Source organism: Aquarana catesbeiana, linkage group LG01 (assembly GCF_042186555.1).
Source record: "Aquarana catesbeiana isolate 2022-GZ linkage group LG01, ASM4218655v1, whole genome shotgun sequence".
Lineage (NCBI taxonomy): Eukaryota > Metazoa > Chordata > Amphibia > Anura > Ranidae > Aquarana > Aquarana catesbeiana.
Genome location: NC_133324.1, coordinates 972299134 through 972371222, shown reverse-complemented (window position 1 = coordinate 972371222; position 72089 = coordinate 972299134). Strand labels below are relative to the sequence as shown.

Below are 72089 nucleotides of genomic sequence, written 5' to 3'. Positions count from 1 at the left end.
TTGAAGTCGCCTCCAACGATAACACTAGAACCTCCAAAAGAGGTTAGTCTGGCGAGAGTGGATGATAGGAAGCGCGCCTGATCCGTGTTTGGGGCGTAGATGTTGGCGACTGTAAAAAGAAAATTATTAAATTTTAATTTGAGAAATATAAAACGACAATGATCATCAACATGTGAATCAATAACCTCAGGGTGAAAGGACCTATGAAACCCCTTTGGATTTTGCAGCGGGGTTGGTACTATGAAACCAAGTGGTATAGTATCGAGTGCGCATCATGGGTATGGAATCAGTCCTGAAATGGGTTTCTTGTAAAAAAAGAATATTAGTTTTCTGTTTGTGGAAGTAATAGAGGATCTGACTGCGTTTCTCCGGGGTATTAAAGCCTCTACAATTGTAGGAAGCTAGACAAAGTGGTGGGGTAGCGGCCATATCAAGGTGGGTATAATGGGAAAGGGGAGAAAAAAGAAACAACGAGATTCCTTTGTGAGACCGCCCCAGCCAGCAGAGGAGGGGAAGGGGAAGGGAAAAATGGGAGGGGAGGGGATATGTGCAAGGAAGGGAGCAGAAAAAGATATAAGAGATATAAAAGTAGTACCAGAAAGGAGCAAGGGAGGAGAGAGGAAGAGGGGAGAGAGCGGGGCAAGGAAGAGAGTCCCAGTATCCATATTTGTCAAATCGATATTCCAGTCTGACCTGAAAAGATCAGAAGAGGGAGACTGGGACCCTGATCCCTGCAAATTAATCAATATACTGATTGTAGTAAGATAAACCACAAGGTGGTACCAGTTAATCAAAAATTGAGAAAAATAAAATAAAATACAATACAAAAAACTGTAAAGTATAGAACATCTGTAAACCATGGTACGGTGCCAAGTAGGGGCACCGAGTATTCCTAAGGGGGGTTAGTGTTTAGCATGGCTAGAGCTCCCGGAGCCCCGGGGACCACAGGGCCAATAATATGTGGATCAAACTGGGCTGTACATGTAAGCGTAATAAACATAGATAATTATAGATAATAAAATATCATAATCGTAATCATAATCACAATGGAGGAAAGCATGGGTTAATACAACATTATAAACAGTTGAGTGTGCCATGAAAGCAATAGCAGGATGCAAACAGGCGCACCAGTCCCTGGGAAAAAGGAAAAGTGGTAGTTCAAAAGTAGCTAGCAGGGACTGGACCTCCGGCGTGAAAAAACTGGATGCACAACAGGATCAGTTTCGCAACAGGTAAGAACCGCGACAGTCCCAAAAGGCCAAGGTGAATCTTCCTTACGCAGCTTGTGAGCCATTGTGCAATTTTTAGCAGAGGAACCTGGTATCTTCTAAAGCATAAGAACCCCAAACGTGGGTAACAATAAAATGGAAAAAAAAAAAAGATTAACATCTTCCAATTGAAGAAAGACCAGTAACAGAAACTGCTGGCTGGAGGAGGCGTGGGAGTGTGAAGGCCATCAACATAGGCTCGAGGAAAGAAAGTCCTCATAGATCCAAGGTAGTGCAGGAGGCATTCCTGCTCATGTAGAGAAAAAGATAGGTGACCAGCCGATCTATAAGACATCAATCATCAGGGTCTATGCGAGGTGAACATCCAGGACGGCGTTTGCGGCTGTGTTTCTGCCACTGCGGGATATACGGCAGGCCTGGTGTAGTTGGAGAAAAGGGCCAATCCGGCAAAGACACCTGTGGCAACTTCAGGGTGCCCAGGAATGCAGGGAGGTCACCCAGCGTGCGGAATGTGGCAGTCTTACCATCATGGAGCACTCGCAGCTGAAAAGGAAAGCGCCACTGGTATTTCATCTGGCGTGAGTGGAGAAGCTGTGTGAGAGGCTTCAGGGCCTTCCGCATGGTCAAGGTTAAATGTGAAAGATCAGGTAACAGCATCACGGGAGTGGTATTGAAAAGAATAGAGCCCTGCGTGCTGGGGGCCCGCATGATGGATTCCTTAATGTTGTAGAAGTGCACTCTGCAGAGCTTGTCACGAACAAATGAGGGGTCAGGATTCCTGGGGCCTGAGGTCCTGTGAACCCGGTCTAGTTCAAGTGGGTTATCTTTGGGCAATTGTAAGAGCTGATTAAAAATGGCCGTCACCGCCGCCCTCAAGTCCTTTGGTTCCACCGATTCAGGAATGCCGCTTATGCGGATATTATTACGCCTGTTTCTGTTTTCAATGTCATCTTGCTGAAACGCAAGGTGCTGCAGCATGGTTGTGTGAGAGTTAAGTATTTCCTCAGGTTTCCGAACAGAGGTATGGAGTGTCTCTGCTGTGGCTTCAATATCCTCAAAACGAACACCAATGTCCCTTTTAAGCTCAGAAATCTCCTGTTTGTAGGTTTTCTCTATGCGGTGTACACACTGCTCAAAATCAACTTTGGTAGGGAGAGACCGCATATAGCTGTGCAGGGATCTCATCTGGGATTCTAGGTCCCAGCCATCCTCAGAGCCTATGGATGCAGTAGAACGGCACCTGAAGAGTCTGGGAGGAGAAGCTTGAGTCACGGGGGTAGTGTGGGATGCCTGGGAGCAGGCCATAGAGTCCAGGGCTGACTCGGAGCGGGCCGGGGACGGAGGCGCCGGCGCCATCTTGGATCTCGGCTGGCGCTGGGCCGCGGCCAAAGATCGGGTGAAAAAGCTCCCCAAATCCCCTCCTGGGCGAGATCCCCCCTTTCCCTGCTGGTCCCGGTACTTAGCTTTCCCCATTGGAGTCTTTTTAACAGCCGGATTTGGTTCAGAAATGCCCTGTAGAGCCGAGGGGTCCGGGAGCTGAGGCGCAGCACATCCTCTCACTCCATGCGTCAGGCCACACCCCCGGTATCATTTATTTAAACCATATAATTGTTAACATGTAAGCATTCCATTTTTATTATAGAAAGTAATCAGTATACTTGTTAAACACACATGCAGTTCACTGTTCTGTTTCTTTCTTTTTCCTCGGTTTTATATGTCCTAACTATGTTTCCAATATGACATTTGCTTTTCACCTCACACCTGTCATATTTTTTATACTTTCATCATTAATAATCATATAACTTCTATACCGTCATTTCTCCCGATATATTTGCGATCCATTTTCCCCAGACTTTATCAAACTTTTTATTACTTCCTCTGGCTTCGTATGTGAGTTTATACATTGGTAGAGCATTATTGACCAACTTTAACCACTTCAATACTGGGCACTTTCGCCCCCCTCCTTCCCAGACCAATTTTCAGCTTTCAGCGCTCTCACACTTTCAATGACAATTGCACGGTCATGCTACGCTGTACCCAAATTAAATTTTTTTCATTTTGTTCACACAAATAGAGCTTTCTTTTGGTGGTATTTATTCACGACTCCGTTTTTTATTGTTTGCTATATAAGCGAAAAAAGAGCAGAAATTTGAAAAAATCCCGCTCCTTCTAAGGGACGTTCCTGAACGTCCACTCAGAAGGAGAGATAGCCCACCCGGCCGTTTATGTGCAGTGGCCAGGTGGGAAGTGGTTAACCAATCTAGAAGGGAGGGGGGATTTGAGTTTTTCCATTTAAGGGCTAGAGCTTTCTTAGCGTAACAAAATACTATTCGCAAAAGGGTCTTCTGTGACGTGGATAATTCTTCCTCCTCCTGGTCTCCATATTCTCCTGGCAGGAGAATATATGTTTGGGAGCTCAAGTTTCTCTTCCATATACGTAAGGATTGTCTTCCAGTATGACATCACCCGAGGGCATTGCCACACCATATGGAAGAAGTCTCCCACCTCTGCATTGCAGCGAGGACACTCCGGGGACTCCCTCCTTCCCATCTTGTGCAGTCGTTTGGGGGTATAATTCATTCTATGTAAGTAATTGAACTGAAGAATTTTATCTCTAGCTGAGATCATTGAGGACACCATTGTATCTAGTACCTCCAGCCAGGTCTCCTCCGCAAGGGATGGTATATCGTTTTCCACTGTGCAGCCACCCCGACCAATCTGGAGGTAGAGGGTGACAGCAGAGCCGAGTAATACCTAGAAGTCAATTTTGAGTGATCTTCTTCAGCAATCAGTTTTTCCATTTTAGAGGGGGAGAGACTTACCTCACCCCCACCATACTGAGCCAGTGCAGCATGATGTAGCTGGAGGTATCTAAAAAAGAAGGTGTTTGGGATAGCGTATTCAATTTTCAAATCTGTGAAGGACCTAAAGATTCCATCCCTGAACAGCTGATGGGCATATTTTACCCCATAAGCTGCCCAACATGCTCCGTCCAGTACTTTGGCTATTTCTTTAAGCTGAGGGTTATGCCACAGTGGAGCATTATGAGACTCCGCCAGACTGGATCCACCTATTTTAGCATTACATATATGAAATATTTTGTATGTCAATTTCAAGATATTAGCACCCTGTTCTGGATAAGGCCCATTCCTAAAAAGGACATTGATCAGTGCTTCGTACGAATGAACCTGAGCAGCCTGGGTAGCCACCGATGCAATGTTCATCTGCGGGAAGCCCCACCAATGCACATGTGTTAATTGGGCAGCAACATAATAACAGCGTAAGTTTGGTAGAGCCAACCCTCCCGACCTTATAGGTAAGTGAAGTGTCTCTAATGATATTCTGGCAGGCTTAGGTCCCCACAGAAAGGAGGAGAGTGTCTTATTTATATCTACAAACCATTGCTTAGGGATATATACTGGGGCATGCAAGAGCAGGTACAAAAACCTGGGCAGGTAAATCATTTTAAATACGTTAATTCGCCCAAGGAGGCCGAGAGGTAACTTAGCCCAGGCTTGTGTACTTTCCTTTAGCCTTTTCCATACCGGTAACAAATTATTAGACACATAGGAGCTCAGTGGTAGCTGTATCTCTACCCCCAAGTGTCTAAACTTGGAGACCAATGTCAATGGAACCTCTGGGGGGAGTCTCGGAACATACGCAGAGTCAAAGGGGAGTATCACGGATTTACTCCAGTTCACCTTGAGCCCAGAATACTTTCCAAAGTCGGATATTCTGTCTAGGGCTATGGGCAATGATTCCTCAGCCTCTTCCAAATATAAGAGCATATCATCTGTGTATAGAGATGTTTTTTCCTCCTTATCATTAATCTTACATCCCTTGATTTGTTTATCCACCCTCAACATTGCCGCCAGCGGCTCTATTGCCAGGGCAAACAGCAGGGGCGACAAAGGGCACCCCTGCTGTGTACCCCTAGCTATGTTGAAGAGCTCCGTAATGGTATTATTGACTCGTAATCTAGCCCGTGGCTCCGCATATAGGAGTTCGACCCATTTTATGAATCTTGGGCCGAAGCCCAGCCGCCCAAGGACCGCTATCAGATAAGGCCATTCTATGGAATCGAACGCTTTATGAGTGTCAAGTGACACCGCCACCCGAGTATCTAGGGTAGGGCCCTTTGATTGGATTATAGTAAAAGGCACCTCAGATTTATGGCAGTCGACCTTTCAGGAATGAATTCTGTCTGATCAGGATGGATAAGAGATGCAATAACCTTATTCAGTCTTTTTGCCAGAAGTTTAGCTAAAATTTTTGCGTCAACATTGATAAGAGATATTGGCCTGTATGACTCATATAAATCATGGTCCTTGTGCGGCTTGGGGATCAGCACTATCAATGCTTCTCTCATGGACTCAGGCAGTAAACCCCTATCATAAGCATCTTCGTACATTTCTATTAGCCTAGGGGCCAAAATTTCTGCGTAAGCTCTGTACCACTCGACCGGGAGACCATCTAATCCAGGGGTCTTGTTAGGTTTTAGGGACCTTATAGCTGACATAACCTCCTCAATCGTAAACGGACTATCCAGTTCCTCCACCTCCTCTTCCGTGAGCTCTAGTAGGGGTATTGGGGCCAGATATTCCCGTACCTCCTCCATCCCATAGTCTACCCTTGAGGTATATAGTTCCGTATAAAATGCCAAAAAGGCATCTGCTATATCTGCATGTGATGTACAGAGTTTCCTATTCGTGTCAAGTATTCGCGGAATAGAAGTCGGAGCCTGTTGTGAGTGCGCCAAGTAGGCCAATAGCCTGCTGTTTTTATCCCCAAATTCAAAAATCCGTTGCGATTGGTAAAGTAATTTTTTCTGCGTTTTTTCTATTAACATCAAGTCTAATCGTCTTATACTCTCCCTCCATATCTTATGTGTGTCAGAGTTAGGATTTTTAATGTATTCTACCTCGGATTCAGTGGCCACTTGCTCCGCCTCCCTAACCTTCCACCCCTTATCTGACTGCAGTGGTTTAATCAATCCTGAAATAGAGCCCCGGAGTGTGGCTTTGAAAGCATCCCAAGTGACCCCAAGCGGGACCTCTTTTTTATTTTCTAACCAAAAATTGTTAATGGACGTTGTGGTGGACCTCTCAAAGCACTCCTCCTTAAGCCACAAGGGGGTCAGCCTCCACACTACATATCCCCGTGGTTTCTCCATGTCAATGGTGAGAAGCAGAGGGGAGTGATCCGAGATGGCCCTCGGCAGGTATTGAGCATCCATCACCCTCGGCAACAATTCCCTGGACACAAAATATAAGTCTATCCTGGAGAGGGTATTAAAAGGTAGAGGAAAAACAAGAATATTCCTTGGCGTCGGGGTGTTTCCACCTCCATGCCTCCACTAAATCATAGGGTTTTACACATGCTTCCAGTGGGGATCCTCCCACTGTAGCCATCCCATATCTATCTTTATCCGGGGATAACACTGCATTCAAATCACCGTCTAAAATAATAGGACCCTCCGCCATCTGCAACACCTCCACCATCATCGCTTCCCACACCTTGATTGTAAATGGGGGTGGTATATATACTGCCACCAAGGTGTAGGCTTTGGTTATTAATGATCAATACGAGGGCCACATATCTACCCATAGGATCCAATTTCACCGTCTTAGTAGTGTACAGAAGTCACTTAGGCACTAACACAGATACACCCCTAGCGTAACTGGAATAGGTAGAGTGAAATGCTCTACCTACAAAAGCTCTGTGAAGGGCCAATGTTTTAGACCCCACTAGGTGCGATTCCTGGAGGAATATGATATGTGGCCTCCGCTTTAGGATATATTTAAATACTAGGGCTCGCTTGATCTTAGAATTAAGCCCTCTCACATTCCATGAGAGGAGATTAAGGGACTGCATCAAGATACATATGGATTATATGGTTAACAGTATTTGGCTTATGGGGAGGCGGCGATGCTAGAGACCCCCCCGTTACCCTCCAGTTCTTTCCCCCGGAGGTAGCATGTTAACATACACAGTCTATTTTTAAGTTCAACTGACTGATACAGTGTTTGTGAACATAAATAAGAACTATGGTCAGGGCACAATCTTATCCAATGCTTGTGCAAAAATAAGCATAGAAAGTACCCAGCAGTAACAAAAAAAAAACACAACCGTCCTTGAGACCATCATTGTTGATCTGAACTTCCCTTCCCCCCACCCTGCCTGCAGCCCCGAACATCCTGCAGACTTTTACCCCAAACATTAAACCAAGAATTCTTCCTAAAGGGGGGGGTATTCTTCCTGTACAGGCCGGACAGGAAGCTTTAGGGGTAGGTATGTGCGAGTTTACAGAGTTCTCCCTGGACCGCACTGCTTGGAGATCTTGCAACAGTTTCCCTGTTTGGTTTAAGTTCAGCAGGATCTTATGAACCGGCATCCATCAAACTTGAAAATTATTAATGTTAACGTTAATGACCAGAATATATGGTGCAAAGATTATGTCTGTCATTTCTGCCTGTGAGGCCTCCTGGGTTCTTCTGGATAACATCCCCTTCTGATAATGGTGGCAAAGCACTAACCTTGTCCCAGGGATTCCAGCCATCTGTTCGCTTCTTTAGGTGACATAAAGAATTGTGTTTGTCCCTTGTGTACCACCCAGAGTTTAGCAGGATAGAGCATGCTGTAGGGTAAGCTACGTTCCCGCAGGCGTTGATTCACACTCTGAAATGCTGCTCTTTGTTTCTGTGTGGCCGCAGAAGGATCAGGAAAAATGGAGATCCTATTATTGTTGTGCATCAACTTGGGTAAGTTGTGGGCTTTTCTCAGGATAGTCTCCTTGTCTCTGAAGTACAGAAAGCGCGTCAACATGGGTCTGGGATATCTCCCAGGAGGGGGGGCTCTCAATGGGACCCTGTGCGCCCGTTCTATAGCGAACAAGTGAGAGAAACTTTCAGCCCCAAATACTTGTTTGAGCCAGGACAGCAGGAACTCCTCAGGGTTCTTCCCTTCCGAGCCTTCCGGGAATCCCAAAAATCTAAGGTTGTTCCTTCGCAGCCTGTCTTCGATGTCTCCCATTTTGGCCTCCTGGGATTTGTTGTCCGCCGTCATGTCTCTCACTTGTATTAGCAAGGGGTTAAGATCATCTTCCACTGCACTTATCCTTTGTTCCATCTGTGTAACCCTTTGCCTTACCTTCTGCACATCATCTTTGAGCAAGGCAAAGTCCACCCGGGTGGTTTCTATTTGCGTGGAGAGGGCCGCATGGCAGCTCTTAATAGTGTCCATAATCTGCAGCAGCGTTGGCTCACCTCCCTGTGTACCGGAGCCGCTCTCCTCAGAGTCTGATCTTGGAGAGGGCAGGGGGTGGGCCAGTGGGTCAGTTGGATCCAGCCAGTCTGTATCCCCCTCGGTCCATTCACGGTCTGGTGGAGCTGTTGTAGCAAACCGTCCCCTTCCCTGCCGGGCACCATCTTGGGAATCCTCATGTGCAAATTTTGCCAGCTTCTCCGTGGGTGTAGAGTCCACACTCGGTCCGTATTTCACCATATCTGGGTGCCCGGGGTGTTCCTCTATCCGTTCTGGTTGTTATGGAGTAAAAAGGTTTAACCTACAGGTCGTCAGGATTAGTCAGGATATTGGCGCGGTCGGAGCTCTGGAGAGAAGCTTCCTCACATACCCGAAGTTGGACACGCCCCCCATTCCAGTATTTATAGATAATTCGCTCGACATCCGTATTCTGTAGATTGTAGTCCAGAACAATACAAGTACCCATATCATTGTTGGTACTAGTTTGTTTGATGCTGTTCTTAAGTAGATCCTCCCTATTAAGATTCTTAACTTTATCTTTCTCCTTTTCCAGGAAATTCCCATGGTATCCTTTGATATGAGAATTTCCTGGAAAAGGAGAAAAATAAAGTTAAGATAAAGTTAAGAATCTTAATATGGAGGATCTACTTAAGGACAGCATCAAACAAACTAGTACCAACAATGATATGGGTACTTGTATTATTCTGGACTACAATCTACAGAATAGGGATGTCGAGCGAATTATCTATAAATACTGGAAAGTCCTGAAACAAGACAACCACTTAAAAGCAAGTTTGTCAGAGAAGCCCAGGATAGCATATAAAAGAGCACCAAATCTACGTGACCTACTGGTGCATAATGTGGTAGAACCTCCCCCTCCTAAACCTAAGCTGTTTTGGGATATGAAAGGTTTCCACAGTTGTGGTCGCTGCTATAGTTGCACCAGAGTTCCTAATAACGTTAGGAAAGTAAAAGATTTTGTCAATCCTCATAACCACCATACATACACCATCAGGGCCTTCATCTCTTGCGAAACAGTTGGTGTAGTGTACGTGGTTCAATGCCCATGTAATTTAATTTATGTTGGCAGAACTGTAAGGGCATTAAAAGAACGTATTGAAGAGCACGTGAGGAACATTAAAAAAGGGTTTGATAAGCATTTTTTATCTGTACATTTTAGAGACGTACACGGTAAGAGCACAGTAGGTATGCAATTTTGGGGGATTAAGGCACCCAAGCGCCATTGGAGGGGTTCAAATTATGTGAGGGAAATCAGTAGAGAGAATCATAGTGGATACACCAGTTGGGTTCCCTAGCCCCTGGAGGGTTAAACAAAGATTTTGATCTTAGATGTTTTTTAAATAATCATTGAGTACACACAGTAGTTTAATTTTAGATATTTCCTAACACAATGTCACATTAATATGATTATACATAAATTAATGATGTGAGTAATGGGTATACACCGCCCCCCCTTGATTAAATCCGTTTGAGTATGAGCATACCCCAATAATATTAAATATGATATTACTATCTCATCGGTTTTGGTGGTTTTTGCCGTATGAGAGTTTAAATATAAAATAAATTTTAAGTAAGGGTTTGCTAGTAATATATTTTTTTATGTTCCTAGATGTAGTTTTAAGTGCATATATATTTAGGTATGACTATGTCATTTTATACACATGCACCAATATTCTTGGTAAGAATGTTATGTATTTATCTTTTATTTATCTATTTTTAATATTTTTAATACATTCACTTCTAATTGTATTAATATATTGTATACTTATATAGTTCTATGTCTCATGTTAGCCGGTTTAAGTATGGGGTGCCGGTCTGATCTTCCCATGTTTGTCCCAAGTAGTTTAACGCAGCACTGTCAGCGTTAAATGTTTTTCATTATATGTAACAGGCAAAATGGGGAATCCATAGCTATTACCCTTCACCATTTGTATCCGTCAGTTTCTGCATATAGACGTTTCTTCCATAGCATTACATGAGTTGTGCACTAGAGTGTCTCCAGGCCACAACATATATTCCATTTGCGGATGGAATATATTAACTGACAGGTTCATTGTCCAATTAAATCACCCCCTGATGAAGATACGAAATACCCCTTGTATCGACACGCGTAGGGGAAGGGGACAGGACGGAACGCTACACACACCACCTGTTGGGAACGATTAGTACTCCACCCCATTACGGGCCGCCGTCACCCAATCGTTACCGCTGTTTTAGAGTGGCGCACTGTAAGCACCTTGACATTGTGAGTACCCATTGTGGGTTTTTATTGTGATTTTAAATAAAGGTAATACATACTGCACCATGAAGTCCTCTTTATATTGATATACCGAGGTATAAACTGGACTGCTGTGAGGAACAGAGACACAAGTGTAACCTATCCAGGATCCAGCATACAATACCAAACCCATAGAGGTTCTAAGGCGCATTTTGACCAAGCTTAATCGCAAGGTCACACGCCCTAAGGTGAGGGGCTATCACCTGGGGGGGAGCACTTATATGAGCACACAGCACTTTTTGCAAAAGCATTTGACACAGTTCCCCATAAATGTTTACTGTACAAAATAAGGTCCTTTGGCATGGACCATAGGGTGAGTACATGGATTGAAAATTGGCTACAAGGGCGAGTTCAGAGGGTGGTGATAAATGGGGAGTACCCGGAATGGTCAGGGGTGGGTAGTGGGGTCCGCCGGGGTTCTGTGCTGGGACCAATCATATTTATTTTATTCATAAACGACCTGGAGGATGGGATAAACAGTTAAATCTCTGTATTTGTGGACGATACTAAGCTAAGCAGGGCAATAACTTATCCGCAGGATGTGGAAACCTCACAAATTATCTGAACAAATTATTGGGGTGGGCAACTACATGGCAAATGGGGTTCAATGTAGAAAAATGTAAAATAATGCATTTGGGTGGCAAAAATATGAATGCAATCTATAGACTGGGGGGAGAACCTCTGGGGGAATCTAGGATGGAAAAGGACCTGGGGGTCCTAGTAGATGATAGGCTCAGCAATGGCATGCAATGCCAAGCTGCTGCTAACAAAGCAAACAGAATATTGGCATTAAAAAGGGGATTAATTACAGAGATAAAATGATAATTCTTCCACTCTACAAGACTCTGGTCCGGCTTCACCTGGAGTATGCGGTCCAGTTCTGGGCACCAGTCCTAGGAAGGATGTACTGGAAATGGAGCGAGTACAAAGAAGGGCAACAAAGCTAATAAAGGGACTGGAGGATCTTAGTTATGAGGAAAGGTTGCGAGCACTGAAATTATTCTCTCTGGAGAAGAAACGCTTGAGAGGGGATATGCTTTCAATCTATAAATACCATACTGGTGACCCCACAGAAGGGATCATTTTTTTTTGCGGAAGCAGGGGCGGATCCAGAGTCTAGTCTCGGGAGGGGCACTGCCAGAAAATACGTTTTTTTGCGGGCAATTTATCGGGGCAATGGCTGGTGTTGGCGCTTTCATCATCACTGCACCATGGTTGTTATGGTGTCAGGATGATTGAAGCGCATTATTTCTATTATTACATTGTAATATAAAATGAAATGGTTCAACTCGCCATAATGCAGAATCAGTGGAAGCCCTGAGCGTGTCACTTTCCACATCGACCTGCCTTCAGATGCAGCTTGTCACTTGCCACGTCCCTGCCACAAGCTGCGGATTGTCACTTGCCTGCCACCAGATGCTGATTGTCACATCACCTGCCACACGTTGCTTATTGTCATTGGCCTGCTAAGGTGTATTTTGTCAGAGAGAAGGCAGGCAGCAGAGAGATGATGTAATCTCTCTGCTGCCCGTGGCTGTACAGTGAGGGCGGAACTGCATTGATGCAGGGAGGGCGGTGAGATGATGTCATCTCTCTGCTCCCCACCCACCGGCTCTCTGACTGGCCAGTCTCTCCACTCACCTGCGGACTGGCCCGCCCCCTCACTCGATGTCTGCCCTGCACGCCCGTTCACTTACCTTGCGACCCCCCCCACTCATCCGCCGACCTGCCCACTCAGGCTCCCTCTCACCTGCCGACCCCCGCTGACTGGCCGGCCCGCTCGTTAACCCACACACTTGCCCTCCCACCCACTCACTCATCTGCTGACTAGCCTGCCAATCACAAATTTCTCAGAGGGGGGCAATTGCCCCGTTGCCCCCCTGGATCTGCCCCTGCGCGGAAGGGAGTTTAGCAAGACTCGCGGCCACTCATTAAAATTAGAAGAAAAGAGGTTTAACCTTAAACTACGTAGAGGGTTCTTTACTGTAAGAGCGGCAAGAATGTGGAATTCCCTTCCACAGGCGGCGGTCTCAGCAGGGGCATCGATAGTTTAAAAAAACTATTAGATAAGCATCTGAATGACCGCAACATACAGGGATATACAATGTAATACTGACATATAATCACACACATAGGTTGGATTTTTCAACCTCACCTACTATTAAACTATGTAAGAGTTGGACCTGTCTTCTTAAACTGACTTAGTGATTCGCCAGGCAGATAAGGGGGGTACTGTAGTGATCTTAGATACTGCTAGTTACAAACAGGAAGCACTTAGACAGTTGGAAGATCACACTACATATCGCCCCCTCAGTTCTGATCCTACAGCAACCATTCAACAAAAATTGTCACACTTATTAGATGAAGGCAAGGAGATGTGTTTTAGATTAAAAAAAAAAAAAAAACTGTAGATTATCTCATGGTCACAAATCCCATTATTCCGTTTTTTCCCAATCTCCCCAAAATACACAAGCAAGACAATCCAGTGAAATGTCGTCCCATAGTTGCCGGCATAGGATCGCTATTGGAGAAATTAGGAGAATGGGTTGATCAATTTCTCCAACCGCTTGTTTTTCGCTTACCTGGGTTTTTAAAGGACACTGGACATTTGTTAGCCCACATGCAGGGAATTTTTTGGTCTACAGAATGTATCTGGATCACTATAGATGGTAGATCTTTGCATTCTTGCATTCCTCACTCCCTAGCACTGACAGCCATCAAACACGATCTTTCATGTTACAGTATCTACAGTCCCAATGTACGTGAGTTCATTTGTAGAGCAGTAGAATTCCTCCGACACACAACTTCTTTATGTTTGATGAACGGTACTACATTCAGAGTCAGGGTACATCTATGGGGGCAAAAGTGTCCCCCTCCTTAGCGAATCCCTACATGGGCTGGTAGGAAGAATCTATTTTATTTGCCCACGGTAATCCATTTAAAACCAATATCGCCTGATATGGTCGCTTCATTGATGACCTGATTGTAGTATGGCATGGATCGGGTGATGCCATTGATGATTTTATGAAATACAGCGGGGATGGAAAGTATTCAGACCCCCTTAAATTTTTCACTCTTTGTTATATTGCAGCCATTTGCTAAAATCATTTAAGTTCATTTTTTCCTCATTAATGTACACACAGCACCCCATATTGACAGAAAAATACAGAATTGTTGACATTTTTGCAGATTTATTAAAAAAGAAAAACTGAAATATCACATGGTCCTAAGTATTCAGACCCTTTGCTCAGTATTTAGTAGAAGCCCCTTTTGATCTAATACAGCCATGAGTCTTTTTGGGAAAGATGCAACAAGTTTTTCACACCTGGATTTGGGGATCCTCTGCCATTCCTCCTTGCAGATCCTCTCCAGTTCTCTCAGGTTGGATGGTAAACGTTGGTGGACGGCCATTTTTAGGTCTCTCCAGAGATGCTCAATCGGGTTTAAGTCAGAAATTGAATACTGTCCGTCCCCACTGTATGTACTGGTAACAGGGCCGCTGATAAGCCAGTACGACTGGCCCTGTTGTACTGGGCCTGGCCACCAGGGGGCCAAGCAATCTGAACAGATTGCAGAAGAAAAAAAAAAGTCTTTCTCCAACTCCTCCCTCCTCCACTCCTACCTCATCTCAGAGGCAGAGAGGTGGAGCCTGACTGGGAGATACTGTAGTTTAAGTGGGCTGGAGGGGGTGTGGCCAACTTCGAGGTTCTTCTGGTGTGCACTGTGCACACATGAGCTGCATTATGGTGGCATTGGATCTGCATTCTCATGGGACTGCAGGTTAGTCCAGTCACATTAACTGCAATGTAAAGTCTAATGTCTGCTTTTTCATGCTTTTTATTACTTCTGTCTAAATTTTTAGATCACTGGATCACACCATGCCTGGAGCTGAATCACACAGGAACGCACTGTGCGTTCCTGTGCAATTCACATGCGGGTCTGTGCAGTGCAATTTCAAGCTCATTCATTTTGAATGGGCCAAAATTGCAATGCACCACAGGAGTGTATGCACTACTTTTTAACATGCACTGCAACCAGATCACATGGTGATCCAGGGCTGGCAGGGGCAGGGCAAAGCAACCTGCGTTTGAGGTGTCATTAACTTTTTATTGACACCTGCTGCAGATCGCAAAAGCAGTGCGTTTTGCATGAAGCTTAAATTGTACAGGAATCCACAGCACATTCCTTCACAATTCAGATGCAGGCATGGTGTGAACCGGCCCTTAGACATAATATTACTTCTCATTAAAAGTTTAGAAAAAACTTTTTTAAAAAAAAAGTGGGCTTAGCTGACATAAATGGCATCTTCTTCTTTTTCATGTAGAACTGTTTGACTGTGACAAGTTGGACAGTGTAGTTTTGAACGCAGCACAGTATCATCTGCATCCTACACACAGTCATCTTATACTAACCACACCCCTTTAAGCCATGCCCAATAATTAAGCGTAATTTAAACCACGTCCATTTTCCAGCTCTGTGTGGCGCATATTTTTAAATTAGCTACGCCCACAATTGTGCTTTTATGTATACCCTAGCCTCTCTGTATAGGGGCGGGGCCAGGGGTGGGGCTGAAGGAGGGACCAGGGGTGGGGCTGAAGGGGGCCCCGTCAGGTAGGCTGTGCGTGGTCCCATGATTTTTATCAGCAGCCCTGACTGGTAAGCCACAATATATGACATTTTTAGTTTTTGGTTTAATACCGCTTTAAACTGTCACTTCTTATAGAGCACTTTTAAACTTTTGAGGGGGGAGCTATTTATAGAAAGAAGAACACTGAAGACAAGAATGCATTTCTGTCTAGGAAGATTTATTGGACATATTCTTGTTATTTGCAACCCACAGCTGGGACATTGTTTATGTTATGTCTTACATTGTATCTTTTATTACATTGTATGAGAGGTGTTTTGTTACATTTGTGTTTTTATATAGAGTATTGCACTATAATGACTCTAATGTTCTACTGAGCTTTGCAGGAGTGATATGGTTTACATACTTCTGCCTTTTGTATACTTCTAAAAACACATTTACCAGCTAAAGTGCTGAAAGCTATAACAGCATGCCAAGAAGCAGTAGCAGCTTGTCAGACCACTGTTACAGCAAAGATTGTAGAAGTGAAAGTAGACATTTCTCTTGTAAGACAGGATTTTCAAAAGCTGAAAGAAAGAGTGACAGAAGCAGAGACCAGACTGAGCAATGTGGAAGACTCCCTCCCCCTGCTGCAGAACTCCACAACAGAACTGTAATTCCAGGTAAATCAGCTACTGCAAAAGCAGGACGAGATGGAAAACAGCTTGAGACGTTTGTAATTTAAGATTCATCGGCCTTCCTGAGGGAGCAGAGGGGAAGGATCCCCCCACGTTCTTGGAAAACCTGCTCTGTGATACCTATGGGAGAGATTCCCTCTCCCCCACATTTGTGGTTGAACGTGCGCACCGTCTATCGGGAAAACCACCACCTGCCTCCTCGCACATTTATAGCAAAGTTCCTTAATTTCAGAGATTGTGACGCCATACTCCATCTCAGCAGGGAAAAAGGCAACATCTCCTTTGGAAACAAGACGGTCGCCGTCTTTCCAGATTTCTCTGCTGAAGTACAGTGCAGAAGGCGAACCTTCATGGAAAAGACATCTCCGAATCAAAAATATAAAGTACGCTATGCTCTTCTCGGCATGTCTACGCGTTGAAGGAGAAGACCGGGCTCACTTTTTTGAGGATCCGGAGGCGGCCATTGCGTGGCTAGAGCAGAGGGACGCACGCAGATAAGTAACCCTGCTAATTCCTTTGTCTTCCACTGAACTCCCACTTGTTCGCAGTGGGAGCAGGACCTGAGTCTGTTACAGCTTAGAAAAGTTATCACCTTTGCTGGCCATGGCATACACTGACCCTGGCTCTGTTCCTCCTTATACCTCCAATAGCGTTATAATTGGTTATGGCCACAGCATATCACACTATTGCTAATACCCCTAAGATGTCATCCAAAGGATCATACTCATGTGCTTCCAATCTTGCTGCATGGATACTTGCTCTTCAGGAATCTGAGTTGAGCTGCTATCCTGTATATGACTGCAGCATGTTGATCACCAAAAAAAGATATTGCAAGTATATACCTGGCATGTATTCACATGGCTCCTGTCTCCCACCGTATATATCAGAGTTGGTACTTTATTTACAAATTTCACTCAGGGTCAGATAGATCACTATACTCTTTTGACAGTGAATAGTCCACACCCATTCCCGGCGGAGGGTGATTCCCCCTTGAAAATCTCACTAATGGAAGTGAGCCAAGTCCTGAGATGTGTAACATTACTCAGCGTAGTTTCGCCCCACATATCATAACTCACAACCTGAGATGGAACAAAATGTCCACTGTCGTGCTGACCTGGTCTTATACTTATAACACTCCTGTCTCCCACCTTTTATATCAGAGTTGGTACTTTATTTACAAATTTCACTCAGGGTCAGATAGATCACTATACTCTTTTGACATACTTCTCCGCAGGATGTGGAAATCTTGCAAAAAGACCTGAACAAATTAATGGGGTGGGCGACTACATGGCAAATGAGGTTCAATGTAGAAAAATGCAAAATAATGCATTTGGGTGGCAAAAATATGAATGCAATCTATACACTGGGGGGAGAACCTCTGGGGGAATCTAGGATGGAAAAGGACCTGGGGGTCCTAGTAGATGATAGGCTCAGCAATGGCATGCGATGCCAAGCTGCTGCTAATAAGGCAAACAGAATATTGGCATGTATTAAAAAGGGGATCAACTCCAGAGATAAAACGATAATTCTCCCGCTCTACAAGACTCTGGTCCGGCCGCACCTGGAGTATGCTGTCCAGTTCTGGGCACCAGTCCTCAGGAAGGATGTACTGGAAATGGAGCGAGTACAAAGAAGGGCAACAAAGATAATAAAGGGTCTGGAGGATCTTAGATATGAGGAAAGGTTGCAATCACTGAACTTATTCTCTCTGGAGAAGAGACGCTTGAGAGGGGATATGATTTCAATTTACAAATACTGTACTGGTGACCCCACAATAGGGAGAAAACTTTTTCGCAGAAGAGAGTTTAATAAGACTCGTGGCCACTCATTACAATTAGAAGAAAAGAGGTTTAACCTTAAACTACGTAGAGGGTTCTTTACTGTAAGAGTGGCAAGGATGTGGAATTCCCTTCCACAGGCGGTGGTCTCAGCGGGGAGCATTGATAGCTTCAAGAAACTATTAGATAATCACCTGAATGACCGCAACATACAGGGATATACAATGTAATACTGACACATAATCACACACATAGGTTGGACTTGATGGACTTGCGTCTTTTTTCAACCTCACCTACTATGTAACTATGTAACTACTCAGAATGTGCTAGCCACAGTGACCGTTTCTATGATTCGGTTTTTGCTAAATCTTTTTTCCTCAGGTTGGACACTGTTTATGCCACGTTGTCAGTTTGGGATAAATGCCCGCACCAGTTTGGGAATGTGCAGGGCGGGGAGGAGGGTGGGGGGTTTTCAAAAGTTGAGAGACATGTTATGTTGCTATGTACTAACTGCATGTTTGCATTACCATGACAGCTACAATTCATTCTCAGAAAATGCCTATTACTCGAGGTGGCATATCACTGTGTTCACTGTATGGGATTCTCTGAATCCTGGAGCTCATCATTCTTGTTACTTACCTCAATGGCCACCCTGAAATTACTGACATGGAATGTCCGCGGAATTAGAGACCCGCTTAAGAGGTCAGCTGTGTTTGCACTGCTTAAAAAACAAAGGGCGGATGTGGTGGTTCTGGTGGAGACTCACGCCGAGGGCATAGCACGCAGAACACTCAAATGGCCTTGGATAGGGTGGGCTTTCCACTCTGTGCATACCACACACTCCAGGGGCGTATCTATCTTGATTGCCAAAACTACACACTTTGAGCTCCAGGGTTCGGAGATTGACCCACTAGGAAGATATGTGTTCCTGAGGGCCAAAATATATGGGGAATTGGTACTCCTATTAGCATTCTATGTCCCACCACCATTTAACTATACGGTGCTCAATGCTGGTTTTGATTATATGGCTATGTACCCTACTATCCCAGCGATATGGATGGGGGATTTTAATAACGTGTTAGAACCTACTTTGGATAGAATGAACAGTTTGTTGCCCTCGTCAGCCCCTCCTCATTTACCAAGATTTGCTAGGCTACTGAACAACAACAAACAGACAGTGCAGCGCTTAATAAATGGAAAATAAAATAGAGGTAGAACACAATACAATCCACCACAGTGTGTAGACAAAACAGTCCATATAATCAAGTCCAAATAGATCTTCAAAGTAGAAGGGACTGCATATTTGCAAATGGTGATTCCAGAAGCCCACCCCACGGAAACAAATGGCCTCTCACCTGGTGTTGTAGACCCTTTAATTATAGAGGGTCAGAAAACGCCTTTGGCATATAGTCAAATAATATGCGGCTAGGTGAATCTTCATCAAGGGCTCAATGCAGGACACTCCGGTAGGGACATATAAGGAATAAAAGTGGCTAAAAATAGTGCTCTCCGTATACAATAATCTTTATTTCAGTATAAAAATCATAAAAACACTCACAAGAGAAGTACTTGGTATAGGCAGACAAGCAGTGATGGCGATCTCCTGTTCCTCCGAACAGCAGAGCAGATGCGCAGTGGCCGCGGGTGACGTCACGACGCTACCTCGTTCTGACGCTCCCGTCCTCGGTCTTCAGAACGAGGTAGCGTTGTGACGTCACCCGCGGCCACTGCGCATCTGCTCTGCTGTTCGGAGGAACAGGAGATCGCCATCACTGCTTGTCTGCCTATACCAAGTACTTCTCTTGTGAGTGTTTTCATGATTTTTATACTGAAATAAAGATTAGTGTATACGGAGAGCACTATTTTTCGCCACTTTTATTCCTTATATGTCCCTACCGGAGTGTCCTGCATTGAGCCCTTGATGAAGATTCACCTAGCCGCATATTATTTGACTATATGCCAAAGGCGTTTTCTGACCCTCTATAATTAAAGGGTCTACAACACCAGGTGAGAGGCCATTTGTTTCCGTGGTGGTGGGCTTCTGGAATCACCATTTGCAAATATGCAGTCCCTTCTACTTTGAAGATCTATTTGGACTTGATTATATGGACTGTTTTGTCTACACACTGTGGTGGATTGTATTGTGTTCTACCTCTATTTTTTTTTCCATTTATTAAGCGCTGCACTGTCTGTTTGTTGATGTTTTTTGAGGGATTTGAATTTTGGCCCTAGTGTTCAGCTGCTGTTCTAGTTGCATACCACTTCACGCTGATTAATTTTTTATTTAGGCTACTGAACAATATCAACCTTGTTGATACATGGAGGGCCAGGAACCCCTCCGCCAAGGCCTATTCTTGCTTCTCCACGTCCCACCATGCTATGTCCCGAATAGATCTCATCCTTCTATCTAAAACTCTCATGCCCCATACACACGGTCGGATTTTCCGATGGAAAATGTCCGATCGGAGCGTGTTGTCGGAAATTCCGACCGTATGTGGGCTCCATCGGACATTTTCCATCGGATTTTCCGACACACAAAGTTGGAGAGCAGGAGATAAAATTTTCCGACAACAAAATCCGATCCGTCAATTCCGACCGTGTGTGGCCTGTTCCGACGCACAAAGTGCCACGCATGCTCAGAAGAAATTCCGACACGGAACAGCTCGTTCTGGTAAACTAATGCCCCGTACACACGGTCGGATTTTCCGATGGACATTGTCCGATCGGAGCGTGTTGTCGGAAATTCCGACCGTGTGTGGGCGCCATCGGACATTTTCCATCGGATTTTCCGACACACAAAGTTGGACAGCAGGAGATAAAATTTTCCGACAACAAAATCCGATCGCGTCAATTCCGACCGTGTGTGGCCTGTTCCGACGCACAAAGTGCCATGCATGCTCAGAAGAAATTCCGACACGGGACAGCTCGTTCTGGTAAACTTAGCGTTCGCAATGGATACAGCACTTTCGTCACGCTGCAATGTAAAAAATGGTTTAATACAGCGCACTCTCTTCTTCTTTATAATGTGACAAGAATTAAGTAGTTTTGCTGCTCATATTCACACACACTTCTCACAAAGTTTTATTTGTGTTTTTTTAGTGGGATTCCCTGAATATATTGTTATTAGTTGTCACATCTGACAGTTTTATATTTTTTATGTTTTTTTTTTTGTTTTTAAGCCTTTTTTTTTCTTTAATGTTTGGATTTTTTCCAAGGCTGATCTTTGTTCAATGTTATTTTTATTTTTACTCCAGAATATTTTTGGGTGTGTTTTGTGTGTCAAGTTACCCCAACACCATTGATATCTTTTATTATTTAATCTCAAGGAGATTGTTTGTTTTTTGGTGACCCTTGTTCATTTCACATTTTATATTAGAAATGTACCTGAATCCTCACAAACCAACTGTCATTTTTGAAGTAAAACACATAGAGTATAATTCAAAACAAAAATCCTTTATTAAGGGATCAGAACCAAACAAAGAGGAAGGCAACACTGGATCAACAAGAGAAATTAGCGAAGCCTGGGACCCCCAGGGCAGACATCAATTCTTCAACATCAAAATTGGTGGCCTGAGGAGTCCATATGTAAGGGAGGGCAGTCTGGTCCGGGATTCACAGACACTCGGATAGCAGCAGATGACATCTGTGTCCCCAGGCTGTGGTACCACAAGAGGCTGCATCTTTTGGCCGACCAGACTGGATCCAGGGCAATCACTCTCTGGTCTTCCTTTCACACTTCCTTCCGGGCTGTGGCTGTGCAGTTGGAGATGTGGCAGGAGGAGGAGTAGGACCTGGAGGAGGAGGAGGAGGACTGGGAGGACCTGGAGGAGGACTGGGAGGACCTGGAGGAGAGGGAGGAGGAGGACCTGCAGGAGGAGGACCATCACAAAGCTGTGTGTGAGGTGTAATTTGGCCCCTCACACCTTTCTCCAGAGCCTCTGATATGAGGGCCTGACACATGGCTTTTTGGCCCTCCTCCATCCTCTGCATTTTATATGCTATGAATGCAGCAATGTTCTCCTGCCTGGTGTGTGGTGCTCCCAGGACCTCTGTAGCCCTCCAAAAGAATCTGATAGCCGCCTCCTCTAGGGCACTCGTCCTACTGCCACTTTCTGTTTTCAGGGGGGGTGGAGGGACCTTGATATCAGCCAGCCGGCTTGGCCCGGCCACCTCCTGGCTGAGACTTCCCTGTGTATGAAAAAGGGACATGGTTTTAGTTTTGGCATCATCAATCACAATCCTAAATTAGTACTCCCAACTAACATCTAGGTAACATCATTGATTGGACAAGCAGAAATATTTAGAGGAATGCTATACCTGGCTCAATCTGGGCTCCTCCACATATGGCCTGGAAGGCCCAGGTTGGGCATCAGAAGCCTCAGCCGGGGGGGAAGGAAGCGTGGAAGGAAGACTGGAGAGGGATGGCCTGGGTTCAGTCTGGCCTGCCAGAAAATGCAGCCTGTCGTAGTACAACATCCTGGGGACATAGATGTCATCTGCTGCTCCGGATCTCTGTGAATCCAGGACTTTATTGCGCTCCCTCAGATATGTGCTCCTCAGACCACCAATGAAAATCTTTAAATAAGTGATGTCTGCCGTGGGGATCACCTGCTTCACAATTTCACACAATTGCTCCAGTGCTGCCTTCCTCTTTGCTTGGTTCTTGAAATGGGGGTGGGTAAACTCCCACAGACAGGGCAGCTCACTTAGCATATCAATGAATAGTGACATGAAGTCAGTATCTCTCATTAAGATATCCATGTTCACTGCAAGACACAACACAAGACAAAGCCTAATGTCAGACCAAACTCTCCTAATCTTGTTACAATATAGGCCTCAATCTAGAAGCAGTATAGGCCCAAGTTTGTCTCTTACCTTCGTTCTTGCGATCGGTGCGTCCAATGCTCCTTCCTCCGCTCACAGATCGTACGTAATACGCACGCGTGTTACGCTTTATACACACTGCGCATGCGTGTAACTCCGCCCGCCCCTGACGTTCTTTCTAGTCTATTCCCCGCCCCTTTTCATTTGGCGCAGTGGGGGAAGAGCATGATGGCGGAGTTACAACAGGTGCGTGATAATTCTAACAACGAGGAGGAGGAGGAGGAAAGCCCGGATCCAGGCACGTCCCGATCCAGAAGGAGACGTTTTAAGGCCACAAATATGTCGTTTGGGGAGATGTTGGAGATGGTAGACATCATGAAGAAGTCCGACTATGACGGAAAATATGGGCCTTACCCCAACCCCAACATCAGAAAGGCCAAAATCATTGGTAAAGTGGTCAGGAGTCTTGAGCGGAATTTCGGGGTACGAAGGTCTAAAGATCAGCTCAGGAAGCGGTGGTCGGACCTGAAGTTGAGAGAGCCAGAGCAGTACCGAAAGATCCGGAGAGTGCTGCAAAAAAGTAAGTAGTTGTGCTGTGTTCCTATTCTTTCTGTCTTTATTCCGTTCGTTCTGCTCCATATGCTTTTAGTAATTGTAACGTTTAAAAAGGTCAACTTTAATGTTCATGGGCCCATTATTCGTTCGTATCAAACATTTTTCTTTCGGCCTCTAGAACACCATTGTTTAGGCCATATGCATTTTCACACATTTTTTTTGGGCCTACTTGGATGCCAAATAGTTGTTTGTGTAGATGGGTTTGTTACTAGAATGAAATGCCAACTAGATTGTGTGTAAGGAGAGGACACTGAGCAGCTGTTTTCACATCTGGACACTGGAGCACTAGTGTGGGACACAAGAACACCATTTTTATTAGGGGGGGCACACTGATGCTCCAGTGTATACTATAGGGGGGGTTACATGTGTGAAGCTTGTACCAAACAGGTAAAGTATTGCAGCTTGACAAAGGGCAATAAAAAATATACATCTTGGAACTCGGCTAAAATAGACAATTGTACCCCACTTCCAAGCAATGTTTCCTATTTCTAGTTCTGTCATCAAATATCTGTGTGCTAATTATACCATTTTTGTTTTACATAGGGGAGAAAAGACTCGGACACCCCTCATCCCAGGAGACCAGAGACCCCCCACCTCTGGAAGAAGGGGAAATACCAATCCAAGAAGAAGAGCAGGAGGAAGAAGAAGATGTGGTGGAGATTGGCACCACAACAGGTGAGTGTCTGCGACCACAGGCTCAGGTAAAAGAGATGGATGTTGGCAGATTTTTGAGACCTTTTTTTTGTTCTTTATCTCTTTTTAGGTGATCGGGATCCAGAACGCTTTACATCTGAAAGTGCCCAGATACTGATCGGGGAGATCATGGGGTGTAATCTCCAATTGCAAAACATCCAGCAACAAATCACTGATGTTAAAAAAAAAATAATAACATCATTGATGTTTTGGGGCGAATTTAAACCCCACAAAATCACCTGTTTTAGCTTACTAAAATTTTTACAATGTTTAGAAAAGCCAAATTTGGAGGATGCACACAGTGTGCCAACATGTGCTATCGGCCATCACGGGAGATCAATGGACGCGTTTTGGGGGTGCAACCCTTTCCTCAATTATAAAGTAGCGTTGAGGAAGGGCTTGCTCCCCCAAAACACGTCCCTTGATCCCCCCTGATGGCAGATAGCACATGTTGACATTCGTAAATTGGTGTGCATCTTCCAAATTTGGCTTTTCCAGGGGTGATTTCCCCCCATCTGAACGCTATATCAAACCCAGTTCCTAAATACTGATGTCTGATATAGCCTTCAGGTTTTACCTAATGTGAACTTTGTAAGTTCAAGTTTTTTGGCTTTCTTATTCGTTTTACACAGGCCTGTTTTATCTGAAATGGATATTTCGATTTTTGATAATGCCCCCCCCAAAAATTGTTATACAACAAACATGTTGTTTTGTTTTAAAAACCTTTGGTAAATGCACATGTGATTGTGCAGGTATAAAAAAGTGCCTTACTCAAGAATGTGTGGATTATTGTCTCAACACTACAACACTTTTGGGGTGATGTAATAGCTGTTTTATGCAAAAATGGGGGTTATTTCCTAAGGGCAAATACACTTTGCACTACAAGTGCAGGTTCAGTGCAGTTGCAAGTGCACTTGTAGTGAAATGTGTTTTTGCATTTAGGAAGTACCAGCCAACACTATTCTTTATAAGGTTATCCAATCACGACATTTTCTGCACTCAACACATTTCTGTCAGGGTCAGCTCAAACAAACACAAGCAGTAAATGTCCACCAAGAATTGCTTTTGGTTGTTTTTTATTTGAAAAAGGTGTCACAGATTGTCTGGCATATTGATAGCCCCCCTACCCGCAAAGAACTCCAGGTATCGTAACCGGACATCACGGGCACTCAGGGAGGGCAAGCCAGGACGGCCGCTTTCAAGCGCCGTCAGTGTTTCAGGTATCACTCCGGCCTCAGGCCCAACTGAGCCAGCATAGTTGGCCGAATGTTTCCTTAAAAAGTTATGGAGAATACAGCACGCCAGTATAATATGATTCAGTTTATACTTCGCCATATGGATAGGTGTCAGAAATAGGCGGAACCGGCTGGCCAGGATTCCAAATGTGTTCTCCACCACTCTTCGGGCTCTGGCCAGCCGGTAATTAAAAACCCTCTGTTCCGGGGTGAGGGTCCTCATCGGGAATGGCCACATAAGGTGGTCCCCCAGCGCAAACACTTCATCAGCAACGAACACGAATGGGAGTCCTTCCACATTGTCCTCTGGAGCTGGCAAGTCCAAGCTGCCATTCTGGAGACGCCTGTAGAACTCCGTCTGGGCGATGACTCCACCATCGGACATCTGGCTATTCTTCCCCACGTCCACATACAAGAAGTCATAATTAGCCGACACCACTGCCAACATCACAATACTATTGAACCCCTTATAGTTGAAATAGTACGACCCCGAGTTTGGTGGTGGGATGATGTGGACATGTTTCCCATCAAATGCCCCTCCGCAGTTAGGAAAGTTCCACCGCTGGGCAAAGTGGGAGGCCACAGTCTGCCATTCCTGTGGCGTGGAAGGAAACTGTTGAGGAAAAAAAAAATACTATTTTTGCTCAGAAACATGGCAAGCAGATTAGGCACAAACATTCTGGGGCAACCTCCAGATAGCATTTATTAAGGGGAATTTAACAACACCAAAGTATAAGGTACACCTATCATATTCCCCCTCCCCCCTCTCTCATGGGCCATTTCGAACATTATGGGGTGTGTGGAAATCTTGGACAGGTAACCCTCTTCACTTCATTGAGAGATGAATGCTTAAATAATGGGTATTACTTGGAACAGCCCCTCCTTAGTTACACTATTGGCAGCCCACTGGACAGGTAAGAAGTGTCCGAATACAAAGATACAAATACACACTGTACACATTTGAGCACATTTGAACATTCTGCTATTACCTGACTCAAGATAATAATAGGATCTTAAAAATTCAAACAGTACCATTTGAAAGTATACAGGCAGGCCCTTGCACTACATGCTTCGGGGAATTCATCCATAAATCAGAGCACAAAAGAGATGGGTATAGTGTGTATGGGTTTGGCAAAGTCAGCAGATAGATGATTGAGGATAGATAGAGAATTGGGATCAGCTGACTTAGCAGTTGGGGGAGGGAGGGTTACTAAAAATGATTTGGAGACACCACAAAAAATAAGCCTCTGCCACTTTGCCTGAATTTAAAGCTAAAATAACATTTCAAAACATTTTAGGGGGTGTTTGGGGTAAAGCACTACTATATAGCTGATAAAATACATTGTTTTAAGTGACTACATGCGGTGAATATAGGGCCCGTAGAGCATGCTGGGGAGGTTAGTGAAGGACAATCTGTATGAAGGACCTAAAAAATTAATTACATAAAAATCCAGCATGCATAAGGACAAAGGGGACATTCACAGCATATTCCAATCATGGTAATTAGGGAATGAGGAAAGAAATACAATATATTAGCAAACATTAAATACAATGAAATGTGATATTAAAGGATAAAAATCTTACCTTCATATACTCCTTCTGCAGGACCTGTATGAGGCAGAACAGGTCTCTGGGATGATGATACCCAGAGCCTGGGGGGAGATGCCTGTCGAGAACTTCAAGTCCTGCAGACTTCTCCCTGTGGCCAAATACCGCAGGGTAGCGACGAGCCTCTGCTCCGGAGTGATGGCTTGCCTCATGCAGGTATCCTGCCTGCTGATATAGGGGGTCAGCGAAGCCAACAAACGGTGAAACACGGGGTCCGTCATCCTGAGAAAGTTCCTGAAATCATCAGGATTATTCTCACGGATCTCACGGAGCAAAGGCATATGAGAGAACTGGTCACGCTGAAGCAACCAATTCTTGGTCCATGAACTCCTCTCCACCCTGTTCATGGACTGGACTTGTGTCAAGGTCAGGACCCCAACACCAAGCCCCCGCACAGCACGAACTCTACGAGGAGTACGCATACGCAACATGGCTAGAAAATGGTCGGCTGCTCAGAACGAAGTAACAGAACGCACTGAAGAACAGCAAGGCCTGTGAAGAGCGACCTGAAAAACAGTAACGAACGAACAAGAACACAATGACTAAGTCACGCGGAACTTGCTTGCACGCACTGAAGAGCAGATACAAACCCACAAGCACAAACTGAATGGCAGAAAACGATCTGAAAGCCACGAGTCTGAAAAAGCACAAATCGTCTCTCACCAAACTTTTACTAACACGAGATTAGCAAAAGGAGCCCAAAGGGTGCCGCGCTTGGTTCTGAACTGGCATTTTCTAGTCTCGTCGTACGTGCTTGACGTCACCGCGTTGTTGCCGATCGGAAATTCCGACAACTTTGTGCGACCGTGTGTACGCAAAACAAGTTTGAGCCAACATCCGTTGGAAAAAATCCTAGGATTTTGTTGTCGGAATGTCCGAACAAAGTCCGACCGTGTGTACGGGGCATTATTCACAGACTAGTAGATGCAGGATTTTCTCCTCGATCACTATCAGATCACTGTCCTTACTGGGTCACAGTCTCTTTGTCATGTCGTCGCCCGCCAGCTACGTGGCGATTAAATCCCTTTTGGCTGACAGTGGACTGGGAACAATATTTTATGACAAATGACGACTCTGCCACAGTACAGTCAGTATGGGAAATGTTCAAACTGCACGCCCGTATGACTCTTACCAAGCGCATTAACAAACTTAAGTGAACATCTGAGTTGACTATTGATAGGGCAGAGGGAAATCTATGTGCAGCAGAGAGAGGATTTCTTAATGACCCCACTATTGACAGGGCAAATGATCTTAAATTATGCTCGAGAACACTTGATCAACTACATTATGAAAAGTCTAAACACAAAATCTTTTTTCATAAGCAGAGATCATTCGAGCATGGGGAAAGGACTGGGAAACTTCTGGCCCATTTGGTACATTGCGAGGAGAGACCTGCTGTTGTGATTTCATTACGCTCCTCTGACGATGTACTGGTGACAGAACCTAGCAAAGTGTCTGATTTATTTAAGGATTTCTTTAGTAAACTATACATGGCCACAGCTATGGAAGACACGTCCACTATGGAGACCTTCCTTGAGGGACTGACGATCCCTCGACTGGCTGATGAGCAGGTGGAGAAGCTGGAGGCTCCACTGACAACGGATGAGATATCCAGAGCCATAGCAGGATTCCCCAGATCTAAAGCCCCGGGGTCAGATGGTTTACCTGTGGAATTTTACTCCACCTACTCAGACCTGCTGATCCCTAGGTTGCTCAAACTATATAATGCTACCTTTGAGGGATCTGACTTGCCTGCATTGATGCGAGAAGCAACTATAGTAGTAATCCCCAAACCGGGTAAGGATCCACATCTTCCAGAGTCATACCAGCCCATCTCCCTACTACAGGTGGATGTCAAGATACTTGCAAAAGTGCTTGCCATTCGACTGAATAAAGTCATCCTGTCATTAGTGCACAGTGATCAGGCTGGGTTTATGCCAGGTAGAAATACATCCTTTAACCTCAGAAGATTGTTTATAAACCTACAGGCCATTCATGACCATCCGGGGACAAGGGTAATAGTGGCCCTGGACACAGCTAAGGCGTTTGACTCAGTGGAGTGGAGATACCTGTGGACTTGTCTGAGCAGATTTGGATTAGGACCTAAATTTATAAAATGGGTACAGCTCTTGTATCAAGCCCCGGTTGCGAAAGTGCTGGCTAATGGTTGGCCATCTGGACAGTTCCCCTTGTCCAGGGGTACTAGACAGGTGTGTCCTCTGTCGCCGCTGCTCTACGCGCTGGCGTCAGAGCCACTCGCGATAGCTATTCGGGCACACCCTGGGATTATGGGACTCGGTAGAGGGGAAGTGATGGAAAAGATCAGCATGTACGCGGATGACACGCTTTTATATCTAGATGACTCAGACAATTCCTTACCGCTAGCCTTAGATCTAATTAAACAATTTGGCACGTTTTCTGGCCTTCGAATACATTGGGACAAATCACAGATACTCCCTTTGGATAGTTTTCCACCTCCCAGGAATAGGGCCCTGTTACTTTTACAGAGAGTGGATACCATTAAGTATCTGGGAGTGAGGCTAACTAGAGACCCAGCAGACTATGTACCATTAAATATAATCCCACTATATGAAATGCTTAGACAGAAGACCCAGATTTGGGCTCGCCTCCCTCTGGGAGTAATGGGCCGTATAAATCCAACAAAAATGGTTCTTCTACCCAAAATTTTGTTCATGGTATGGCACTCGCCAGTATACTTAATACTCAGACATTTTAAACTAATGGAAGCTATCCTAAAGCCATTTATATGGGGCAATAATAGGCACAAAATTTCCTGGCATAAATTGAAAAACCCCACTGACTTAGCTGGAATGGCCCTCCCTGATTTCAACACGTACTATATGGCAGCCCAACTGGCACACATTTTCCATGTTGACAAGGTGGATAGGGAGAGATTCCTCAGTTTTCTCTGTCCAGAATGGTCTTGGAAGACTCAGGACTCACTAGTAGTGATAACAGGGGGAGCGAGAGGGGTGGCGAGGATAGACAACCGCAGATCACTTTTGTACCAGTACAAGAGGATCTGGGAACTAGCTTCTGATAAGTTAAACATACCAGCAATACATGATTTCACCACTCTGTTGCACAATCCAGTTCTTTATGATCCCGGACAGTGAGGTGTGGAGTTCCAGGGGAATATTTTACTTGTCCCATATTACCTGTAATGGAAAACTGAAGAACTTTGGCAGATTGAAATCTGAGTTTCTGCTTCCAAACCAGCTATTCTTCAGATATCTACAACTCCGCCACGCCTTCTGTTCGCAATTTCCCTTAGATGATCTCGTCTCAACCAATAATCCTCTCATGGAATCAATAAAATACCCAGACCCCAAAAAAATGATCTCTCAATTCTACCTTATGCTGACGACACCATCAGCAACCAGAATAGCATACGCACTGAAATCTAGGTGGGAGAGGGAGGTGGAGGTGGGCAATATGGAGGATGATGAATGGAGTGATGCTCTAGATGCTTGTAAAATGGTATCCCCTAAATTATCAGATCGGTTAACTCAGATCTTCATACTGCATAGATCCTACCTCACACCATTCATAATCAGTCGGCAACATGTCCGATGAGTAATCAAGCAGTAGGCACTTTTTTTCACTTAATATGGCAATGCCCACAGATCCAGGCTTTCTGGACCCAGGTGGTAGGATTCCTACATGACACAATGGGCTCTCCTGTCACACTACAGCCCAAACTGTGCAGATGAGGAATTTTCCCAGATACAGAGATTAATAAATTCCAAAAGATATTTCTACATGAAACACTCTTCTCTGCAAGGAAGGTCATAGCCAGAATCTGGATGAGGCCTGACCCTCCGGAACTCGCACATTGGATTGCAGAAGTAAACACAGTTCTACCCTATAAGAAACTCACGTATTCACATAGAGGGTGCCCGACAAAGTATGAAAAAATTTGGGACAAGTGGCTCAAAACACCTGAAACCTGTATATGATACTGACAATAAAAAAGAGTGATACAATAGGATGTGTAGACCAACAGCCTTTTGTAAGGAATGTATGTGAGGTGGAGAGGCGATTAATAGACCGATATGGTGTGCACAGTGTTTGGAATGCTTTTTATATGTCATTGGTACTACAAAAGATAACGTATGTTAATACTTATAACCTGGGGGAAGACATAGCGAATTGTCTGTTATTATACATTGTATTACTTGAAGTCTTTGTCACAAGAAATGCATGGATGTATACGTTTTCACTACATTTTCAATAAAAAACGTGTTCAATGGAAAAAGAAAAAAAAAACATTTACAAATGAAATGTTATTGCAAACAGCTCTAATTTTTTAAGTGGCCTTAGTGTATTTGTAAGGTAATCCAAGCTCCAACCTTAAACTCAAACACCCTCAATATTTCATAACCAAAAGCCAAAAAAAAGCAAAAATCCCACGCCCATGTCAAACCTATTATCCAATCCACTCTCATCCAACTAACACCCCTCACTCATTCCAAACCTTTCACCCAACCCAAACACCTTCTTCCATTCCAAATGCCCTTACCAAACCCAAACACCCCCATCCAGCCCATTTCATTGTAAGTAATACAAATACCATTATTACCCCCTAACCTACTAAAAAAAATCCTCTTATGTCAAATGCCTTATCCAACCAAGATCCCTTGCTCACTCTAAACCCTTAACTAAATCCAAACACCCTCTCCAACTCAAGTATACTTAACCCTTCTAACATCTGCACTAGGGATGAGCCGAACAGCCCCCGGTTCGGTTCGCACCAGAACCTGCGAACGGACCGAAAATTTGCACAAAGGTTAGAACCCCATTGATGTCTATTGGACTCGAACGTTCGAAATCAAAAGTGCTAATTTTAAAGGTTAATTTGCATGGTATTGTCCTAAAAAGGGTTTGGGGACCTGGGTCCTGCCCCAGGGGACATGTATCAATGCAAAAAAAACTTTTAAAAACGTCCGTTTTTCGGGAGCAGTGATTTTAATGATGCTTAAAGTTAAAAAAAAAGTGAAATATTCCTTTAAATATCGTACCTGGGGGGAGTCTATAGTATGCCTGTAAAGTGGCGAGTGTTTCCCGTGTTTAGAACAGTCCCTGCACAAAATGTAATTTTTAAAGGAAAAAAAGTCATTTAAAACTGCTTGCGGCTTTAATGTAATGTTGGGTCCTGGCAATATGGATGAAAATCAGTTAGACAAACAGCATGGGTACCCCCCAGTCCATTACCAGGCCCTTTGGGTCTTCTATGGATATTAAGGGGAACCCCGCACCTAAATTAAAAAAAGGAAAGGTGTGGGGCCACCAGGCCCTATATACTCTGAACAGCAGTATACAGGTGGTGCAAACAAGACAGGGACTGTAGGTTTGTTGGTAAGTAGAATCTGTTTGTAATTTTGAACGGGTACATTTTTAACGTGTTTAGCTCCAGCCAAAAAATCTATTTTAAGCTTTTTGGAAAACATAGGGAAGGGCTATCACCCCTGTGACATTTGTTTTGCTGTCTGCGCTCCTCTTCAGAAGATTTCACCTCATTTTTTGTCCCAATGACAAATGTTTTTTGAAAATTTGGGTTTTTTTGTGAAACAAGGATTGGTGATAAAGCATCAGTGGAAAGGAGAAACGTTTTTCCCATATTAACTCTTACAGGAGAGAATTTCCCTTCCTAGGAGTAGATTTCATCTCACTTCCTGTTGTCTCCTTCCGTTTGCAAGTAGGAGTCGTTTGTAAGTTGGATGTTTGAAAGTAGGGGCCTGCCCTATATACTCAGCAGAAATTTGGGCCTTAGGTGTTGTTGTGGCCACAACACTGTAAGCCCTCACAGGGCCCTGCTGTGAAATATTGGATCAAGAATTGTAATTACATGCCACTGTTAAACAGGGGCAGAAAAATTGTGCCTTTGGTGGTGGTGGTGCTAGTGCCACAACACTGTAAGTCCTCACTCACTCTTGGTGGGCGCAGAAACGGGCCCTGCTGTGAAATATTAGATCGAGCATTGTAATTACATGCCCCTGTTGAACAGGGGCTTAAAAATTGGGCCTTAGGCACTGGTGCTGGTGCCACATCACTGCAACCCCTCACAGATACTCTAGTTGGAACGCAGAAATGAGCCCTGCTGCAAAGTATTGCATCAAAAATTGTAATTACACGCCCCTGTTAAACAAGGGCTGAAAAATTGGGCCTTAGGCATTGGTGGTGGTGCCCAGAACCAAAAATGTTCTTACAAGCTATCAGCATGATCATTGAGGAGGAAGAGGATAATTACTCAGGATAGTCACTCAGCATATCAGCATAGGCAGTCTTTGAAGGGATCTGAGATTTCAAAAAAAATTATTCCGTTACATCAGCATCAGGTGCTTAGTAGCTGGTGGTGATCCAAGATTGATTCATTTTTATGAAGGTCAGTCGATCGACGGAGTCGGTAGACAGACGCACCCTGTGATCGGTTACAAAGCCTCCAGCAGCACTGAATGTGCGTTCCGAAAGAACGCTGGATGCAGGACAGGCCAATAGCTCAATTGCATACTGTGAAAGCTCTGGCCAGTGATCCATCCTCAAGACCCAGTAACCCAGAGGATTTTCGGTGGGAAAGGTGTCCAAGTCAGATCTTGCCCCTAGGTATTCCTGCACCAAGTAAAACAGACGCTGGCGATGGTTGCTGGAACTGATCATACCTTCGGGCTGCGGACCAAAAAATTGTCTGAACGCATCGGTCAGAAGGCCACCTTCTCCACCGCTCCTTCTTTGACTGACCGAAGCCTCAGCAACACGTTGTCCAGAAACAGGAGTTTGTAACTTCCCAGTCTCTGGGAACGCGTTGCACAGACCTTTCTGCAAGGCCTCCCGAAGATGTTTCATCCTCTGCTCCCTCTGCGATGGCAAGATAAGGTCCGCAACCTTACCCTTGTAACGTGGATCAAGGAGGGTTGCCAGCCAGTATTGGTCCTTCTCCTTGATACCAGGAATATGAGGATCCTTACGCAGGCTTTGCAGGATCAGGGAGGCCATGCAGCATAGGTTTGCTGAGGCATTCGGTCCGGAGTCCTCTGGGTCACTAAGGACGACATGGTCCGCAGCCACCTCCTCCTAGCCACGTACAAGTCCATGTGTTTCTTGGGACTGATCCCTTAAAGACTGCTGCTGATGCTGAGTGCCAGGCTCCACCTCCATACTGACACAATCCTCCTCCTCCTCGTCCTCTTCCTGTGTGATCGACGGGCACGCAGGAACACTGTCTGGATAAAGAGGGCCTTGAGAGCTAAGGAAGTCCTCCTCCTCCTGCCTCTGTTCTGCCTCAAGTGCCCTGTCCATTATTCCACGCAGTGTGTGCGCCAACAGGTGGACAAGGGGGACAGTGTCACTGATGCATGCACTGTCACTGCTCACCATCCTCGTGGCCTTCTCAAATGGTGACAGGACAGTGCATGTATCCCTGATCATGGCCCACTGGCGTGGGAAAAAAAAACAAGCTCCCCTGACCCTGTCCTGGTGCCATAGTCGCACAGGTACTCATTGATGGCCCTCTGCTGCGTGCGCAGCCGCTGCAGCATGGCCAACGTTGAGTTCCACCTGGTGGGCATGTCACAGATTAGGCAGTTCTTGGGCAGGTTAAACTCCTTTTGGAGGTCTGCCAGCCGAGCACTGGCATTATATGACCGGCGGAAATGCACACAGACTTTCCTGGCCTGCCTCAGGACATCCTGTAAGCCTGGGTACCTGCCCAAGAACCGCTGCACCACCAAGTTAAGGACGTGAGCCAAACAGGGCACATGGGTCATTTGTCCCTGTCAGAGGGCAGAGAGGAGGTTGGTGCCATTGTCGCAAACCACCATTTCTGCCTTAAGTTGGCGTGGCATCAACCACCTCTGAACCAGCCCCTGCAGAGCTGACAGAACCTCTGCCCCAGTGTGGCTCCTGTCCCCCAAGCACACCAGCTCAAGCACCGCATGGCATCTTTTGGCCTGCATACTTGCGTAGCCTCTTGAAAGGCTACGGAGCACCGCTGGTTCCAAGGACAAAGCACAGGAAGAGGCCATGGAGGAAGAAGAAGAGGAGAGAGGTGTGTCACAATCATTAGTAGTGGCATTTTGGAGGCGTGGTGGTGGAACAACCTCCAACACTACTGCACCTTGTCCTGCATCCTTCCCAGTTGCCAGCAGAGTCACCCAATGCATGGTGAAACTTAGGTAACGTCCCTGTCCATGCCTGCTGGACCATGAGTCAGCGGTAATATGCACCTTACCGCTGACCGCCCTGTCCAGTGAGGCCAAGACATTGCCTTCCACATGCCGATAGAGAGCCGGAATCGCCTTCCATGAGAAAAAGTGGCGTTTGGGTACCTGCCACTGGGGAACCGCACATTCCACAAACTCACGGAAGGGGACAGAGTCTACCAACTGAAAAGGCAGCAGTTGAAGTGCTAGCAATTTTGCCAAGCTAGCATTCAACCGCTGAGCATGTGGATGGCTGGGAGCGAACTTATTTTGGCGGTGCAGCAGCTGGGGCAGGGAAATTTGCCTGGTACAATCTGACGTCGGTGTACCGAAAGCAGATTGCCCACAAGTACTTGGCTGTGACACACCTAATTCTACACCGTCATTCCTCTCAGTGCAGGTCTCAGAGAGGACTGAAGGTATAGTGGGGTTGGAGATCTCAGCTGATGAGGAGCAAGGAGAGGTCCTCTTTGTTCTTTGGTGTGGGTCTTTTAAATACGCTTGCCAACGAACTGCATGGCAGGTCAACATATGTCTGGTCAAGCATGTGCTGCCCAAGCGGGAGATGTTTTGGCCACGCGAGATACGCTTGAGACATATGTTGCAAATAGCAGTGGTGTGATGTGATGCACTCGTCTCAAAAAAGGCCCACACCAAAGAACTTTTTGAATAACGCACAGAGACTGCAGCGCCCTGCACATGCGGAGCTTTGGGGCGTGATGCAGTCAGTATGCTGCCCTTAGGCTGACCCCTGGAGGGCATCCTGCCTCTTTGGTGATGTGCCGCCTCCTCCTCCTCCTCTCTCCTATCAGGCACACACGTTGAGTCAGTGACCTCATCATCCCCTCCCTCCTCATCACTGGAGCAAACCTGGCAGTATGCTGCAGCAGGGGGAGCATGACTGCCAGATTGCTGTCCTTCTTGGGCACCCCCTCTGTCCGTGCTCACGTTACTGCCTTCATCTAGCTCAGTATCATCATCAGAGCCTTCCAAACGCTGGGCATCCTCCTGGAGCATGTACCCAACACTGTGGTCAAACAGTTCGAGGGACTCCTCAGGAGGACATTCTGGGGCTAGGGAAGGAGTCACTGATGACATTGAGCCGAGGGAAGAGGCCGCTGCTTTGCCAGACAAAGTACCCTGAGCATGGGTGAGAGAGGATGAGGAGGATGAGGACGGCTTGGTCATCCACTCGACCAAGTCTTCCGCATGTTGCAGCTCAACAAGGCCAGCTGCCGAAAAAAAGGCCAAGTATGTCCCACGGCCACGTGCTGATGAGGATGCACCGTCTCCACGACCAGCACTGTTGCCTCTAGACACAGAGCCTGCTTGCCCTCTTTTATTGGCTTGTGACTGTCTGCCTCTCCTTGTTGGCCTTCCAGACATACTAATGGCCTGTAGCTACACTAAGCTGGGATATATGTGTATATATATATATATATATATATATATATATATGTACTGATTAGGGATGAGCTTCGTGTTCGAGTCGAACCCATGTTCGACTCGAACATCGGCTGTTCGATCGTTCGCCGAATTGCGAACGATATGGGCCGTTCGCGCCAAATTCGTGTGGCGCGTCACGGCCCATAATTCACTGCGGCATCGCAGTGCATTGCTTGCTGATGATTGGCCAAGCATGCACTATGACCCGCATGCTTGGCCAATCACAGCGCCGCCTTAACAGAGAGCCATAATTGGCCAAAGCCAAGGAGGCTTTGGCCAATTATGGCTCAAGGGATTTAGTACACGCCCCACACTATATAAGGCCGCCTGCACGGCGGCCCTGTGCAGTGTGTTCCGGTGTGCTTAGAGAGAGAGAGAGACAGTGTCATTTCATTTGAGTTAGCTAGATTAGGCAGGACAGTCAGTCAGTTAGCTGCACTTAAAGTGTATTGTGTATATATATGCATCCCAGGTGTTGCATATATATATATATACACTGTATTCAGTTTAGCTAGATCCGTTCCTGTTATCTTCTAGACTATTTACATTTAGTGCAGTGCGTCCTGCTCACAGTGTTCAGCTAGATCCGTTCCTGTTATATTCCTACTGACAGGCAGGCTTGTCTTGTTACAGTATTTTGAAGAAAATTACTGGTGTTCTTTTGATCCTATTAGTGCCACAGTCAGGCAGCTAGACTATTTACAGTTAGTGCAGTGCGTCCTGCTCACAGTGTTCTGCTAAACCTACAAGTTAGTGGGGTGCGTCCTGCTCACAGTGTTCAGCTAAACCTACAAGTTAGTGGGGTGCGTCCACCTCACAGTGTTCAGCTAAAGCTACCTGTAGAAGGTTGGTGGTGTTCTCATACTACAGGCAGGCAGTTGATTTTGCTAGCTGCAGTATCAGTACATATATATATATATATATATATATATATATATATATATATCCCAGCTTAGTGCAGCTACAGGCCATTAGTATGTCTGGAAGGCCAAGAAGGAGAGGCAGACAGTCACAAGCCAATAAGAGAGGGCAAGCAGGCTCTGTGTCTAGTGCTGGTCGTGGAGACGGTGCATCCTCATCAGCACGTGGCCATGGGACACGCTTGGCCTTTTTTTCGGCAGCTGGCCATGTTGAGCCGCAACATGCGGAAGACTTGGTCGAGTGGATGACCAAGCCGTCCTCATCCTCCTCATCCTCTCTCACCCATGCCCAGGGTACTTTGTCTGGCATCGGCTCAATGTCATCAGTGACTCCTTCCCTAGCCCCAGAATGTCCTCCTGAGGAGTCCCTCGAACTGTTTGACCACAGTGTTGGGTACATGCTCCAGGAGGATGCCCAGCGTTTGGAAGGCTCTGATGATGATACTGAGCTCGATGAAGGCAGTAACATGAGCACGGACAGAGGGGGTGCCCAAGAAGGACAGCAATCTGGCAGTCATGCTCCCCCTGCTGCAGCATACTGCCAGGTTTGCTCCAGTGATGAGGAGGGAGGGGATGATGAGGTCACTGACTCAACGTGGGTGCCTGATAGGAGAGAAGAGGAGGAGGAGGAGGAGGAGGAGGAGGCGGCACATCACCAACGAGGCAGGATGCCCTCCAGGGGCCAGCCTAAGGGCAGCACATTGACTGCATCACACCCCAGAGCTCCACATGTGCAGGGCGCTGCAGTCTCTGCGCGTTATTCAAAAAGTTCTTTGGTGTGGGCCTTTTTTGAGACGAGTGCATCAGATCGCACCGCTGCTATTTGCAACATATGTCTCAAGCGTATCTCGCGTGGCCAAAACATCTCCCGCTTGGGTACCACATGCTTGACCAGACATATGTTGACCTGCCATGCAGTTCGTTGGCAAGCGTATCTAAAAGACCCACACCAAAGAACAAAGAGGACCTCTGCTTGCTCCTCATCAGCTGAGATTTCCAACCCCACTAGACCTTCAGTCCTCTCTGAGACCTGCACTGAGAGGAATGAAGGTGTAGAATTAGGTGTGTCACAGCCATATACTTGTGGGCAATCTGATTTTGGTACACCGACGTCAGATTGTACCAGGCAAATTTCCCTGCCCCAGCTGCTGCACCGCCGAAAGAAGTTTGCTCCCAGCCATCCACATGCCCAGCGGTTGAATGCTAGCTTGGCAAAATTGCTAGCACTTCAACTGCTGCCTTTTCAGTTGGTAGACTCTGCCCCCTTCCGTGAGTTTGTGGAATGTGCAGTTCCTCAGTGGCAGGTACCCAAACGCCACTTTTTCTCACGGAAGGCGATTCCGGCTCTCTACCAGCATGTGGAAGGCAATGTCCATGCCTCGCTGGACAGGGCGGTCAGCGGTAAGGTGCATATTACCGCTGACTCATGGTCCAGCAGGCATGGACAGGGACGTTACCTAAGTTTCACGGCGCATTGGGTGACTCTGCTGGCAGCTGGGAAGGATGCAGGACAAGGTGCAGTAGTGTTGGAGGTTGTTCCGCCACCACGCCTCCAAAATGCTAATGATTGTGACACACCTTTCTCCTCCACCCCCTCCTCTTCTTCTTCCTCCATGGCCTCTTCCTCGGAACCAGCGGTGCTCCGTAGTCGTTCAAGGGGCTACGCAAGTACGCAGGCCAAAAGATGCCATGCGGTGCTTGAGCTGGTGTGCTTGGGGGACAGGAGCCACACTGGGGCAGAGGTTCTGTCAGCTCTGCAGGGGCAGGTTCAGAGGTGGTTGACGCCACGCCAACTTAAGGCAGGAATGGTGGTTTGCGACAATGGCACCAACCTCCTCTCTGCCCTCCGACAGGGACAAATGACCCATGTGCCCTGTTTGGCTCACGTCCTTAACTTGGTGGTGCAGCGGTTCTTGGGCAGGTACCCGGGCTTACAGGATGTCCTGAGGCAGGCCAGGAAAGTCTGTGTGCATTTCCGCCGGTCATATAATGCCAGTGCTCGGCTGACGGACCTCCAAAAGGAGTTTAACCTGCCCAAGAACCGCCTAATCTGTGACATGCCCACCAGGTGGAACTCAACGTTGGCCATGCTGCAGCGGCTGCACACGCAGCAGAGGGCCATCAATGAGTACCTGTGCGACTATGGCACCAGGACAGGGTCAGGGGAGCTTGGTTTTTTTTCCCCACGCCAGTGGGCCATGATCAGGGATGCATGCACTGTCCTGTCACCATTCGAGGAGGCCACGAGGATGGTGAGCAGTGACAGCGCATGCATCAGTGACACTGTCCCCCTTGTCCACCTGTTGGAGCACACGCTGCGTGGAATAATGGACAGGGCACTTGAGGCAGAACAGAGGCAGGAAGAGGAGGACTTCCTTAGCTCTCAAGGCCCCCTTTATCCAGACAGTGTTCCTGCGTGCCCGCCGATCACACAGGAAGAGGAGGAGGAGGAGGAGGAGGAGGAGGAAGATTGTGTCAGTATGGAGGTGGAGCCTGGCACTCAGCATCAGCAGCAGTCTTTAAGGGATCATTCCCAAGAAACACATGGACTTGTACGTGGCTGGGAGGAGGTGGCTGCAGACGTTGTCGTCCTTAGTGACCAAAGCTCCGCATGTGCAGGGCGCTGCAGTCTCTGCGCGTTATTCAAAAAGTTCTTTGGTGTGGGGCTTTTTTGAGACGAGTGCATCAGATCGCACCGCTGCTATTTGCAACATATGTCTCAAGCGTATCTCGCGTGGCCAAAACATCTCCCGCTTGGGTACCACATGCTTGACCAGACATATGTTGACCTGCCATGCAGTTTCGTTGGCAAGCGTATCTAAAAGACCCACACCAAAGAACAAAGAGGACCTCTGCTTGCTCCTCATCAGCTGAGATTTCCAACCCCACTAGACCTTCAGTCCTCTCTGAGACCTGCACTGAGAGGAATGAAGGTGTAGAATTAGGTGTGTCACAGCCACGTACTTGTGGGCAATCTGATTTTGGTACACCGACGTCAGATTGTACCAGGCAAATTTCCCTGCCCCAGCTGCTGCACCGCCGAAAGAAGTTTGCTCCCAGCCATCCACATGCCCAGCGGTTGAATGCTAGCTTGGCAAAATTGCTAGCACTTCAACTGCTGCCTTTTCAGTTGGTAGACTCTGCCCCCTTCCGTGAGTTTGTGGAATGTGCAGTTCCTCAGTGGCAGGTACCCAAACGCCACTTTTTCTCACGGAAGGCGATTCCGGCTCTCTACCAGCATGTGGAAGGCAATGTCCATGCCTCGCTGGACAGGGCGGTCAGCGGTAAGGTGCATATTACCGCTGACTCATGGTCCAGCAGGCATGGACAGGGACGTTACCTAAGTTTCACGGCGCATTGGGTGACTCTGCTGGCAGCTGGGAAGGATGCAGGACAAGGTGCAGTAGTGTTGGAGGTTGTTCCGCCACCACGCCTCCAAAATGCTAATGATTGTGACACACCTTTCTCCTCCACCCCCTCCTCTTCTTCTTCCTCCATGGCCTCTTCCTCGGAACCAGCGGTGCTCCGTAGTCGTTCAAGGGGCTACGCAAGTACGCAGGCCAAAAGATGCCATGCGGTGCTTGAGCTGGTGTGCTTGGGGGACAGGAGCCACACTGGGGCAGAGGTTCTGTCAGCTCTGCAGGGGCAGGTTCAGAGGTGGTTGACGCCACGCCAACTTAAGGCAGGAATGGTGGTTTGCGACAATGGCACCAACCTCCTCTCTGCCCTCCGACAGGGACAAATGACCCATGTGCCCTGTTTGGCTCACGTCCTTAACTTGGTGGTGCAGCGGTTCTTGGGCAGGTACCCGGGCTTACAGGATGTCCTGAGGCAGGCCAGGAAAGTCTGTGTGCATTTCCGCCGGTCATATAATGCCAGTGCTCAGCTGACGGACCTCCAAAAGGAGTTTAACCTGCCCAAGAACCGCCTAATCTGTGACATGCCCACCAGGTGGAACTCAACGTTGGCCATGCTGCAGCGGCTGCACACGCAGCAGAGGGCCATCAATGAGTACCTGTGCGACTATGGCACCAGGACAGGGTCAGGGGAGCTTGTTTTTTTTTCCCCACGCCAGTGGGCCATGATCAGGGATGCATGCACTGTCCTGTCACCATTCGAGGAGGCCACGAGGATGGTGAGCAGTGACAGCGCATGCATCAGTGACACTGTCCCCCTTGTCCACCTGTTGGAGCACACGCTGCGTGGAATAATGGACAGGGCACTTGAGGCAGAACAGAGGCAGGAAGAGGAGGACTTCCTTAGCTCTCAAGGCCCCCTTTATCCAGACAGTGTTCCTGCGTGCCCGCCGATCACACAGGAAGAGGAGGAGGAGGAGGAGGAGGAAGATTGTGTCAGTATGGAGGTGGAGCCTGGCACTCAGCATCAGCAGCAGTCTTTAAGGGATCAGTCCCAAGAAACACATGGACTTGTACGTGGCTGGGAGGAGGTGGCTGCAGACGTTGTCATCCTTAGTGACCCAGAGGACTCCGGACCGAATGCCTCAGCAAACCTACGCTGTATGGCCTCCCTGATCCTGCAAAGCCTGCGTAAGGATCCTCGTATTCGTGGTATCAAGGAGAAGGACCAATACTGGCTGGCAACCCTCCTTGATCCACGTTACAAGGGTAAGGTTGCGGACCTTATCTTGCCATCGCAGAGGGAGCAGAGGATGAAACATCTTCGGGAGGCCTTGCAGAAAGGTCTGTGCAATGCGTTCCCAGAGACTGGGAGGTTACAAACTCCTGTTTCTGGACAACGTGTTGCTGAGGCTTCGGTCAGTCAAAGAAGGAGCGGTGGAGAAGGTGGCCGTCTGACCGATGCGTTCAGACAATTTTTTGGTCCGCAGCCCCAAGGTATGATCAGTTCCAGCAACCATCGCCAGCGTCTGTTTTACATGGTGCAGGAATACCTAGGGGCAAGATCAGACTTGGACACCTTTCCCACCGAAAATCCTCTTGGTTTCTGGGTCTTGAGGATGGATCACTGGCCAGAGCTTGCACAGTATGCAATTGAGCTACTGGCCTGTCCTGCATCCAGCGTTCTTTCGGAACGCACATTCAGTGCTGCTGGAGGCGTGGTAACCGATCACAGGGTGCGTCTGTCCACCGACTCAGTCGATCGGCTGACCTTCATAAAAATGAATGAGTCTTGGATCACCACCAGCTACCAAGCACCTGATGCTGATGTAACCGAATAATTTTTTTTGAAATCTCAGATCCCTTCAAAGACTGCCTATGCTGATGCTGAGTGACTATCCCTGAGTAATTATCCTCTTCCTCCTCAATCGTCACGCTGATAGCTTGTAAGAACATTTTTGGTTCTGGGCGCCACCACCAGTGCCTAAGGCACAATTTTTCAGCCCCTGTTTAACAGGGGCGTGTTAATTACAATTTTTGATGTAATACTTTGCAGCAGGGCTCGTTCCTGCATTTCAACTAGAGTGTCTGTGAGGGGTTGCAGTGTTGTGGCACCAGCACCAGTGCCTAAGGCCCAATTTTTCTGCCCCTGTCTAACAGGGGCGTGTAATTACAATTTTTGATGCAATACTTTGCAGCAGGGCTCGTTCCTGCGTTCCAACTAGAGTGTCTGTGAAGGGTTGCAGTGTTGTGGCACCAGCACCAGTGCCTAAGGCCCAATTTTTCTGCCCCTGTCTAACAGGGGCGTGTAATTACAATTTTTGATGCAATACTTTGCAGCAGGGCTCGTTCCTGCGTTCCAACTAGAGTGTCTGTGAAGGGTTGCAGTGTTGTGGCACCAGCACCAGTGCCTAAGGCCCAATTTTTCAGCCCTTGTTTAACAGGGGCGTGTAATTACAATTTTTGATGCAATACTTTGCAGCAGGGCTCGTTCCTGCATTCCAACTAGAGTGTCTGTGAGGGGTTGCAGTGTTGTGGCACCAGCACCAGTGCCTAAGGCCCAATTTTTCAGCCCTTGTTTAACAGGGGCGTGTAATTACAATTTTTGATGCAATACTTTGCAGCAGGGCTCGTTCCTGCATTCCAACTAGAGTGTCTGTGAGGGGTTGCAGTGTTGTGGCACCAGCACCAGTGCCTAAGGCCTAATTTTTCAGCTCCTGTTCAACAGGGGCATGTAATTACAATTCTTGATCTAATATTTCACAGCAGAGCCCTGTGAGGGCTTACAGTGTTGTGGCCACAGCAACACCTAAGGCCCAAATTTCTGCTGAGTATATAGGGCAGGACCCTACTTTCAAACAACTAACTTACAAACGACTCCTACTTGCAAACGGAAGGAGACAACAGGAAGTGAGAATAAATCTACCCCTAGGAAGGGAAATTCTCTCCTGTAAGAGTTAATATGGGAAAAACATTTCTCCTTTCCACTGATGCTTTCCAATCCATTGGGACAAAAAGTGAGGTGAAATCTTCTGAAGAGGAGGAAAGACAGCAAAACAAATGTCACAGGGGTGATAACCCTTCCCTATGTTTTCCAAAAAGCTTAAAAAAGATTTTTTGGCTGGAGCTAAACACGTTAAAAATGTACCCGTTCAAAATTGCAAAGAGATTCTACTTAACAACAAACCTACAGCCTGTATACTGCTGTTCAGAGTATATAGGGCCTGGTGGCCCCACACCTTTCCTTATTTTAATTTGGGTGCGGGGTTCCCCTTAATATCCATACAAGACCCAAAGGGCCTGGTAATGGACTGGGGGGTACCCATGCCGTTTGTCTCACTGATTTTCATCCATATTGCCATGACCCGACATGACATTAAACCCGCAAGCAGTTTTAAATGAGATTTTTTCCTTTAAAAATGACATTTGGTGCAGGGACTGTTCTAAACACGGGAAACACACGTCACTTTACAGGCATACTATAGACACCCCTCAGGTACGATATTTAAAGGAATATTTCACTTTTTTTTTTTACTTTAAGCATCATTAAAATCACTGCTCCCGAAAAAACGGCCGTTTTTAAAAGTTTTTTTTGCATTGATACATGTCCCCTGGGGTAGGACCCGGGTCCCCAAACCCTTTTTAGGACAATACCATGCAAATTAGCCTTTAAAATGAGCACTTTTGATTTCGAACGTTCGAGTCCCATAGACGTCAATGGGGTTCTAACGTTCGTGCGAACTTTCGGTCCGTTCGCAGGTTCTGGTGCGAACCGAACCGGGGGGTGTTCGGCTCATCCCTAGTACTGATACTGCAGCTAGCAAAATCAACTGCCTGCCTGTAGTATGAGAACACCACCAACCTTCTACAGGTAGCTTTAGGTGAACACTGTGCAGAGCTCGCAAAAAACTAACTTGTAGCTTATTTAGCTACCTGCGGTAGTGATAGGATCAGGAAAACACCACCAACCTTCTACAGGTAGCTTTAGCTGAACACTGTGCAGAGCTCGCAAAAAATAACTTGTAGGTTTAGCTGAACACTGTGAGGAGGACGCACTACACTAACTTGTAGCTTTAGCTGAACACTGTACAGAAGTTGCACTACACTAATTTGTAGTTTTAGCTGAACACTGTGAGGAGGACGCACTACACTAACTTGTAGCTTTAGCTGAACACTGTGCAGAGGTCTCACTACACTAACTCGTAGCTTTAGCTGAACACTGTGCAGAGGTCGCTCTACACTAACTTGTAGTTTTAGCTGAACACTGTGAGCAGGACGCACTACACTAACTTGTAGCTTTAGCTGAACACTGTGCAGAGGTCTCACTACAATAACTTGTAGTTTTAGCTGAACACTGTGAGGAGGACGCACTACCCTAACTTGTAGCTTTAGCTGAACACTGTGCAGAGCTCACACTAAACTAACTTGTAGCTTTAGCTGAACACTGTGAGGAGGATGCACTACACTAACTTGTAGCTTTAGCTGAACACTGTGCAGAGGTCGCACTACACTGACTTGTAGTTTTAGCTGAACACTGTGAGGAGGATGCACTACACTAACTTGTAGCTTTAGCTGAACACTGTGCAGAGGTCTCACTACACTAACTTGTAGTTTTATCTGACCACTGTGAGGAGGACGCACTACACTAACTTGTAGCTTTAGCTGAACACTGTGCAGAGGTCGCACTACACTAACTTGTAGTTTTAGCTGAACACTGTGAGGAGGACGCACTACACTAACTTGTAGCTTTAGCTGAACACTGTGCAGAAGTCGCACTACACTAACTTGTAGTTTTAGCTGAACACTGTGAGCAGGACGCACTACACTAACTTGTAGCTTTAGCTGAACACTGTGCAGAGGTCTCACTACACTAACTTGTAGCTTTAGCTGAACACTGTGCAGAAGTTGCACTACACTAACTTGTAGTTTTAGCTGAACACTGTGAGGAGGACGCACTACACTAACTTGTAGCTTTAGCTGAACACTGTGCAGAGGTCTCACTACACTAACTCGTAGCTTTAGCTGAACACTGTGCAGAGGTCGCTCTACACTAACTTGTAGTTTTAGCTGAACACTGTGAGCAGGACGCACTACACTAACTTGTAGCTTTAGCTAAACACTGTGCAGAGGTCTCACTACACTAACTTGTAGTTTTAGCTGAACACTGTGAGGAGGACGCACTACCCTAACTTGTAGCTTTAGCTGAACACTGTGCAGAGCTCACACTAAACTAACTTGTAGCTTTAGCTGAACACTGTGAGGAGGATGCACTACACTAACTTGTAGCTTTAGCTGAATACTGTGCAGAGGTCTCACTACACTAACTTGTAGTTTTATCTGACCACTGTGAGGAGGACGCACTACACTAACTTGTAGCTTTAGCTGAACACTGTGCAGAGGTCTCACTACACTAACTTGTAGTTTTAGCTGAACACTGTGAGGAGGACGCACTACCCTAACTTGTAGCTTTAGCTGAACACTGTGCAGAGGTCTCACTACACTAACTTGTAATTGTAGCTGAACACTGTGGGGAGGATGCACTACACTAACTGTAAATAGTCTAGCTGTCTGACTGTGGTACTAATAGGATCAAGAGAACACCAGCAGTTTTCTTCAGGTAGCTGTAAATACTGTAACAAGACAATCCTGCCTGTCAGTAGGAAGATAACAGGAACGGATCTAGCTAAACTGAATACAGTGTATATATATATGCAACACCTGGGATGCATATATATATACACAATACACTGTAAGTGCAGCTATCTCACTGACTGTCCTGCCTAATCTAGCTAACTCAAATGAAATGACACTGTCTCTCTCTCTCAGCACGCCGGAACACATTACACAGGGCCGCCGTGCAGGCGGCCTTATATAGTGTGGGGCGTGTTCTAAACCCCCTGTGCCATAATTGGCCAAAGCCACCCTGGCTTTAGCCAATTACAGCTCTCTCTACCGATGGCGCTGTGATTGGCCAAGCATGCGGGTCATAGTGCATGCTTGGCCAATCATCAGCCAGCAATGCACTACAATATGGCACTGCTTCACTTTAACTGACAATTGCGCGGTCATGCAACACTGCACCCAAACAAAATTTGCATTCTTTTTTTCCCACAAATAAAGCTTTCTTTTGGTGGTATTTTATCACCTCTGTGGTTTTTATTTTTTGCGCTATAAACAAAAAAAAGTGACAATTTGGAAAAAAAAAAACAATATTTTTTTACTTTTTGCTATAATAAATATCCACAATTTTTTTTAAACAAATTTATTCATCAGTTTAGGCTGCTATGTATTCTTCTACTCTTAAAGGGAACTCAGTACCGACATGGGGTTTCGCGCAGGGGTACCATTCTGCCCCCGTAAAAAGACGTGAGCCGATCGGGAACCGGTTAATTAATCAAAAACCTCAAACCAAACCAAATCTCTCAGCCAGTTGAGTCCCCTCACTTATTTCTAACCCATCACCCAATCCAAAACCTTCACTTACATCAAACGCTTGATCTACTACAAACACATCACCTCAACCCAAAAATTTGTTCATCCTACAAAACATTCTCACAAAACCAAAATATCCTCACCCAACCTAAACATTGCCCCCTCACCCACCTAAAAGCAACTGCAAAACCAAACATCTTCAGCCAGCTTAATCACCCCAACTGGACCCAAATGTTTACACCCAGTCCAAACATTTTCACCCAACTTTATTTAACTGAGACATCCTTACCAAACCCAAATGTGACGACCCAACCGGGACAGCGGCTTTTGGAGGGGACTGCAGGGTAGCCTTTTGAATACTTAATATTTACATTAAGGTTAGTTCCTGTCAGGAAGATCCTGCCAGTAACAGGCGCCCTGTGCGTGTAGTTGCGCGCATGCGCGGGCGTGCACGCCCGCCAGGCGGGCTATTAAAACTGAACTGTCACACAGGGATCTTGCTGTCTGCTCTACAGTGTTACGTGTGTTGTTTCCTGAGAACCTGTTTCTGTACTAGACCCGGCTTGTTCCTGATTCTCCTAGCCATCTGCCTGCATCTGATCCCGGCTTGTCTTCGACCATCCCTGTCTTCTGCCTGCATCTGACCCTGGCTTGTCTGACCACTCTCCTGCCTGACCTTCTGGCTTATCCACAGTCCGCTTGGCTATCGATCCGGCTTGTCTGACCCTCCAGCCCTGTACACTGACTTCAGTTCCAGTCTGCTGCACCAGTGTTCCAGCCTGCTATCCTGTGTTCCAGTTTGCTATCCGGTTCCAGTCTGCTGTGTGGTTCCAGTCTGCTGCACCAGCAGTGTTCCAGCCTGCTATCCTGTGTTCCAGTCTGCTATCCAGGTTCCGGTCTACCTTCCAGCTCAGCCTAAAGTTCTGCTGCACAGTGCTTCCGGAGTTCCAGACTCACTTCCTGCTGTTGATCCTGCCAGGCACTCGTGCCACTCCTGACTCTTGTGCTTCCTGTATATCCTACCAGGACCCTCGAGTCGGAGCCGCAAGAGAGGACATCCCCTGCAAGTCAGGCTCGTCCACAAGGTACGTGACAGTAGCAGACAGCCATGACCGAGCCCGAGCAGGGAGCCTCTCCTACGGATGAACTTTGTATGCCCCCATCCGGCCTTACACAGGCTGTTAAGAGTCTCCAGGAAGGATATACACATCTGGAAGAACGGGTCCAAGTACTGTCTGGTCCCACTGTAACCCAGGGATCTTCTCTGCCATCTACCTCTGCTAGCAGTACTACGACCCCTACAGTCATGATGCTGCTCCCTGAACCAAGAGTTCCCACTCCTGAAAAGTTTTCTGGGGAATTAAGTAAATTTAGGGCATTCCGGAATGCATGCGAACTGTACTTCGCCTTTCAACCTCGCACCTTTTCGCTTGAAGCCACCAAAGTGGGTTTTGTGAACTCATTACTCCTGGGTGACCCCCAAACATGGGCTCACCGCCTTCTGGAACTGAAAGCCGAGGTGTTGACTAATTTGACCACTTTCTTTGATGCAATGGCCCAGCTATACGAGGACTCACAGCTTTCTGCAACCGCAGAAGCCGCCCTGCACACCCTTCAACAAGGGCGTAGGGCAGTAGAGGACTATGTTGCGGAATTCCGCCGATGAAGTGCAGATACGGACTGTAATGACGCTGCTCTCCGCTACCAGTTCCGTGTGGGGCTCTCCGATACCTTAAAAGATGAACTGGCTCGAGTGGGAATTCCCCTGACTCTGGATGCCCTGATCAACCTTGCTATACAGATTGACCGACGGTTGAGGGAGCAAAGAGCAGAAAGAGGTGCTGGGTCTACTCGCCCAACCTGGATGCTGCCTAGGGTCCCCAGCTACACTCATCCTGCACCCACCTCTAGTCCAGCTGCTACACCTGATACCTCAGAGCCCATGCAACTTGGAGTCCTCCGCCCATCTCTCACGACGGAGGAATGCCAACGTCGCCGGGCTAATAACCTCTGTCTGTACTGTGGGGAATCCGGACATGTGTCAGGAACTGTCAGGAACTGACTGTCAGGAACTGTCCTAACAAACTCCATAAGTGCCTGTTTGTCTCCTCTGATGATGTGACTGCTTGGCCTAAGACTTCCTCTCACTTGACTCTTTCTATATCTTTGCAGCTTCTAGGAAAGACTTTACAGGTTCCCGCTATCATTGACTCCGCTGCTTGTAGCTGCTTTTTGGACTCCTTTGCAGCGAAACACCAGATCCCACTGCGTTACAAGGCCCATGGACTCTCTATTCACCAGGCCGACGGGTCTGCAATAAAATCTGGGCCAGTTATACAAGAATCCGCTCCCCTTCCTGTCACCATCTTCAACTTGCACCAAGAACTACTTTGCCTGGACATCATTGCTTCTCCTTTATTTCCTATTATTCTTGGTATGCCGTGGCTACAAGCCCATAACCCCACTATCAACTGGGTCACAGGAGAAGTTACGTTTCCCTCTCAGTACTGTCAACAGTTCTGCATTCTGAAGGACTCTGGTGAATCCCCTGCTCTGTTATGTGTAAACACCGATTCTGAGCTATTCCAGTTGGTCCCCGAGGTCTACCGTGACTTTTTAGATGTCTTTAGTAAAAAAGGGGCTGAAACCCTCCCTCCTCATGGGGCCTACGATTGCCCCATCAAGCTCCTTCCCGGAGCCGAAGTTCCCTTTGGCAGGATATTTCCTTTGACAGAGCTGGAGCAAGGAGCACTGAAAGTGTACATCGATGAGAACCTAGAAAAGGGTTTCATTTGGCCCTCCACATCCCCAGCAGGCGCAGGCATTTTTTTTGTAGAAAAAAAGATCACTCTCTTCGCCCTTGTATAGACTACCGCGAACTTAATAAAATAACTGTTAAAAATCGGTACCCTCTCCCCTTGGTACCAGAATTATTCCAGAGACTGGGGACTGCTACTATTTTTACCAAATTAGACCTCCGTGGGGCTTACAACCTGGTTCGCATCAGAAAAGGGGATGAGTGGAAAACAGCTTTTCGCACTCGCTTCGGGCACTTTGAAAACATGGTGATGCCCTTTGGACTATGTAACGGCCCCTGCAACTTTTCAGTACTTCATAAATGACGTTGGACTACTTGGATCTGTTCGTCATAGTCTACTTAGATGACATTCTCATCTTTTCTTCTTCCCTGGACTCCCACCGCAGACATGTTAAATGTGTTTTAGCTCGTCTCCGGCTACATGGCTTGTACGCTAAGGCTGAAAAGTGCGAGTTCGAGCGAGAGAGTATTCCATTTTTGGGGCTAATCATTTCCGTGGAAGGGATCAAGATGGACCCCCATAAGATTGCTGCAATTCTTGACTGGCCAGCCCCTACTGACAAGAAAGGAGTCCAACATTTCGTTGGCTTTGCCAACTTCTATAGAAAATTTATTAAGGGGTTCTCAGCCATCATTGGGCCCATCACTCAATTGACCAAACAAGGGGTGTGTTTTCAATGGTCGCCAGAAGCTCAATCCGCCTTTGAATCTCTCAAAAGACTGTTTACTTCTGCTGCTGTTTTGAAGCATCCCGATTCCTCTTTACCGTTTGTCCTGGAAGTGGATGCTTCTGAGGTTGCTGTTGGAGCGGTTCTTTCCCAGCGACAAGGGACCAAAGCTCTGTTATACCCTGTAGCCATCTTTTCTCGCAAACTATCAACCGCAGAAAGGAATTATGATGTAGGAGATCAGGAACTACTGGCCATAAAATCCGCTCTGGAAGAATGGCGATATCTTTTGGAAGGAGCTGCTCATCCTATTCTGATCTACACAGATCACAAAAACCTGGAATATTTGAAATCCACAAAAAGGTTGAGACCACGACAAGCCAGGTGGGCCTTGTTCTTTTCCAGGTTCTCCTTCCACGTGACCTATCGGCCAGGCTCCAAGAATATAAAACCTGACGCTCTGTCTAGGATGTTTCACAAGCCTCAAGAAACCTCACCTTCAGATACAATCCTTTCTCCAGGAAATTTTTTCCTGTTGCAAGAAGATCTACTCTCCCGGATTAAGCAAGCTTCAGTAGGGTTGGTACCTGCCATGGGGACAAAAACTACAAGAAAAGGATGGTCTGTTTTGGTTCGTGAGTAAGATCTTTGTACCTGAAGGCCTACGGGTCAGAATTTTAGAACTTTGTCATGATCACATGACACAGGACACAGGACATTTTGGTGTTACCAAGATGGCTGATCTTGTCCTGCGCACCTTCTGGTGGCCCCAAGTGCCTAAAGACTGTAAGAAGTACGTGGAATCCTGTACCACCTGTGCTCGGAATAAAGTCAGTAGAACCAGGGCCTGGGGATTACTGAAACCTCTACCTGTCCCAGACAGGCCATGGAAGATGTTGTCCATCGACTTAATTGTCGAGTTGCCTCCGGCTGTAGGACACACTGCCATCTTTGTGGTGGTAGATCGGTTATCCAAAATGGCTCATTTTATTCCGATGAAGGGTACCCCCACTGCTCCTGAAACTGCACAAATGTTCATTAGAGAAGTAATTAAACTCCGTGGAATTCCGGCTAATATCATTTCTGACCGAGGTGTACAATTCACTTCCTGATTCTGGAGAGCCTTGTGTAAAGCCGTAGGAATTGAGCTGTCATTTTCCACCGCCTATCATCCCCAGATGAATGGCCAAACTGAGAGGATCAACCAGACTCTCGAGCAATATCTTTGTTGTTTCTCTTCCTTTTCTCAGGATGATTGGTTCTCTTTGCTTCCTTTGGCTGAATTCGCCTATAATAATGCTGTCCATTCTGCCACAAAACAAAGTCCAGGAAACAATAAATTTTTTCTCTTTCAATAACCAAATATTACAGGAAACCATGACGAAGTCCCAAGAACATAACAAAGAAACTTTCGACAGGAAAAGACGAGGGGAATTGCTACTTGAACCAGGTAACCTTGTATGGTTATCCACTGTAAATCTGAAACTGACTTGTCCCTCCAAGAAGTTGGGTCCTAAATTCCTGGGTCCTTTTCCTGTAAAAAAGAAAAATTAATGAGGTAGCTTATGAATTGGAACTTCCGGACTCACTCAAGATTCATCCTGTTTTTCACGTTTCCCTGTTGAAACCTTTTGTCTCCATCCCTTTTCCTGAACAAAATCTGAATCCCCCCGGACCCTGTAATAGTGGACGGAGAGGAAGAATTTGAAATTGAAGCCATCCTTGACTGCAGGAAAAGGAACAATCAAGCCCAATTCCTGATCAAGTGGAAAGGGTATGGCCCGGAAGAGAACTCTTGGGAGCCTGAGGAGAACATCCATGCTAAAAGCTTAGTTCAATCGTTTAAGAGAACCCATCCTGACAAATGGGCCCGGTTGGGCATCCGGAGGCTACCCCTTGGGGGGGGGCAATGACAGGAAGATCCTGCCAGTAACAGGCGCCCTGTACGTGCATTTGCGCGCAAGCGCGGGTGCGCACGTGTGGCTATTTAAACTGAACTGTCACACGGGGATCTTGCTGTCTGCTCTACAGCATTACGTGTGTTGTTTCCTGAGAACCTGTTTCTGTACTAGACCCGGCTAGTTCCTGATTCTCCTAGCTATCTGCCTACATCTGATCCCGGCTTGTCTCCGACCATCCCTGTCTTCTGCCTGCATCTGACCCCGGCTTGTCTGACCACTCTCCTGCCTGACCCTCTGGCTTATCCACAGTCCGCTTGGCTATCGATCCTGCTTGTCTGACCCTCCAGCCCTGTATACTGACTTCAGTTCCAGTCTGCTGCACCAGTGTTCCAGCTTGCTATCCTGTGTTCCAGTCTGCTATCCGGTTCCAGTCTGCTGTGTGGTTCCAGTCTGCTGCACCAGTGTTCCAGCCTGCTGTCCTGTGTTCCAGTCTGCGATCCGGTTCCAGTCTGCTGTGTGGTTCCAGTCTGCTGCACTAGTGTTCCAGCCTGCTATCCTGTGTTCCAGTCTGCTATCTGGTTCCAGTCTGCTGTGTGGTTCCAGTCTGCTGCACCAGTGTTCCAGCCTGCTATCCTGTGTTCCAGTCTGTGATCCGGTTCCAGTCTGCTGTGTGGTTCCAGTCTGCTGCTCCTGTGTTCCAGCCTGCTATCCTGTGTTCCAGTCTGCTATCCAGGTTCCGGTCTACCTTCCAGCTCAGCCTAAAGTTCTGCTTCACAGTGCTTCCGGAGTTCCAGACCCACTTCCTGCTGTTGATCCTGCCAGACACTCATGCCACTCCTGACTCTTGTGCTTCCTGTATATCCTACCAGGACCCTCGAGTCGAAGCTGCAAGAGAGGCCATCCCCTGCAAGTCGGGCTCGTCCACAAGGTACGTGACAGTTCCTGTTTGTACCTAAGCTAGTGTCATCTAGTTCTTGAGAGCAATTGTCTGCTATAAGTAGCTGTATCTTGGTGGAGGCACCCAGGCAGGCTGTCTGGTGGTTCATCACACCAAATGTCCTCACCCAACTAAAAGTTGCTCCAAAACCAAATCTCCCACCTAATCAAAACCTGCTTATACAACCCACAATCCTCATCAAAATCCCTCATGTAATATATACATCTTCAGCCAACATAATCACCCCATCTGAACCCACATATCTTTACCCAGTCCAAATATTTTCACCAGGCCTACAACTGAGATATCCTAGCCTAACGCAAAAGCCCTTACCCAACCCAATCACCTTCATCCAAATCAAACGCTATGACACAATCTATACATCCCTGAAGAATGGGCAGTTATCGGCCTCTCAAACACTTTGGCTGAACCTACTGATCTTGAGGAAACATTTTTAGTGGAATGAACAATTTTGGACTCTGTCCTCTTGGTGTTTTGCTCATGTGCTCCGTTCTTCCTATATTCATCCTTCATCTATATGTTCTCTGTGTATTTCCAGGATATGACAGTAAGGTTGTGGTCTCTGGATCCAGCTTTACAACACCCATTTATGAGCATATGAACCGGGAATCTTCTGTGTATGACAATGTAGCCCCAGAATCTTCTAGCAATATTCCTACAACATTTACCTCTCAGCATGTGGCCTTCACATCATCCAGAAGAAAGCATGGGGCCCATGGAGCATCCAGCTGTGGTTGTCTGGTCCCTGCACTGCTCATGGTGGTGTTGGTGACGTGTGTCACTCTACAGTCAGTGCTTATATTTGTTCAAGTATCAGGTAAAAGACACCTCAGGGGCGGGGCTGATTGCACAGACAGAGTACATTGACAGATACAATTGGTACAGAGGTTCTTAGTAGTATAAGATAAGTCTACCCAGGAAGACAGGTGACTTTTCGATACATATGGGTCTGTCCAGCAATTTGTCATTTTTTTACAGTGGGTACAAGAACTATATACCAGATTTTCACTGAATAGGATGAGATAATGAATCTAGTATTTGCACAAATATTTACATTTTGGTAACAATTTGGATGGGGGTGTGGTATAAATAAGCCAAGTCTGCTGGCAGTTTTATCTCCTGGAGTTCTTTTACATCAGACCAGCTTTAGGACTAATGACCAACGTGACCAACCCCCCACTGTGCATAATGCATTATATATATAAAGATTGGCAAGAGGCTGCACTCCTGCATACACATTATTACTGAATATGTTTACTGCTTGTCCGGAGTTCCACCTAATTATGAATATTTATTACAGGAAGAGAGAGAGAAGTCAGGAGAAAAGATATTGGTAAGAGTTCCCATCCCCCCGAGACATATCAGACTATGCAAGATACTCTATCTGTCTCTTCATCATTACTGACTGTCTCTGTTATTCCATATTACAGGACGGTCTCTCCTGTGTCCGGCTGTCTCTCTATCATTACTGACTGTCTCTATTATTCCATATTACAGGACGCTCTCTCCTGTGTCTGGCTGTCTCTTCATCATTACTGACTGTCTCTATTATTCCATATTACAGGACGGTCTCCTAGATGTCCGAATCTCTGGATCAACATCCATGATAAATGTTATTTCTTCTCTGAGAACAAGATGATACGTTCACTTAGTGATAAAGAATGTGAAAAGAATGGCTCTAGGCTCACCCTGGTGAAGGAGGAGACCATACAGGTCAGTGTTGGGGTCACTGGGTTGGGTGTGGGGTGGGGAGCATCTGGTGGCACTCATAAGACATCCAGGAAGGTGATGGGAATAAGGTGAATAATGTGTTGTGTATTGCGTTATCCAGAGACTGGTGAACATCACAGGAAAAGGATTCTGGGTCGGATTATCCCTATTTAACATCCATGGTGGAGTGTGGACAGGAAATTGGCCAGATGGCAGCATAGAGTAAGTTTTAGGGGACTTTTTTTCTTAAACAGAAACCCCCCCCCAACTCTTCAGTAGAAGTATCTCTGTATGATGTCAGGCTTCCTCCTCCCTCCTCTTCCTCCACAAAGATTTGTACACAATCTGTTTGGATAACAGAATATTTTTTTGTCTTTACTGAACCCCAGTATAAATAAGTGGGGACATGTTAGATCTCCTAAGTCACCCCTACATTCACACCTACACCAAGCATCGCAAGCATCGTTTTTTTAGCGTGTTTTTTGCCATGTTTGTCACACTGCAGCACAAGGAAACCCTTTCACTTGAATCGGCTTCCCTAGGCACAGCAAATGTGGCAAAGTTGCCCAAGTACATCTTTTTGCAAGTGAGCCAAGTGCATTTTGCATTCCACATTTTGCCTCGTTTTTTCATACCTTTTGTTGCGAGGGAAACATACAACAAAATGCAGGACGGCTCCCTGTGTTTGGGATGCCATTAAGAAATAACGTCACCACAAGCATGTTGTTTGTTTTGCCGCATTTTGAGTGTTTCCAGAAACAGAAATTCACTACTCTGCCAGCGAGTTTAGAATGCCCAGGGGTGAATGCAGCCTTATTGTCACTTTCTTGGAGCAAAGCACATCTCTCCTAAGGCAATTCTGTCTCTCGGTGGGGCTGTTATGAACATTCGTCACCGATCTAAAACACTCCTTTGGCCTCATTCACCTGTAATAGGACTGGATATGTTATATCTGTAGAGTGTCCTCTATAGTTCCTCATCACCAGACACTCAGGTGTGACGGTCTGTATGCGCACCAACCCAACTACATACACTTTAATGACATCCCAGTCTTAGTCTGTAGGGTTCAATATTGAGTTGGCCCACCCTTTGCAGCTACAATAGCTTCAACTCTTCTGGGAAGGCTGTCCATAATGTTTAGGAGTGTGTCTACGGGAATGTTTGACCATTCTTCTAGAAGCGCATTTGTGAGGTCAGGCACTAAATTTGTATGAGAAAGCCTGGCTTGCAGTCTCCGCTCTAATTCATCCCATGGTGTTCTATCAGGTTGAGGTCAGGACTCTGTGCAGGCCAGTCAAGTTCCTCCACCCCAAACTTGCTCATTCATGTCTTTATGGACCTTGCTTTGTGCACTTGTGCACAGTAATGTTGGAAGAGGAAGGGGCCATCCCCAAACTGTTCCCACATTGTTGGGGGAATGAAAATTTTTCAAAATTACTTGTTATGCTGACGCCTTAAGAGTTCCCGTCACTGGAACAAAGAGGCCAAGCCCAACCCCTGAAAAACAACCCCAAACCATAATCCCCTCTCCACCAAATGGTTTGGACCAGTTCACAAAGCAAGGTCCATATGTTTTCCCTGTGTTATTTTTTTTTCTCCTTCTCCCTTCTCCTTTCTCTGTCTTTCCATTGGGGCTTCTGCCCGTTCTCTCACCCTTTTCTATTATAGGCCAGTGCCTTTAGACCTCGGTCATTTTTGCAGACCTACAGCCTGTGCACAGGGTCGTAACTTGAGCTCTTGCTCTACATACCTTACCTGTTTTGGGTTCATTCATTGATATTCTATGTAATTTTATGTCTCTCATCTGATCCCCCTGGGTGGGCAATCTGTTGATATGCACATGTACCTAATTTTTTCCTCAATAAAAATGAGTGTACCAGAAAGCAAGGTCCATAAAGACATGGATGAGCAAGTTTGGGGTGGAGGAACTTGACTGGCCTGCACAGAGTCCTAACCTTAACCCGATAGAACACCTTTGGAATGAATTAGAGACTGTGAGCCAGGCCTTCTCATCCAACATCAGTGCCTGACCTCACAAATTCGCTTTTGGAAAAACGTTCAAAAATTCCCGTAGACACACTCCTAAAACTTGTGGACTGCCTTCCCAGAAGAGTTGAAGCTGTTATAGCAAAGGTGTGGGCTAACGCAATATTGAACCCTACGGACTAATAGGGCGTACACACGGTCGGACTTTGTTCGGACATTCCAACAACAAAATCCTAGGATTTTTTCCGATGGATGTTGGCTCAAACTTGTCTTGCATACACACGGTCGCACAAAGTTGTTGGAAAATCCGATCGTTCTAAACGCGGTGACGTAAAACACGTACGTCGGGACTATAAATGGGGCAGTGGCCAATAGCTTTCATCTCTTTATTTATTCTGAGCATGCGTGGCACTTTGTCCGTCGGACTTGTGTACACACGATCGGAATTTCCGACAACGGATTTTGTTGTCGGAAAATTTTATATCCTGCTCTCCAACTTTGTGTGTCGGAAAATCCGATGGAAAATGTCCGATGGAGCCCACACACGGTCGGAATTTCCGACAACACGCTCCGGTCGGACATTTTCCATCGGAAAATCCGACCGTGTGTACGGGGCATAAGACTGGGATGTCCTTAAAGTTTATGTCTGTAAAGGCAGGCGTACCAAAACTTTTGACAATACAGTGTAAGTAGAGGCCCCTAGACATATTTTGCTTCATGGTCTTTTTTATCTCTCCACCACCCATTGCTGCTCATCTACAATGACTGCGGAAATTCCCTCACCTTATTTTATCTCCTCTCTAGAACCCTCCCTCTCCCTGAAGGGATTGGAAGCTGTGCCAAGCTCGGATCTCATCTGGGACTGTGGAACTGTTATGAAGAACTGAACTACATCTGTGAGAAGAATGCTGTGTGACCGCACTGATCTGAGAAATGCTGTGTGAATGTTCTGGTCTCTGTGCCATTATTCTCAATTGTAAATAAAATGCTAATGAATTCATATATGTGTTTTTCTCCGTTGTGTTTATTTCTGTACAGACTGATTCTTGTAAGATTAAAGGATAAGGACATTTTTCTCACACTATCCTCAGCCGTCTCCTCAGAGGCGGGAGTGTTTGCAATAGGGAACACTGGAATGGAGCTCCTTGGGGGAGGGTGGAGAGGAGGGGAGAGCAGATGTGAGGAGGGGAAGGGAGAAGAGGGGGGTTCAAGAGAGAATGTTAAAGAGGGGGAGCATGGGCGTAGCATAAAGGGTTGCAGAGGTCACAATCGCAACCCCACCCCTAGCTCCAGGGGGCCCCTGCAGCCTCCCTGTCATATTATCATATCCTCCACAAAACCCAGCTCAGATCTGCCCTAGGGCCCCACAGCCACGCTCCAGTACTGGACTTCTACTTTGCCTTCCACAGTCCACACCCCTCTGTTCCCATTGGCTGGGGAGAAGCTGTGAGCCATTTCCTGAATGGAGAGGAGCACGAGGTGGAAACAGCCCAGGATGGGGAAGTGTCTGTTCTGTGTGCTGGCAACATGGAATGGTAGCCGATAGACATGTGCACTGCCAAAAAATGTGTTCGTTTTCATTTTTGTTTCATTTGTTTATTTAGTTTTTTTTAGTTTTTCGGGTCATTCATTATGATCGCAATTCGTAAATTCGTACATTCGTAAATTCGTACATGCGCACATTCGTATATTCGCACATTCGTAAATTCGCACATTCGTAAATTCGTACATTCCTAAATTAGAAAATTTGTATATTCGTAAATTCATACATTTGTAAATTAGAAAATTCGGAAATTTGTAAATTCAAAATTTCGAAAATCCAAAAACCCGAAAATTCAAAAATCTGAAATAGTAACTAACTATTAAATTATAGGTATTGTAATTTCCTTTCAAAATTTGGCTGTTAGTGAACGTAACAAATACGAATTTATCCGACGTTACGAATTATCCGAAAAAACGAATGCCGCATTTAAACAAATGGAACGGAACAAATTATTAATAAATATTGATAATAAAAAGGTTTTATTATTATTATTGTTATTTATTATTATTAACCACTTGCCTACCACCTAACGCAGATATACTGCGTCAGAATGGCACGGGCAGGCAAAATCACATACCTGGGCGGTCGGCATCGTTAGGGGAGCGATCAATGCTGAGGGGGAGGCCACTCATTCGTGGCCACCCCCTCGCGATCGCTCCCAACGAATGAAAATCTTCCTCTGCTGCTGTAATGTAAACAGCAGCAGAGGAAGTGATGTCATCTCTCCTCGGGAAGCCTTTTCGTTACTGCGCTGAAGAGAGAAGACATCCAAGTAAGTGCACCAACACTACACATTACAGTAGAACATGCAGGCACACTTTTCACAACCCCGATCACCCCCCTGCACCCCCCGACCACCCCCCTGCACCCCCTGTCACAGTGACACCAATAGCAGTTTTTTTTCTTTTCTGATTACTGCATTGGTGTCAGTTTGTGACAGTTATAAGTGGTAGGGCAGTTAGTCTTAGGCCCCTTTAGGTCTAGGGTACCCCCTTAACACCCCCCCAATAAAGGTTTAACCCCGTGATCACCACCTGTCGCTAGTGTCACTAAGCAATCGTTTTTCTGATCGCTGTATTAGTGTCACTGGTGACGCTAGTTAGGGAGGTAAATATTTAGGTTCGCTGTCAGCATTTTATAGCGTCAGGGACCCCCATATACTACCTAAAAAAATGTTTTAAACCCTTGATTGCCCCCTAGTTAACCCTTTTACCAGTGATCACCGTATAACTGTTATGGGTGACACTGGTTCGTTAGTTTTTTTTTGATAGTGTCAGGGCACCACTAAATTTAGAGCCCAAAATGGCAAATCGAAGGTACAGTAGTGAAGAGGCCTACACGTTTCTAAGCATGACAGATAGTGAAGAGGAAGTCACTCATCTGTCAGATTCAGGCTCAGAATACGATCTTGTAGAGGAAAGCGGCTCCATGACAGATAGCTCTGACGACAGAGTTGTGGTCCCTGCTAAGGTCAGGTACCCGACCCCGATCTTCTTCTTCTGTTGTTGAGGTGCAAGAACCGCAGGGCTCTTGTATGGAGCAGAGCAGTACTAGCGCCGCTATTCCTTCTGGTGAACTGGCAAGCACCAGCGGCCTAGTACACCCCGGTCGTAGTCAAACCAGCACTGCAGTAACACTTGGTGACGTGGCGAGTCCCATAAGTGCAGTTCAAGCTGGTGAGGTGGCAAGCACAAGTAGTGTCCCGATGCCACCAAGAAGAAGACAAACACAGGCCCATCGTGGCCCATAATGCCCTTCCTGCTGCATTCGCCAATCCTAATTGGGAACCCACCGCTTCTGCAGCGCCCGTAATTCCCCCATTCACATCCCCAACCAAATGCAGTCGGCTGCATGAGAGGCATTTTCTTTATGTCCTCCCGAGTACCCCTACCCAACGAACCCCCCCAAAAAAGATGTTGTGTCTGCAGCAAGCGTGGATATAGGCGTGACATTCGCTATTATTGTCCCTTCTGTCCTGACAATCCTGCTCTTTGCATTGGTGAGTGTTTTTAACGCTACCATTCACTAGTTGAGTATTAGCGTAGCATACAGCATTGCACAGACTAGGCACACTTTCACAGGGTCTCCCAAGATGCCATCGCATTTTGAGAGACCCGAACCTGGAACCGGTTACAGTTATAAAAGTTACAGTTACAAAAAAAAGTGTAAAAAAAAAAAGTAAAAAAACAAAAAAATATATAAAATAAAAAAAAACAAAAATAGTTGTTGTTTTATTGTTCTCTCTCTCTCTATTCTCTCTATTGTTCTGCTCTTTTTTACTGTATTCTATTCTGCAATGTTTTATTGTTATTATGTTTTATCATGTTTGCTTTTCAGGTATGTCATTTTTTATACTTTACTGTTTACTGTGTTTTATTGTTAACCATCTTTTTGTTTTCAGTTACGCCATTCAGCTGCAGCGCGGATTTATTTATCTTGACAGCAACAGCGTTTGCTCCCACAATACATAAAGCCGTGACTCCAGTGCTGTCGGAGGTGATATATGCCGAAGCATGGGGGCAGCAGGGGCAGAGGAGCGATTTGCTCCTAACTTTTGGGGCGGATGCCCCCATGCTTCGGCATATATAAATGGTGCATGTATACCCATCATTAGAAGTGGGTGAATGAAGGGAGGCATTCTAATGGTGGGCATACCCAACGATCAATCTCTTTTTTTCATTCAACCCACAGGCTGCATAAAAAAGATTACAATATATGCCCAACAAGGTCCAGCAACATACTGGTATGTTGCTGGAGGTTGAGTGGTTATACCAGAATGATGCCTGCAGGTTTAGGTATCATCTTGGTATCATTCTTTTCAGCCAGCAGTCGGCTTTCATGTAAAAGCAATCCTAGCCTCTAATTAGCCTCTAGATTGCTTTTACAAGCAGTGGGAGGGAATGTACCCCCCCCCCCCACCGTCTTCCATGTTTTTCTCTGGCTCTCCTGTCCCAACAGGGAACCTGAGAATGCAGCCGGTGATTCGGCCAGCTGACCATAGAGCTGATCAGAGACCAAAGTGGCTCCAAACATCTCTATGGCCTAAGAAACCGGAAGCTACAAGCATTTCATGAGTTATATTTTGCAGGATGTAAACAGCGCCATTGGGAAATTGGGAAAGCATTTTATCACACTGATCTTGGTGTGGTCAGATGCTTTGAGGGCAGAGGAGAGATCTAGGGTCTAATAGACCCCAATTTTGTCACTACCTATTGCTGTCATAGGGGATATTTACATTCCCTGACATAACAATAAAAATGATAAAAAAAAATTAATAAATATGAAAGGAACAGTTTAAAAATAAGATAAAAAAGAAAAAAAAAAAAAGAAAAAAAAAAAAAAAAAAAAAGCACCCCTGTCCCCCCCTGCTCTTGCACAAAGGCGAACGCACGCGTTGGTCTGGCGTCAAATGTAAACAGCAATTGCACCATGCATGTGAGGTATCACCACGAAGGTCAGATCAAGGGCAGTAATTTTAGCAGTAGACCTCCTCTGTAAATCTTAAGTGATAACCTGTAAAGGCTTTTAAAAATGTACGTAGTTTGTTGCCACTGCACGTTTGTGCGCAATTTTAAAGCATGTCGTGTTTGGTATCCATGTACTCGGCCTAAGATCATATTTCTTATTTCATCAAACATTTGAGCAATATAGTGTGTTTTAGTGCATTAAAATTAAAAAAGTGTGTTTTTCCCCAAAAAATCGCTGCGCAAATATTGTGTGAAAAAAAAAAATGAAACACCCACCATTTTAATCTGTAGGGCCTTTGCTTTAAAAAAATATATAATGTTTGGGGATTCAAAGTAATTTTCTTGCAAAAAAAATTATTTTTTCACGTAAACAAAAAGTGTCAGAAAGGGCTTTGTCTTCAAGTGGTTAGAAGAGTGAGTGATGTGTGACATAAGTGTAACGAGCCCCTGCTTGCTCGGTTCCACTCTCCTGACACTCCTCTGCTGCTATAGAATCAGATTGCAGATCGCAACGTCTTACGGTTCAGTCATCCGATGCTCCGGGATTTGAAGTGCAGCTATGTGCCGTTCGAATCCAGTTGTGATAGCTCAGGACAAACACCAGACAGGCTGTATGTAAGTTCAAACAGGGATCTCTTTTATTGAAAGGAATACAGGCTCTTTTATACAGTAAAAGAGGAGGTGCATACCTCCTGCTCATATTACTCTGAACATACACCTGTGACCAGAAACCTAATTAACATGGGCTAATTAACTAATCCCTTTAGACAGCCTAGATGACTCAGACATGACCTTTAGGCCAGACTGTCCGTCTTGTAGCTCAGAAAACCCAATCAACATTATCACAAATCAACAAACAACTCTTCTTCACACAATAGCAGAGTTAATTAACACAACCAACAATGGGGATCTAATGACTCTTAGATCCCATACTAGAGACTTATTTACAATACACATTCTAGCAGGCAACAGACAGACAGGTGGCTGGAATTGACATCAGCATCTCCTAACAGTATTTGTCCCAGCATTATGAATCAGCCACTATTTCTAATATGGCAAATCCAGGGTCCCCAGAGTCTGTGTGTCCTGGGGGACCAGGACCCAAATCCACAGTAATACCACATCAAGGGTCCCCAGGCATACAGCTCACAAAGAGCACCGTTCCCCCAAATGCCAGGGCCCATAATCGGTTGGCAAGAGGCTTGCATTCAGTCCCCTCCAAAAGCCTCTATCCCGGGTGAGTCTGTCACATTTCTCCCCCATCAAAGGTTGACTAACAAGGTCCCAGACCTCCACCTGGTCTGGACATGCGTTAGTCAGGCAGAGTGAACTCGCAAAGTCTGTCCACATGATCTCCTTTTTTGGCTGCAAGGAATAGTTGACCTCAGTAGGTGTGAGGCAGAGGTCATTGACTCTCTGTCCATCTGTCAGCGCTTCATCTGGGTGGTGTTTACCATTCCATGGCTTGGCCTGTTGCTGGACAGAGGGGCTGATCGCCCCAGCTTTCTGAAACTGTAGAGACACTGTAGGTGCTAGGCAGAGGCCAGCGGCGCTCTGCCCTGTTGCCAGTGATTCAGCTTGGAGTAGCAGCTTTACTACATCAGCTTGTCGCTGGAGAGAGGGGCCGACTGCCCCGGCTCCCTGGAACTCCACAGTTGTTGCCGGTGCTGGGCAGAGGTTGGTAGCACTCTGCCCTGTTGCCAGCGCTTCTGCTGGGGACTCCGCATCCCCCGCTCCGGCTAACCGTTGGGGCAGGAGGCTGGCTTCCTCCACTCCCAAACTGTGTAGCTGCCATTGGGGAGGTGAGCCGGCTGCTTCCTTTTCCATTCCCTCATCTGGCTGCTTGGACGACAGTCTATGGTACTGTCTTCCAGGTGCACGGATCTTTGCTGGGGAGGAAAGGCCGCTTCCTCCACCCTGGCCAACTGTTGGGGAGGGACAACACACACCTTCTCTCCCTTCTCCCCTTGTATCTGCTGCTGGGAAGTGATTGCCACCTTCTCACCCTGAGCCACCGAAACTGCCACAGGTGTGGGGCAGAGGTCTTGGACCCTCTGTCCGGTTGACAGCACTTCTGCTGGGGGTTTGCTGGGTGGTTCCTCCTCTACAGAAACGTCTATTAAATCCCCAGTCTCTGGAATTGCTAGAGGTGGCTGGAATTGACATCAGCATCTCCTAACAGTATTTGTCCCAGCATTATGAATCAGCCACTATTTCTAATATGGCAAATCCAGGGTCCCCAGAGTCTGTGTATCCTGGGGGACCAGGACCCAAATCCACAGTAATACCACCTCAAGGGTCCCCAGGCATACAGCTCACAAAGAGCACTGTTCCCCCAAATGCCAGGGCCCATAATCGGTTGGCAAGAGGCTTGCATTCAGTCCCCTCCAAAAGCCTCTATCCCGGGTGAGTCTGTCACATTTCTCCCCCATCAAAGGTTGACTAACAAGGTCCCAGACCTCCACCTGGTCTGGACATGCGTTAGTCAGGCAGAGTGAACTCGCAAAGTCTGTCCACATGATCTCCTTTTTTGGCTGCAAGGAATAGTTGACCTCAGTAGGTGTGAGGCAGAGGTCATTGACTCTCTGTCCATCTGTCAGCGCTTCATCTGGGTGGTGTTTACCATTCCATGGCTTGGCCTGTTGCTGGACAGAGGGGCTGATCGCCCCAGCTTTCTGAAACTGTAGAGACACTGTAGGTGCTAGGCAGAGGCCAGCGGCACTCTGCCCTGTTGCCAGTGATTCAGCTTGGAGTAGCAGCTTTACTACATCAGCTTGTCGCTGGAGAGAGGGGCCGACTGCCCCGGCTCCCTGGAACTCCACAGTTGTTGCCGGTGCTGGGCAGAGGTTGGTAGCACACTGCCCTGTTGCCAGCGCTTCTGCTGGGGACTCCGCATCCCCCGCTCCGGCTAACCGTTGGGGCAGGAGGCTGGCTTCCTCCACTCCCAAACTGTGTAGCTGCCATTGGGGAGGTGAGCCGGCTGCTTCCTTTTCCATTCCCTCATCTGGCTGCTTGGACGACAGTCTATGGTACTGTCTCCCAGGTGCACGGATCTTTGCTGGGGAGGAAAGGCCGCTTCCTCCACCCTGGTCAACTGTTGGGGAGGGACAACACACACCTTCTCTCCCTTCTCCCCTTGTATCTGCTGCTGGGAAGTGATTGCCAACTTCTCACCCTGAGCCACCGAAACTGCCACAGGTGTGGGGCAGAGGTCTTGGACCCTCTGTCCGGTTGACAGCACTTCTGCTGGGGGTTTGCTGGGTGGTTCCTCCTCTACAGAAACGTCTATTAAATCCCCAGTCTCTGGAATTGCTAAAGGTGGCTGGAATTGACATCAGCATCTCCTAACAGTATTTGTCTCAGCATTATGAATCAGCCACTATTTCTAATATGGCAAATCCAGGGTCCCCAGAGTCTGTGTGTCCTGGGGGACCAGGACCCGAATCCACAGTAATACCACCTCAAGGGTCCCCAGGCATACAGCTCACAAAGAGCACCGTTCCCCCAAATGCCAGGGCCCATAATCGGTCGGCAAGAGGCTTGCATTCAGTCCCCTCCAAAAGCCTCTATCACGGGTGAGTCTGTCACAATAAGCTTCTAAATGTTGTGCATAAAATGCCAGGAAAGTTCAAAACCCCCCCAAATGACCCCATTTTGGAAAGTAGACACCCCAAGCTATTTGTTGAGAGGCATGTCGAGTCCATGGAATATTTTATATTGTAAAACAAGTTGCGGGAAAAAGACAATTTTTTTTTTTTTTGCACAAAGTTGTCACTAAATGATATATTGCTCAAACATGCCATGGGCATATGTGGAATGACACCCCAAAATACATTCTGTTGCTTCTCCTGAGTACAGGGATACCACATATGTGAGACTTTTTGGGAGCCTAGCCGCGTACGGGACCCCGAAAACCAAGCACCGCCTTCAGGATTTCTAAGGGTGTAAATTTTTGATTTCACTCCTCACTGCCTATCACAGTTTTAGTGGCCATGGAATGCCCAGATGGCACAAACCCCCCACAAATGACCCCATTTTGGAAAGTGGACACCCCAAGCTATTTGCTGAGAGGTATGGTGAGTATTTTGCAGACCTCACTTTTTGTCACAAAGTTTTGAAAATTGAAAAAAGAAAAAAAAAATACATTTTTCTTTTCTTTCTTCATTTTTAAAAACAAATTAGAGCTGCAAAATACTCACCATGCCTCTCAGCAAGTAGCTTGGGGTGTCTACTTTCCAAAATGGGGTCATTTGGGGGGGGGGGGGGGTTTGCCATCTTGGCATTTTATGGCCTTCGAAACTGTGGTAGGTAGTGAGGAGTGAAATCAAAAATTTACGCCATTTGTCATTTTCCCGCAACTTGTGGCAAAATAAAAAATGTTCCATGGGCTCAACATGCCTCTCAGCAAATAGCTTAAGGTGTCTACTTTCCAAAATGGGGTCATTTGTGGGGGTGGGGGGGGGTTGAACTGTCCTGGCATTTTATGGCCTTCAAAACTGTGATAGGTAGTGAGGAGTGAAATCAAAAATTTACGTCCTTAGAAATCCTGAAGGAGGTGATTGGTTTTCAGGGCCCCGTACACGGTTAGGCTCCCAAAAAGTCCCACACATGTAGTATCCCCATACTCAGGAGAATCAGCAGAATGTATTTTGGGGTACAATTCCATATATGCCCATGGCCTGTGTGAGCAATATATCATTTAGTGACAACTTTTTGTAATTTTTTTTTTTTGTCATTATTCAATCACTTGGGACAAAAAAAATAATATTCAATTGGCTCAACATGCCTCTCAGCAATTTCCTTGGGGTGTCTACTTTCCAAAATGAGGTCATTTGGGGGGGGGGGTTTGTACTACCCTGCTATTTTAGCCCCTTAAGAAATGAGATAGGCCGTCATAAACTAAAAGCTGTGTAAATTCCAGAAAATGTACCCTAGTTTGTAGACGCTATAACTTTTGCGCAAACCAAAAAACATACACTTATTGACATTTTTTTTACCAAAGACATGTGGCTGAATACATTTTGGACTAAATGCATGACTAAAATTGAGTTTATTGGATTTTTTTATAACAAAAAGTAGAAAATATCATTTTTTTCTAAAGTTTCTTTCTTTTTCCGTTTATAGCGCAAAAAATAAAAACTGCAGAGGTGATCAAATACCATCAAAAGAAAGCTCTATTTGTGGGAACAAAAGGACACAAATTTCATTTGGGTACAGCATTGCATGACCGCGCAATTAGCAGTTAAAGCGACGCAGTGCCAAATTGTAAAAATTGCTCTGGTCAGAAAGGGGGTAAATCCTTCCGGGGCTGAAGTGGTTAATTCATTACGTTCCATTCGTTTGGAGATGGCATTTGTTATTTCGGATAATTTGTAACTTTGGATAAATTTGTATTTGTTATGTTCACTAACAGCCAAATTTGAAAGGAAATTACAATACCTATAATTTTTTTTTTTTTTTAAACAGAAAAGTTTTTATTGATCTCTAGTAGAGATGATTTGCATTATACAATACAATCAGTGAACATAAAAATAATAGAATCGAACAGAGGATATATCAATAGATATTACAGTACTGTGTAAGACATGTTAACCACCACATTATTTACACATACTTCTTTATGCATAGAATCTGATATACATTCTTAGTACAAGAGGTGTCATAGTTGTCTGTTTTGTCTGTTTTCCCCGAAGGATATATTATCATAGGTAAAGACTTTCCTATTCTTTATCAACCATGGTAACAATCATGTTGTTTCTAAAGGGGGGCACCCCAGGGGGTGAGAGGAGTGGGGGAAGACACTGAAGGGGGGGGGGTCTCTCACATTCTTAATAGGGCCTTAACTGTCAGCCCAGGGACCCCAGATCTTTTCAAATTTTTGGGGGCATTTACGACTCATATATGTAAGTTTATAAAGTGGAAGAGTAGTGTCAATAAGTTTTCTCCACTGCCCAACCGTCGGGGGCTCCGGCTGCTTCCATTTAATTAGGATGGCCTTTCTGGCATAGTATGAGGTATAGAAAATTAGCAACCATTTGTGAGTATTTGTGGTAATGGTGTCACAGACTCCCAATAAGAGGATACGCGGGTCAAGACCTATGGTTAGATTCCCAATCGAGTTTATATACTGCACCACCTCCCTCCAAAATTGTTGAATAAGGGGACAAGACCACACTACATGAAAGAACGTTCCCACTGCATTATTACATTTTGGGCATTTGTCAGAATGAGTGGGATATATTCTGGTAATCCTCTGGGAGGTATAGTAGGCCCTGTGGAGGAATTTCAGCTGAATGTACCTATCCCTGGCGGATATCATTAAAGGTATGTATTGTTGAATTCCTTCTTCCCAATCATCATCCGTCAGGGAGGGCACATCCACCTTCCATTTATTAAAAAGCTTAGTTCCCTGACCGTCAGTCCCACAGGATATCCGGAGGTACAGGGAGGAGAGGATACGGTCCGCGCTGGCTGAGATAAGAAAGCGCTCAACCATGTGTGACTCCAAGCGAACATCAGTGGGAAATTGGGCTTGTATGGCATGTCGCAGTTGTAGATAACGAAAAAACATCTTCGCTGGAAGTTGGAAGGTGTGTTTTAGTTCATAGTATGATAGGAGTCTGCCTGCTGGCATATTATGCTGTATAATTTTAATTTCGTATTTCGCCCAAATAGCCGGGTCAGGGATAGACAAGAGATGTGGTAGCCTAGGGTTGCCCCACAGGGGTGTATAGGGGGAGATAACATTAGGTGGATTAAGTTTAGCTGTCAGTTGTTCCCAAACCTTAATCGTGGTGCGCATAGGGACAGTCATCCCAACCTGTGCCCTTTGGCCCCTGAACACCAGGTTACTCAGTGCCGAATATGACCCCAGGATGACTGCCTCTAGGTTAACTGATGTGTTATTTCGTGATTGGGTGAACCACCAGCGTACTGTTACCAGCACTGCTCCCCAGTAGTATTGTTTGAAGCACGGCAGTGCCAGTCCACTTGCAGAGAGGGGAAGCTGTAAAACAGTTTCAGCCACCCTACGGGTCAGTCCGGCCCAAATGAATGAGTTGATCACCTGGCCTAGTTTTTGGAAAAAGGAGTTGGGGATAGGTACTGGGGTGTTCCTGAAGACATATAGAAATTTGGGAAGGAACGTTATTTTAAGAAGGGTAATTCTCCCTACTGGAGTCAAAGGAAGAGACTTCCAAGTCAAGCATCACCGTGTGAATTCTTGTAGAATAGGATAAACATTATCTGTTAGGTAGCAGGAAGGTTCCTTCTGTACTTCAATGCCCAAATATCTGAATTTAGTAACTGGTTGTAATGGTATACAGGAAGGAGGGAGAAGGGGTGGCGAGGTTAGTGGGAATAATATGGATTTAGTCCAATTAATACATATCCTGGAGAAGGATCCTGTCAGGGATCTACCAGCACCGGACCGGGGCGCTTGCATGCGCCTATGCGCCGGCGCGCCTCTGTTCAGACACGGCATCAGGCTGCTACTGTTGCTGTGCATCAGCGCGGCGCTTGGGCGCGTGCGGGTGCGCGGCGCAGGTGCGTGCGCGCGTTCGTGGGTGCGTGCGCGCGCACGGGCGCGCGCGCGTTCGCGTTAGCGCCGGTTTGGCACCATTTAGCACATAAAAGTTCCCCTGTTCCATGGGAACAACGCTGCTTCGTCTCAGCTCTGTGAATCTGCTTGAACCTGTATCCTGATTGTCTGCTACCTGATTTGACCCGGCTTGTTTGACCATCCGACCTGCTCCAATCCCGACCCGGCCTGCCTGACTACTCTGCTGTCTGTATCTGCTACCGTTGCCGACCCCTGCCTGTTCACCGATTCTGCCTTGCCTGCTGTTATTACCTGTGCCAGTTACCTGCCGACCCGGACTGTCTGACTCTGCTTGTGCCTGCCGCTCTACTTGCTGTTGCACCTTCCGCTTCAGCTTCTGTGATCTCTCCCTCCAGTGTGTCAAGTCTGTTGCTGTTCCAGTCTCCACTCACCTGCAGTCCAGCCATCCCAGGAGGGATCTTTGCCTCCACATCAGAGACTATACACCAACAGGCACTCCTACCCCACTGCGCTCAGGAGACCACTGTCCCCACTCCAGTGGCTCCTGAACCAGCGTTGTATGAGAGGTCTTCTCCTACAGTCAGGCTCTCCTACCAGGTACCTAACAGTTCCGAACCGGTCAATAATCCGCAAGGCCTCCTCCAGGGAATCCGAAGCATCAGGGAGATAGAGGAGGGCATCATCTGCGTAAAGGGAGATCTGTTCCCTCAATGGGCCCACCTCTATTCCCTTTGTGGTCGTAGACGACCTAATGAGAATGGCCAGGGGTTCGATTGCTAGGGCAAACAATCCCAGAGACAGTGGGCAGCCTTGCTTAGTTCCTCTGTGGAGATTAAAGGGGGATGAGAGTGTGTTATTAGTTCTGACTCTAGCCGTGGGGATGGCATACATTAGTTTCACCCATGAGATGAATTTGGGTCCAAAATTAAACCTCTCTAATACCTGCCAGAGGAATTCCCATTCGACCGAGTCAAAAGCCTTCTCGGCATCGAGGGGGGCCACCACCCCAGGGGATTCCGTGACCGTCGCGTGAGATATGTTCGTGTATAACCGACGTAAATTGATGTCTGTACCTTTCCCTGGCATGAAGCCTGTCTGATCTCCATGAACCAGGGAAAGAATGACCGAATTGAGGCGATTTGCCAAGATTTTAGTAACTGTTTTTGCATCCACGTTAAGGAGCGAAATGGGTCGGTATGACTCACACAACTCAGGGTCCTTGTGTGGCTTAGGGATTACTACGATCACAGCCTCCGACATAGATGGGGGAAGACTCTGAGCCTCCAACATGGGTAAGAGAAGCTCGTGAAGCTGTGGGGCTAGGGCTTCACTATTAGTCTTGTAGAATTCAGCCGGTAGACCATCTGGGCTCGGGGTTTTTGCAGGCTGGAGTGATGAAATCGCCAGTTGTACTTCTTTAAGGTTAATTTGTGCATCTAGCTTAGCACTGTTAGACTTTGATAAAGTAGGAAACTCTACCTGAGCCAAGAAATCCTGCAACGAGTCTGATGTGTAGTCCGCCCTAGACGTGTATAAACCTTCGTAATATTGTGCAAATCTAGCATTTATCTGGATAGGGTCTGTCTGTATTTGTCCCCGGTCATCTCTGATGTTCGCAATGTGTGTCACAGTGGAGCGCTCCCTGGCCAACCACGCCAACAATCTACCAGATCTCTCCCCCTGTTCAAATATCCTCTGTGACTGCGACAACAGAAGTCTCTGAGTCGCATTAGGCCTCAACACCGAAATTTCTCGGTGAAGTGTCTGGAGTGCAGCATATGTCACGGCATCTCTGTTAGCCACATAGCTGGACTCCAAACTCTGAGCTCGACTCTCTGCCTCCTCCAGAGCAAGTCTGTTATTTTTCCTGACCTTACTAATTATTGTGGAGTATTGTCCACGTGTATATGCCTTAAAGGCATCCCAAAGCATTGGAGGAGGGGCCGTTCCCTTATTCACCACCCAGTAGGTATCCATCTCCCCTGCAACCTCAGGAGCGACCCGCTCATCAGTGATCCAAAAACCTGAGAGTCGCCAGAGGCTGTTGCCTACCGGCGAGTCCGTGTTGAGCCATAGTAGGAGTGGAGCGTGATCAGAGATACCACGCGGGAGAATTTCAACCCCCTGGATGCTTGGGAGTAAGGAGCCACTAGCATAGAATAAGTCTATCCTAGAAAAGGAGGCGTAGGTAGACGAGTGGCAGGTGTATTGCCTGTCTCTGGGATACCGCCACCTTCACACATCACTGAAGCCATACTCATCTGCCCATATAGATAGTGGGGATTCAGAGGCCACATC

At 46.4% G+C, this 72089-nt stretch overlaps 1 protein-coding gene across 1 annotated transcript; it reads left to right on the top strand.

Annotated features, from left to right (window-relative positions):
* The first annotated feature begins 15845 nt into the window (after positions 1–15845).
* LOC141128855 (uncharacterized) lies at positions 15846–58220 on the top strand. The gene is made up of 6 exons (XM_073616433.1): positions 15846–16038; positions 54063–54341; positions 54825–54857; positions 55089–55237; positions 55356–55456; positions 58025–58220. The coding sequence occupies exons 1-6, from the start codon at positions 15846–15848 to the stop codon at positions 58134–58136; spliced, it is 867 nt and encodes a 288-aa protein (XP_073472534.1). The 3' UTR covers positions 58137–58220.
* The last annotated feature ends 13869 nt before the right edge of the window (positions 58221–72089 follow it).

What these genes read in the sequence shown, in the direction of transcription:
- LOC141128855 (XM_073616433.1), top strand. Translation starts at nt 15,846, where the DNA reads ATGCCAAGAAGCAGTAGCAGCTTGTCAGACCACTGTTACAGCAAAGAT. An exon ending in TATATTTGTTCAAGTATCAG is followed by an intron (nt 54,342 to 54,824) that starts GTAAAAGACACC and finishes TATTTATTACAG; the next exon opens with GAAGAGAGAGAGAAGTCAGG. An exon ending in TGAAGGAGGAGACCATACAG is followed by an intron (nt 55,238 to 55,355) that starts GTCAGTGTTGGG and finishes TGCGTTATCCAG; the next exon opens with AGACTGGTGAACATCACAGG.